At 58.8% G+C, this 67,861-nt stretch overlaps 1 protein-coding gene and 1 long non-coding RNA gene across 3 annotated transcripts; both read right to left on the bottom strand.

Moving 5' to 3' along the window:
* Window positions 1-36,567: 36,567 nt before the first annotated feature.
* On the bottom strand, window positions 36,568-51,924 carry LOC116570993. Of its 2 annotated transcripts, XM_032308650.1 has the most exons (6): window positions 51,669-51,924; window positions 50,649-50,947; window positions 48,139-48,409; window positions 42,868-43,008; window positions 39,104-39,327; window positions 36,568-37,163 (listed from the first exon to the last, which is right to left on the bottom strand). In XM_032308650.1, the coding sequence occupies exons 1-5, from the start codon at window positions 51,720-51,722 to the stop codon at window positions 39,133-39,135; spliced, it is 960 nt and encodes a 319-aa protein (XP_032164541.1). In that variant the 5' UTR covers window positions 51,723-51,924; the 3' UTR covers window positions 36,568-37,163; window positions 39,104-39,132. The 2 variants fall into 2 exon arrangements, 1 of the variants encoding a protein (XP_032164541.1); XR_004277636.1 differs by lacking the exons at window positions 36,568-37,163; window positions 39,104-39,327; window positions 42,868-43,008; window positions 50,649-50,947 and having other exon boundaries at window positions 47,167-48,409.
* Window positions 51,925-55,430: 3,506 nt separating this feature from the next.
* Window positions 55,431-59,253, bottom strand: LOC116571050. Its single transcript, XR_004277673.1, has 3 exons — window positions 57,825-59,253; window positions 57,647-57,737; window positions 55,431-57,213 (listed from the first exon to the last, which is right to left on the bottom strand). It is a non-coding gene; the product is annotated as an uncharacterized LOC116571050 (long non-coding RNA).
* Window positions 59,254-67,861: the final 8,608 nt, after the last annotated feature.

Raw genomic sequence — 67,861 nt, 5'->3', positions numbered from 1 at the left:
GAGCAGAACGTCCCGCGAGACGCGGAGTCCAGAGCAGCCAGGTCACGGCAGCCCCTGCGGGCTGGTGCCCGACCTCCTCTGCCCGCTGGAGCACATTGCCACACACTTGGTGGCATCAGATGACATGGACGCGTTGTCTCCGATTCGGGAGACCAGAAGTCTGTGTCACTGAGCAATAGTCCGAGTGCCCTCAGGCCCACCGTCCTCGCCTCCTGATGCCTCGTCCATCCCCAGGGCACAGGCTCCGGGTCTGTGCCCCCCTCGGCTAATGACCCTGGTGGCTGGGGCGCACCCAGTAACCCCGAATGGTCTGTCCTTCTCAAGATCCCTACACGGATGCCCTCTCCAAAGGAAATCTCGCTGACTGATGGGACGTGTCCAGAGGCTCCAAGCATTAGGATACGTTTGTCCTCGGCATCCACACAGCGCTCGCCCTCGGACCAGCGGCTGGCGGGCCCCAGGGAGACTTCCTCTGCAGCGGCTCCGGAGGATATTTCCAGAAAATAAAATGGCCCAAATAAAGGGGGGGTTGATCTATTAATACTTTATGATGACGACCCTAGGACAGGAATCCCTGTCTGTATCTACACAGAGCCACAGAGCAGGACCAGAAGGATGACGTCAGCACTGAGGTCCCATTTTGTCCTTTCATTTGACCTGCCCACCCCTCGCCACTAGCCCCCATCCCAGGGCTCGCAAGAATGGCCACCCAGAATTGAATGTGTAGTGTTCTGACGCCGTATCAGCAAAGCCGGCCAACTCCACCTCCAAACCGCATCTCATACCGGCTCCCTACTCTCCGCTGCCATTACCGAGCTGTGGGACCCGGGCTGGCTTCCCGCCTTGGCTGGCTCTCTCCCCACCAGCCTGTCCGGGGTAACCCAGCCTGCTCCCCGCCTCTTCTGTCCCTTCCTTCCCCTTGTTATCTAGGCTATAATCGCAGCCCCAGGACCCTCGTGCATGCTGAGCCCCGCACCGGACCCTTTCTCCCTGGCCGCCGGCAATGACAGCTCCCAGCGTGCCAGCCTAAGTGTCTCCTCCACCACGTGAGTGAGCTAGGAGGGCTTCCCAGCAGGGTCCACCCCGTCCACAGAGGGCCTGCCATCTGCCCGTGCCCTTCCAGAGTGTTCAGGACTCTCACGCACAGAGAGGCCTCAGCACGAGGTGGGCGAGTCCTTCTCCTGAGTGTGCAGACCGGCAGCCTTTGCCCAGACGCTGCTTAGTGTGTCACTTACACGCTCCTAGCCGGACGCACGCACTCCTGATCCTTTTGTCTTATTTTTCAAGGACGTGAGAATTCGATCCCATGAGATGTTTTTCAGTCCCCACTCGCCGTGCCAAGCACACAGCCGGCCATGGGCTCTCTGAAAGCCGGCCCTGGCTCCTGGGTCAACCAATATGGCGGTGTGGAAGAAAGACACTTGGGGTGGGCGTGGACGTGAACCAGCGGCACGGCGGGGAAGGAGCAGAAATGCGTAGAAGAGCGCCTCGAATCCAGGAGGCCATGAAGGCCGAGAACGCAGAGGCCGCGGGGAATGAATGAATTTGGGGGCCGCACTGGGCCCACAGCACGGCACGGGGCACCCTCACTACCATCCTTCAGCTAGTCCAGTGACGGGCGGCCGGGGGCAGCTCCATTTCACCGCCGGGCGCTTTACCAAAGGACTCGTGTCCTCTGCATGGAAACCACTTGAGCGTGTGCTCTGGAGATGACATTTCAGAGGATGTCTGATTGTGCTGGATTTCTCCTCGAGACCCACTTGAGCTTGAACTGGAAAATGGCCCATCTGCTCCTTCCTTCGTTTCTCTGGTCTGATTTCACCACGAGGCTCCCGGGAGCCTCCGCAGAGGACGCGCAGATGATGATCTGTCCTTGAAGACCACATCCTCAAAGAAAAATCCAATTTGAAATGGAGAGCCACAAAGAGCGCAGCCTCGGGAATTGGATCCTTCTCAAATTACTCTTTCCTCGGAGACCTTGGGTGCTGCCCTGTCCTCCCACAGGACCTGGGTGCAGCTATGCGTGGCTGTCCCCAAAGCCGGCCGGTGTGGTCCCAGAGCCAGGGGGTGGCACAGAGGGTCCGGGTCTCGGGTCTGGGATCAGCCTGCCGTGCGCATGCTCATGGGCTACGTTGCGACCCCAGTGGGCTTCCCACAAGCTTGCCACGGATATATGCTAAGCCCCACAAACCGATTTTCTTAAGTAAACCCATTTCAGGAAGTCAGAGGAGAAAAAAACATTTCAGCAGAACAGCTCCACCTGCGCGGACCAGGAACTAGCAGATCCTGGACGCTCTCAGAAGAAGAAAACATGCATTTAAGTCTCTAAACTCTGTTTAAATATTTGAGGATAGGAAATAACACTGTGTGACTTTTGAGACTCTTACAAAGAGGTGAGACTTTTTCCTCCGTCTTTACCCAAGGTGTTCTGTGGAGGTTTGCATAACAAACGTGTTCCGAATGCTGCTGAGTGCTGTTCTCTCCAGACACACTGCTGTCAGCTTCCCACAGCAGGGAAGGAGAGAAGCCAGCATTGGGGAATAAGCACTTCTGGGCCTTGGGGGCGGGGGGCGGGGTACGTGTCACTGGTGCTCTTGGTTCACAGACCACGGTAAAGGCAAGGGGCCCAGAGACCCTTCTCTGAGGCAGGCACTAGCGAACGGAGCTCTGGAAAGCGCCCCCGGCAGCGCCCAGGCAGGTTGAAAAACCCAGGAAAGGCCCCGAGAACCCAGGAGGGGCCAGGGAGGCGGGCGGCGGGGCGGACAGGACATCCCGAAGGCCTTGAAGGACGTTCGTTGCAAGGGGAGGGGGACTGGCTCTGCGGTGGAACCTTGCCACTCCCTCGCCGGAGGCAGAGTTCATGGCTCACCCGCACCCCCTTGAACGGGGACGGGCCCTCTGACTGCTCAGGCCAGAGTGCGAGGAGCCCGCGTCCACCAGGGCAGAACCTGCAAGCTGCCCAGCAGCTTCTCCGGCTTGTCTCCCGAACGCTCACCTTTGAGACAGTCTCGTGAAGCCCCGCCCCACAGGATGAGAAGCCCGAGCCACGGGACAGGCCACGTGTCAGCGGTCCACCGGCCACCGGGCCCCGCAGGCCGCAGGCCACACTGGCTGGCCATGGGGCGCGAGTGCGCCACCTTGGATGTGCGTCTTCAGACGACTGCGGCCGCGGGAAAGGCCCATCCAGAGCCACCCCGGTCAACCAGCGAATGTCACCCGGGTGTTTACGTGTGGCGGGCATTGCCATGCAGCTGGAGGTAACTGGGGCCGGGACTGAGGACTGACCGCTGGCTTTAGCTCTGTCAAAGTCAATGGTGACCATGGAGGGGACGAAGGAATGACTGCCGGGCACCCAAGGGCGGATGGGAGGAGGCGCTAACGCGTCCCTCATTTAGGGCGTTTTTCTATAAAGGGGGCAGAGAAGGGAGGCGGCCACTGAAAGGTCTTCCTTTAAGACTTATCCCTGCGTGGTTCTCTGGTGACGGCAGTGACTCAGGAGATGGGAAACTTGACGGCGCAAGAGGCAGGGAAATTGCTCCAGTAAACCTAAGAGCCATGAGAATGAGACGTGCCCCTCAGACACCCCGAGATGTGCGGACGGCTCGCCCAGGAGAGGGGACGAGGCTGAGACGCGTTCCCACCTGGAGGCTGGTACCTCCTCTGTGGAAGACGAAGTCGTGTCTTCCGTGGAGGGGAGGGGGCGGAACGGTGGAGCGTGCGAGGAGAGAGAACGGATGCATCAGAAACCGTGTGCAGGGCCGGGGCGTGGAGGGCACGGCTGGCAACGGCGGGTCCGCGGACTGTACCCCATGCATCCACATTTGACCAGCAAAAGGTTTGAGACAAGCTGCTGGCAGACCCACTGCGCCCTTCCCTCCCCCAGATGTCATGTCCCGTGGCAAAGGGAATCCCCATGACCAAGGAACCTGCCGCGTTTCCCCGAGACACTGTGGGTACCTCGGGAAGGCACTGGGTTTGCGTCCTGTCCACCCGCCCAGAGTCCCCTCCCTCGCTCCTGCTGCTCTGGGATGACATTTCCCAATAAAGCTTCCTCTCTGTTTGGGGGTGGGGCACTGGGCTAAGCTGGGGCTCCCCTAGAGCCCACAGGAGGCTCCAGGCTCCCTCTCCTGGAGGGGGTCATTGGGAAATGCAGCCTTTTGGGGCTCGCTGTAATGAGTCCAGATAAAACTGGGGCCCCTGATCCTGAGGAGGTGAGGACGGGTGTTGGCCTGGTCACCAGCGAGCTTGGCCTTAGGTGCCTACAGCACAGGGTTGACTGAGTGGAAATGCCCCCCCCCCGGAATGTCAGGAATGACAAGGAGTCTAGGACACGCGCCAGTGTACGACCATGAACTCGCCGCCGTAGGCTGGGAACCGGGCCTCGCATCCACACCGCCCCAGCCGGCAGCGCGGGGCGGCCTGTCTGCTGGATGCCCCCGTGGCCCTGGAGATTTCTGAGGAACCAGAGAAGGGAGGGAGCTATAAACACACCAAGCAGTTCTGTGCCCTTATCAGGAATGACACATTTCCAAGGAAGGCAGGAGAGCGTGAGGCACAATTCCTCGTCCTGGCAGGACGTTAAGCCCTGATGTCAACGTGCCCTGCAGGAAAAGCACTCAGGCCCGGGTAAGTGTGTGGGGCTCTCCACACCATGCCGTGCCCGGCGCTGCGCAGGAGCCGGGAGCCAGCCCGCGCTCCAGGCACAGGGAAGTTCCCTGTAGAAGCCCACGCACACGCGTTTGGAAGAAGAGAAGAGAATCGAGCAACTAACTCGGCATTTTCATTGCTTCTCTGCGGAGGTGATCGCACACCATTTACATCCAAACTCTGAGGCCTGTGACACTGGACCTCCCAGGGACAAATGACAGCCATTGCATTTGTTGACCTCGCTGCTTCGGGATTTTCTTGGCAGTTTCCCCTCGAAGTCCTCGATTTGGGAATTCGGAGCTGTCTACTCCAATCTAACCCGGTACGATGTCTCCACTAATGTAAAACTCGGAGCCAATGAAATGGGGACCAAGTTAACGGTGACTTTTAGTCAGAGGGACCAAAACTGCAGAGGACAATATCCAAGGGGGCTGAAACTTTCAGTTCCACAGGAAATGGCACTCGGGAAAGCCGCACAACCAGAGGGAAGCAACCGAGCAGAGTGTCCACCCCAACGAGCAGAGGGCAGGGCAGGAGGGACAGACAGTGCTCGCCACCTGCCGTCATCCCAGTGAGCCCTCGCAAGGACACAGTCCCACTCCCGACGTACAAGTGAGAAAACTGGGGCTCAGAAAACCCTAAGGGCTTGCCTGGGCTTGCACACAGTTAGTCCGACCTGGCCACGGGGTCACCCAACACCCTCTCCTCCCTGATCTAAAAGCCAGCTTGCCACAAGACATATGCGTTTGTGTCTGTCCTTTTCCAAAGGGGACAGCTGGCCCACACTCCTGCAGGACCCCCGGGCTGCTCTCGGGGAGCCCAAGCTGCAGCCCGGGAGAGCTGGGACCACCACTCCGATTCCTGCACCTGGGAACGCGTCCAGCACGAGTGAGCGGTCAACATAGGGTGCCCCCTGCCACCAGACTTGAGTGTGGGAACAGGAACCAGATGCCCTTGGCCCCTGCGGAGGTATCAGTCTATGCTGAATGAAAGGCACAGGTGGAGACTCTGGCGGCCATCAAGAGAAGATTCTAACCACAGCGACGTTTGCTCTGCTCGCCTCCGTGGACGTGGGCCTCCAGCCTTAATGCAGCGTGTTCTCATGTTCAGCAGAAAGGGGCCGCGTCGGCCGGCCACGACGTTTCATTTACTTCCGACCCTCAGTTTACCCACGAACCGGCTTTTCTCGAGACGGCAACAGGCGCTGCTCAGGATGCTGGGCACTGGGCAAACGGCGTGAGCCCGAACGAGTCCGTCGGTACAGGGCACGGAGGAGCGGGGAGCTGGAGGACCATGCTGCCCGGGGGCACAGGGCGTGTCTTCTCCACAGCCGTCCTGGGGGAGCCACGGCTGTCACGCTCGCCGAGGACCTCCAGTGCCGTCTGCTGAATGCAGACACATCCTGTTTCTGGATGGGGCAGTGTCCTCTGGCCCTCGGCACGTTCCCCTGAAGCGGACAACCCTGTCCCCTTGAAGTGGCCTGCTGAGGGGACGAGGTTCTGGGAAATGAACACGAATTTCCCAAGATTGCGCCGGAATCATGGGCTCGGGACTCCCACCCGCGTCTTTGGAATCTGGGTCTACTGTATGTTTCTTTTCACTGCCGCCTCCTCCGGAATCGTAGGTTTCGAGAACAGTCTCTAAGCAACCGTTACTAGGTCATAACATTGCTCACTTTTTTTCTGGCAAATGCACCATTTACACAAAGCTGTGAGGCCCCTTTCGCCAGCTGGCTCCTTAGAAACCGCTTTCGGCGAGAGGCCGCAGGAAACATCGGCAGCCTCCGCAGGTGATGCACCTGGCCTGGCCACTCCGTACCTGCCCGGGAGCAACCCTTTGCCATGGTCAGATGAGAGGGACTCGTGTCGACCCAGTCCCTCTCGAGCAGGCTGTGCTCCGGACAGGAAGCGCGGAACTGGGCTCCGGACTTGGGGTTCACCCTCCACGGGCTCTCTGCTTCTTGAGGTGGAGGGGAGGCAAAATAGAGAAGTGGGACATTTGCATAATGCCTAATTCCTAACTCTGAATTAAGAACAAAGGGCTCATCAGTGTTCAGTCGGTCATAAAGCACCTCAGAAGAAACAACACGTACCGGGACGAAAAGAATATCAGCCTTTGTGTTCCTGTCTTGGGAAGTGTCCCAGAGCGCATCATTGCTTCATCCAGTGAGCTCCCTAGTGGGTCAAGTGTGAGCTCAGATGCCCCCAGGCACCACTGGGCCCTGATATCTCTGAAGACCGCGTCTACAGAAGAGAGCCGGTTGACGGGGAAGTGTGAGTCATTAGCAGCCATGTTCCTAAAAATGTCTTTTTTTGAAAGAGTGACCTGGAAATAAATACATACCTGTGGCCTGGTAGGGAAGGGGAAGAGAGCGGAGAAGGTGTGGCCACAGCACCCGGCAAGTTCCCCGGGCCGGAACGCAGCCCTCCCGCCACAAAGGCTGTGAAAAGCCCGGTGAGCACACGTCCCTCTCAGGTCAAGCGTTGGAGGAACGGAAGCATGGTTGCCCATCAAGCCTTCCTGAGATGGGAGAAGGTCCCTGCCCTGCTGTGTTAAAATAGTACAGAAGCCAAAACCTCGGTGTGTGGGTGTCTTCCCCTACACAGGGCATGAGGTGGGGACGGAGCATCCCAGGAGGGAAGACATGCCCCCATGCCCCTCCCTCAGGGACAAGATGCAACCCCGTCAGAGACAGAGAGAGCCCCCAGAACATATCATTTTAGGGTTCCCTGGTTGATAAGTAGGTAGAAATGGGGACAGATGTAAAAAGGCTGAATATGACTGTCTTAAAGACCTCTAGCCAAGCTCAGAAGAGAAAAGAGGTATCTTAGGTGCCAGACGTAAAGCAAACTCAAATGAGAGCAAAAACCAGGCTCCACAAATCCCCACCGCCTGGAAACAGGCCCAGCAACAGCCTCGACATTTACCCCATTCTGGGGGCGGGGGGAGGAGACACGGACCCACCCAGAGCACCGAACCCCCAGCGTCTGGCTGGGGGAACAGAAGAGCCGTCCGTGGGGGCAGCCCGCCCGAGGAGAAGGAAGTTGGAGGAATTCCAACTGCCCCTCCCAGATGTGCCTCCAGGCCTGCCGTCCGCCTGGGGCTCCAAATGGAAGCAGTTTTCCCATGAGAAATGAAAACCTCTAGCTGTACCACGTGTGTGAGAATTCCAAATCTGCCCCGTGAGTGTGGTGCAGGGATCCCGAGCCAAGAAATGAATGTAAAAACTTGTCCTGAATGGGTGAAACTCAGCGGCCCCCCAGCAAAAGGAAAACAAAACCCTTCTGTGGGAACACATTCGCAAGCCAGGACACACGTGACTCAGGCCTCCCACATGTGACGTGGGCCTCAGAGACCACTCGGGCTTGGTCTCTGCAGGCAACTTCCATTTTCTTGTGGAAACTCTGCTAAGCCGCTGATTGCAATCTCCACGTTTCCCAGCAAGAGGGACCAGGGCTCCCTGAGCATTGGCTGACCGCAGACCTGGGTCCGCAGGTGTAGTAGATGCATGGGCAGAGCTCGCTCATATCTGAAAGCAAGGGCACTGCCAAAACTGTCGGGGCGTGCCAAACAGATCCAGTCATCACCTAGAAGAGGCTCTTGTTAGCCACAGAAGGGGCAGAAGGGAACAACAGTGACAGTAAGACAAGGAGCTTCAGTCCTCGAGTACACGGTGGTACTTTAAAAACTCATTACAGAAATCAGCCCGAGATTTTGGGAACTGGTAAATAAAGCGAAAGAAGCAGACACTTCTCTGGCCTTTCCTATGTAAACTCTTTCACTAGGTATCAAATAGCTCATGAGAGAAAACTCCCTCTTTGTGGAGATCCTCCCGCCGACGACCGATGAAAGAAGGCGGGAGATAAAGCATCCGGGTCTGCTCCTTTTATGAGTGTTTGAATCGGGGCCACAGACATCAGTGGCTTGTGACGCAGCAGAGACAAGCGCGCATCACGTACTGCCTGATGGGAGCATACCTCATCCCCTGTCTTGCCCCCAAACTAATCAATAAGCCAATGGCATTGAAACAGAAAACATGTTCTGAAGCCAAGTACCAAAATACAGAGGAACACCTTGAAAAACTATATAGGGAGGAAATTAGCCGAATCCAAACCGCTGGGAATTGTGCAAGGCAAATGAGTGAATTTGAGAAAACAAGAGAAAACCTTAAAGAGGGAAGCTATCGATTGAAAGAGAGTTATAAAGAAGAAACAGTCTTTCCAGTATGAAGATGGTACCTGAGTGGTCGTCCGAATCGTTTGTTAAAACATGTAAAACTTGTACAAGACCAAATGGGACCGCACGGTGAATAAGGCTGGGTCAGTATTCAAAAATTAACTCATGGGATCTACCGTATTGAAGGCCTAAAGAAGAAGAATCCTAATCCTATCGGATAATGCAGACACAGTATCTATTGGCTCCACTGGTGTAGTAGCAAGCTCCTGGTTTTAGCTCCGGTCGTGATCTGAGGGTCCGGGCTTGGGTCCTGCGGCAGGCTCCACGCTCAGCCAGGAGTCTGCTCGCAAATTTGCTTTCCGTCTGCCCCCCCACCTCCAATAAATAAATAAATATTTAAAAACCACACATACACACACATCACACCCATTCGTGATAAAGAAAAAAAGTTCTCAGCAAAGTAGGAAAAGAATAGAAAGTTGTTACCGGATAACACCTTCAAAAAAACAAACACACAGAAATCTACAGTTAACATTATACTGAATGATGAGAGACTGAATATTTTCCCCCTAAAATCTGAAGGGCAAAGATGTCTCGGTGTCCCTTTTCACTACTCCTATTCAATATTACATTTGAAACCTAGCTAGAGCAGTAGGACAAGAAAAGGAAATAAAAGATACACAGATCAGGAAGGAAAGGATGAAACCTTTTGTACACAGAAAACATGTCATGTTTTGTACATGATCGTCTATGCAGAAAATCCCAAAGACTCGACAATAACAACAAAAAACCCTTGGAATTAATAAGCAAGCAGAGCAAGGTTACAAGACACGATGTTAATACACAAAACTCTGTCATTTTCCTGGATACCAGCAATACGCAATTGGAATTCAAAATTAAAAACACAACATGGGGCGCCTGGGTGGCTCAGAGGGTTAAGCCTCTGCCTTCGGCTCAAGTCATGGTCTCGGGGTCCTGGGATCGAGTCCCACATGGGGCTCTCTGCTCCGCGGGGAGCCTGCTTCCCCTTCTCTCTCTCTGCCTCTCTGCCTACTTGTGATCTCTCCCTCTATGTGTCAAATAAATAAATAAAATCTTTAAAAAAAAACACAATGTCACTTAAAATAGCACCATAAATGAACTACAGTATGAGTCTAACCCACCGCAAATGTACAGGATCTATAGGCAGAGATTTATGCGCCATTAGGGAGGAAATCAGAGATAATGGCTAGAAGACTCGCTCTGGCAGAGAAGTCAACGTTTCCCAAGTTAACGTATTGATTGAACGCAATCACAAAAAATGTCTGCCAACCATATTTCCTGATTCTAAAGTTCAGGAGGCATAAGGCCTCGAACAGCCAACACCGAAGAAAAAGGAGGAGGAGGAGGAACGGAGAGGAGGTGCGGGAAAGAAGAAAACCGGAGGCGGGTACGTCCTGACTGCAAGACTTCTGGTCAAGCTGCAGGACAGTGTGGCACTGACCAAAGAATAGGCTCAAAATCAGTAGATTAGACTACAGAGCCCAGAAATGACCGGACACGAATATCACCAGCTGATCTTTGATAAATTAGCAAAGACTGTTCAATACAGAACTGATAGTCTTGTAACAAATGAGAGTGGAATGCTCAGGTGTTTATAAATGAAATCTAGTGCGAGGAAAAAAAAAAATGAACTTAGCCCATTCCTTCCACCCTTCATGAGAAGTAACACAAAATTGATCGTAAACTTAAACGTGAAGTGGAAAATTTCTAGAAGATAGGTGAAATCCTAGGTGACTTTGGGCTTGGAAATGAGTTTTTAGATATATCAAAAGCACAATATATGAGAGAAAACTTAGATTTTTTTTTTTTAATGAAAAACTTTTGCCCTTCAAAAGACGTCGTTAAGAGAGTGAGAGATAAACTATGAACCAGGAAAAAGATTTGCAAAACAACTGTCTGGGCAAGGACTCATACCCAAAATATACCTCCCTCCATTAAAACAAAACAAAACAGAACAGAACAAAAACAAACCCCTTAGATTTCAACATTAATAAAACAAGCTACCTTTTAAAAGATGAGTAAAATATCTAGACAGACGGCTCGCCGAAGAAGATGCACAGATGGCAAATGAGCATTTGAAACGGTGATCGATATAGTTCGTCACCAAAGATCTGCAAATTAAAATAACAAGGAGATTCCACTACTAGCAGAATAGCTAAAATCAATAAAAAACTGACAACACCAAACGCTGGTGAGGATGTGGAGCGACACTCACCATGGCCGATGGGAAGGCAAAATGATGCACCCAATCTGGAAGATAATTTGGCAGTTTCTTACGACGTTAACCATAATGGTATGAGCCTGGTTGGGCTGCCATGACAAAATACCCGAGCTGTGTGGCTTAAACACAGAATCGAGTTTTCTCATGGTAATGGATGTTAGAAGACCAAGATCAAGGTGCTACCAAGGGTTGGTGATACCTTTCTTCCTGGCTTGTAGATGGCTTTGTCCTCATGTGGCCTTCCTTCTGTGCGTGCATAGAAAAAGAGAGAGATCTCTGGTGTCTCTTCATTTTTTTTAATAAGGACACCAGTCCTATCAGATTAGTGTGTCACCCTTATGGCCGTAATTAACCTTAATTACCTCCTTAAAGACATATGTCCAAATGTAATGACATTGGGAGGTAGAGCTCCAATCTATAATTTTTCAGGGAAACACAATTTAGTATTTAACAATAATCTTACGATACAATCCAGTCATCACATTTCTAAGTATTTGCTTATATATACGCACACAAAAACAGGCGTATGAATGTTGATAGCAGCTTCATTCATAATTACTGAAACCAGAAGTCACCGAGATGTCCTTGAACAGCGGAGCCGCTGAACAGACTGGGTACCTCCATACCATGGACCATTCTGCATTGAAAAAATAAACCATTGAGCCAAGAAAAGACATGGTTGAGTCTTAAACGTCTATGTGCTAAGAGAAAGAAGCCAGTCTGGAAAATTACCTACCGTATCATTCCAATTACATGACATCCTTGAAAAAGCCGAACTGTACCAGGAAAATAAATAAATAAATAAAATAAAGCCCACAGTGCCTTCAGAGGTCCAGGAGGCTTGGAGGAAGGTTGAGTGGATGAACTCGAACGTTTATAGAGCGCTGAAACTCTTTTGTATAATACTATAATAATTGTGGATAAATAACATTAGTATTTGCAAAATCCCATAAACTTTACAATGCAAAGAGTGAACATCAATGCATGCAAATACAGTTGAGGAGACCCAGAGAGATTGCAGAATGGACCGTCTGACATACATCGCAGATGTATAAATGACGTCACTGGGAAGGGGAGAGGTTGACCTAAGTGAACTTTGGGAAAGCAGAGTCTGTGAAACTGGAAGCAAAAGAAACCACACAGAAGCACCGTACTCCAGCTGACAGCACAGCGGTGCCGGTCAGTAATTCTGATACGGACATGCCTAGATTCATCCTGGAATCGGGCCATTCGTCAAGTGGCTAGCAGATGGTAGGGGCCAGCCTCTCGTTGTTGGAGAGGGCTTTCCCACAGAAGCAAGGGAGGATAGCAAAGCTCCAACGGTCCCGGAGTTAACCTCAGAGAAGGAGGGTCAGTAATTTCACTAACAGGCTGGGTCCTGCTTGCAAGTACCAGGAGCCAATTACGGCCGATTTAAAGTACCAACCCTCACCCAACACACACACACACACACACTCCTTCCCCACGCCCCCCCCTTCTCTGCTTCCTGGGAGATGACCTCACTTGGGCCAAAACCGCACCGTCCCTGCGTGAGCGTGGAGGAAGGGGCCGAGATGAATTCCTTTGCTGACTCTTCTCATTGAGGATCAATAAATACTTGTTTCTCTTGTCGCTGCTAACCTTGATGCTTCAAACTTTAGACCTTTGTCATGGCTTAGATATGTAAATATAACCAAAATAAGGAAAAAGTACCATTAACTCCAAAACTGAGGGCGCCTGGGTGGCTCAAATGGTTATGCGTCTGCCTTTGGCTCAGGTCATGACCTCAGGGTCCTGGGATCGAGTCTGTCATTGGGCTCCCTGCTCTGCAAGGAGCCTGCTTCTCCCTCTGCCTCTGCCCATCCACCCCCTGCTCGTGGGCTCGCTCACCCTCTCTCAAATAAATACATAAAATCTTTAAAAATAAAAAATAAAATTATAAATTACAAAAATGAACAAAAAACCAGACTATATAACAAGAGACAGAGTGCAAAGAAAGGTACATTTTTAAACAAACAATGACTAGAAAGTAAAACTAAGAGCGAATTTATCTGGTATATCCATGAGTTGAGAGAAGCTCATTTGTTTAAGATAAACTCGGAATAGATTCATAAATAAAACCCAACGATTTGCTACAAAAAGAAATGTATAAAGCACTGTTGAGAGGAAAAAACCATTGTCATTCACATTTACATTACTAAATGAGCAACAGCATGTTTTACGAGATAGATCGATCATTCTACTCTAGAATAGCATATTAGTTAGGCAAACATATATTTCCAAAATTGACCTTAAAAGAAACTTAAAAACCGAATAAATCAATAACCATGAAAGGAAATGAAGAAGCTGTCTAAAAGTTACCCCGACCCCAAAAACGCCTTATGCGGATAATTTTATGTGGGATATCTTGAAAACTTTCAAGGAATAAATAATTCGCTAATATATAACCTTTTCTAGAAGACAAAGAAAGAGCACAGATTCTTTTATTTCAGGCTGGCAAAACACGGACGCTAAAATTCAATGGGAAGCAGAAATAGACCAGCCTTACATAAGAAAACAACGTCAAAATCTTGGTAAAGGCTGAGCAAATGCAATTCAATGTGTTCCAAAGGAATACACCCTAACCCAGTTGAGTTCCTTCCAGAAATGCAAAAATGTTTCAGTCAGCATTAAGAAATCTGCTTATGTAATTCACTCTTCTCGGTCAGGGTTCAATTACAAAAAGCAGAATCCTCTCCAGTTGGTTTAGAGCAAAAAAAAAAAACAATTAATTGCGAAGTGTTACGTGGCTGGTGAGGCATAGGCGGGACCCTGGAGACTCCCAAAGCGGCGTCACGGGCTCACCAGCACCGCCGCGGCTGTCCCTTCTACAGTCAGCACGACTCCCGCTCCAGCCGCACGCCACCTCCGCCGACACCGAGGACAGGCCGCCGACAGGCCGCGCACAGCAGCAGCGGTCTGCCTGGAGAGACTCTCCGCTGGCCCCGGGGTCGCACCACCCCGCTGTGACCAGTCGAGCGGGCGCCCTGCCTCCTGCCTGCCAGTCTGCACAGTCCCCGACACCAGACCCTACTCCACTCACCCCTTCCCCTGCACGGCAGCGTCTTCAAAACCCTCTGCCTTGCAAATCTCCAGCCAAGGCGTCCAACGTTTAAACCTAAATCGAGGCCCGAGGCCTGACTGCGCAGGCCAGCTCTCTGGTCTCCGCTGTGCAGGATGGCAGTCTGGAAGAAGGGACAGCGGGTGCAGAGCACAGTCATCACGGGCCCGGCCACCCTCACGTGCTATCCCACGGCCACCATGCTCAAAGCACTGTGGCCATCTGCCTCTCCTGCCGGCCGGCTGTCTCGTGGCAGAGCAGCGTGCCCACCCTCTCGGCAAGAACGAAGACCCGGGCCCCACCTGGCACCACGTCGAGGGCTGAGTACTGTGGATGTTCACTCCTCGCCAAGATCTGTAAAGTCCAGGGCTCGGCGTCCGTGATCGTCTCCGAACGACGAGACGGTGTTGGCCGCCAGCAGCTCCCCCTGCGTGAAACGGCACGAGACAGAGGCAGAGGAGACTGGGTTACGGCAGGTAAGCAGAACCCAGTCGAACAATGAGAAAGTTGGTGTGGGACACAGCCTGGACCCCAGCAGTCGGCCGCGGCGCCGGTGTTGACACGACGGCATAGACAGACGCGTGACAGGCAGATGACACATCCGTTGACTCATTATTCACACGCGTGTAACAGCTTGTTGAGATACAACTCACACATGTTCGCTGAGCCCTTCCATGGCTCCTGGTATATTCACAGATGCTGCAAACCTTGTCGCCGTTGCTTCTGGAACATTCCACCCCCCCTCTCCCCGCAGTCACTTCTCCCTGTTTTGACGGCCGGCTCTCATCCCAGCCCCAGGCGGCCCTGGCTCTAATCTCCACCTCGATTTTCAGGATTTGCTTGTCCCAGACGTCTGTGTAAATTGAATTACCCCGTGCGTGGCCCGTCTGGACTGACTCTCCCACGTGGCGTGGTGTCTTCGAGGTCTGACGTGATGTAGCGCGGCGGTGGCCCGTTCGCCGGAGCTCCGCGGGACGGACACGCCACACTTCCGTTATCCGTGCGTCCACACTGGGGAGCCCACGTGGGTCGTTTCTCCTTTGTGGCTGTTGTGGTTCATGCTGCTGTGAACCTGGGTGTGCGCGTTTGGTGGGGACGTCTGTTTTCATGTCTCCCAGGTCTAACCTAGAGGTGAGCTGTCTGGTTGCATATCCTCTCCATGCTTAACCTTTTGAGGAACCACCAGTGGGTTTTCCGAAGCAGCTGTAGCAGCTCACGGTCCCATCCTGCGTGGGCTCCCCCAGGGCCCCGCCCCGAGGCTCCCACCCAGCAGGTGCACAGGACCTGTTCCCAGGGACCCCACGTGGAGAACCAGTTGTCCGTGCGTCATCGAAGCCCCCACGCCATTCTCCTCTCAAGGTCAAGACGTCCTTCGTAAACCTCACAACACAGAGCCCTGGATGTGGACGGGAAAGAAGGTGACCGTCACCCAAGCGACGGTGCCACATCTCTCCACGTGCTGGAGCCGGCACTGCACCGGCGGCGTCAGGGGACCCAGGAGGACCTGCAGGAGGACTGACCGAGGACAGTGGTGGCTTCCGACTTGAAGGGCGGACCTGGCTGTCCAGGGACCATTCTTACCTTTTCACCTCAAAACAGCCACTTCTCATAAACTGCGTCGTGGGGCTCCGCTCCCATCAGGAGCCACGGGCCACAGGAAATGGGGGTGCTGCTGGCGGTCAGAGGAGGCGGCTGGAAGGGACAGCCAAGGCCCAGCTGTGCTTCCCTCGTGGAATATTCCAGGGAACGGGGGCCTTGGAGCTGTCGGTCCAGCTGGGCGCCCCCGTGCTCTGGGAGGCCCCGCCCTGCGCAACAGGAGCTGTTGGAGGTTCTTCAAAGGGCATCCTGTCCCGCAGAAGAACACACTTGCATTCAGGCTTCACTGAGCAACCCCAGAGGAGGAGACCCCGAGCCAGAGGACCCACACACGGGCCCTCATTCAGGGGCTGCCCGTCTCCCCAGCAGAGCGGCAGGCCTGCTACGGGGGTATAAGCAGCATCAAGGGCCCAGGGGGCAGGGAGCCCCTCACCTGCCTGGAGACAGGGGCTGTGGCTGAACAGACAGGCTCCCCTCCCCCAGATCACCGAGACGGCGCCACACGTGGGGTTCCGCTCAGCCGTCCGTCCGCTTGTCCCATTCGCGGCCAGCAATGCGAGCTACCTAGGAAAAACTAAAATAAAATAAAGACGGGTTTCCAACGCACTTCGGGGTGGAAATTCTATCCGTCCTCTCCGCCAGGCATCGCTCCCCGGCAGCTGGGAGGGAAGGGAGCTTCATCTCTTTGAACCGGCATAGTATCCGTGCCCCGTGACTATATAAAGGAACAGTGAGGCGAAATGTCATGAAAACACTCGATTCTGTGTACCGGGGTGTCAGATGCCCTGCGTGCTTTCCCACATGTGCAGGACACACTCCCACGGAACCCCCGGCATGCTGACACCCCGGGTGGCTCAGAGGACAGAGCAGCCGAGCCGCGCCTTGCCGAGCTGAAGAATGTCATCTCCGTCCCGGGGAATTACAGGGCAGGCACGCCAGGAACGCGGTGACGGACACCACGAGCCAGGAAATTCCTGGGCCCGAGAAAAGTCCGTCGCTTGAGCAACGGGGGTTCTCGCTGATGCCTGGATTTCCTGGAACGACGGTTGAGCCTCAGACACCGCGGACGCAGGGGCGCCAACGGCCCCCACAGTCAAAAATCCACATGTAACTTCCGACCTAAACGTTGGGCTAACAACCTCCCGTGGGCCAGAAGCCTTACCGAGTGCGGGAAGAGTCGGCTAACACCTGTTTCGTCTGTCAGGTGTGTCACACGCCGTCTGATCACAGTAAAGCAGGCCAGAGACCAGAGACCTTACTAAGGACGTCGCGGGGAGGAGAAAACCCACTTACCCCGCTGAGATGTAAGAAGTCGCCGGTCCACGGACGCCTGAAAGTCAAGGGTCTCCTGCAGCCGCGTTTCCCCCGGAGCTTTTCCGCCTCGTGCCGTCTGCTTCTTACTTGTCATTTCTGCCTTAAAAAGTTGGGACACATCGCCGTGGAGCTAAAACCAGCAGCGAGAAGACGCGCCCAGGAAGGGAGGCCGGCTGCCCTCTCAGTGGTCCCGCTTCTCCTGAGCCCCGCCACACGCCAGGCTCACGCGGACCGTCCTTGCAAAGCGAGCGAGAAGTGGCCCCGCAGGCCCGCGACGGCTCTCACCGGCTCCTTCCGGCAAGTGGTGAATCAGGAACTGTTACCTAACTCTTACGGCTCGAAACAACCATCCTTTACCATCTCTCCTGCTTCCTGCAGGGCAGGAATTTGGACAAGGGACAACAGAGCGGCTTGTCTCTGCCGGCTGGTGTCTGGGGACTCAGCGTGGGTCAGGGACCTTCCGAATCCGTTCCCTCGTAGGGCTGCAAGTCCGCGCCGGCCGGTGCTGGCGGGCCCAGCTGGGGTTTTGGCTGGAACAGCCGCCCCTGAACTCCGCAAGTGCCCCCAGCCTCCCCTCAGGCTATGACCGCGCCTCAACAGCGAGGGTCCCAGGAGCGGGAGAGCCAAGAAACCGAGGCACAGACCACCACGACCTTCCTGCTCTGGTTTCCAGGTGTCCGGCACCCACGGCCGCCGTGTTCTGTCGGTGGAGACATTCACGAGGCCCGCCAGATCCAAAGAGGGGGGCAGAGAAGGCCTCCTTGAGGGGAGGAGCCGGGTTCTTTTGTAAGAAGAGCTTGGAGGATGGGGTGGAGAGAGGCCTGGGCAGCTCTAGAAAGTGCCATCTGCCACGATGATGGACATGGACGGCCGTGAGAAGGCCATCCTCTGGGGTCAGCCTGACGCATGTGCACAGCCCATCACGCCTTCCTAATTCTCTCCCGAGTCCAGGTAGGGAGCCCAGCCGAGTCCAGGACATTCTTCATACTACTCTGCCCAATAAGAGTGCTTTCTCTAAGATGCATATCCAGAATTTTTAAAAAGGAAGAAAAATGAGCAAATCTTCAAGTGGTTGTGCTAAGTCATTGCCTACAACCCTGGGCCTGGAATCCCCGCCGCGTGTCAGGGAGAGCCCTCGCGCTGCTGTACCCACTTGAGGGCTGCTCAGAAGACATGCTCATCACGGGCTTGTTACCCCGAGAGAGGCCACAGGTGACCCTCCCGGGGACCGGCCTCTGAAGCAGGACAGGAGCTGGCTCCGGACAGGGCTGCTCCGTCAGCTCCCTGCGCATCAGCCAGACATCCGGACTGGTGCAGTGTCCCTGCCGGACGCGGCTCAGGAGGGTTGGCAGGCGGGCCCGGTGGGAGGTCCCAGGCCGGCCTCCCGTGATGCCCCATGCCTGCTGGGCGCAGCACGGCTGAACCTGGAGAAGCCGGACCCCAGGGGACGAGACGTTCCTGCCCAACCCTAGCTGCAGTTTCCAATGGGGAAGTCGGCCCGCAAATCCCAGATGGCACTGTGACAGCTCCGCCATGTGTCCCACCGTCAGTGCAGCCCGGTCAGCCCCGCGGGGCAGCCTGTAGGACTGGGGACACAGGCAGGCAGATCATGAGCTCGTCTGGTCTTCGAGAGAGCCTCAAGGTCTGAGGCCAGGGCCGCTCGCTGGCCAGCTCCCGGCTGCCCCGGCAGGGGGTGCTGGGCCTTCTGTCCATCCGTCACCAACTCCGTCCACCCCTGACCGAGGCGGGACTTAGGGTGCACCAAGGCCCCAGTGCTGTGCCACCCCCATTCTGCGGAAGGAGTCTGGGAGACCCAGGGCCGAGGGCTCCGTGCCAGGCAGGATTTAGCCCTCTTCCTGGCAGACTGGAGCTGGCCTTTAAAAAGAAAAAAAATAATAATAATAATAAGCCACCCGAGCTGCAGCCTGAAGGAATCCCATGCGGCTGGGCGTTAATCAGCTCGGCAGAAAACCCACCGAGGACACCCTCTGGTTTAAGGCGGCAGCTTTGAACTCCAGCGGCCACAGCTGGGGGAACACTTGGCCGGGGGAACAATCCCCAGCAGGAGAAGGGAGGCCGCCGGGCTCTGGCTGAGGGTAGTTAGCAACGTTCCCGGGAGGCACTAGCGGAAAAGACCTTTCTAGTGTCTGAGCGCCTCTCTTCCGGAACTGCCGGCTTCTGCATCCTACCTCCGCAGAACAGAACCAACGAGAACAGGACTGCAGGGCTGACGCACTCCACCCTCCAAGGACTTTGACCAACCACCCAGGCCCCAGACCTCCCGCGACCCCTGCTAGGAAGCGAGTGACGGGAGTTGGTGGAGGAGGAAGGAGTAGAGTCCCGCTCCGGCGCACAGACCGCGGGCCTCCAGGGATCCTAGTCGCCGGCACGTGGTGGGTTCCCTGCGCGGGGGTCTGTCCGCAGGCGGGATTTATTCCTTCTCTCGGGGAAAACTGCACTGTTGGTAAAGCTCTTGCAAAACCACACCTCCTGCGATTCACATAGGGTGATGGGCTTGCGTGGCTCAGTGGGTTGAGCTTCTGCCTTCGTCTCCGGTCATGATCTCAGGGTCCTGGGATCGAGTCCCGCATCGGGCTCTCTGCTCAGCGGGGAGCCTGCTTCCCCCTCTCTCTCTCTGCCTGCCTCTCTGCCTGCTTGTGATCTCTCTCTGTCAAATAAATGAACAAAATAAAAGAAAAAAAAATTCCACAAGACCAGGGGCGCCTGGGTGGCTCTGACGGTTCAGCGTCGGACACTCGGTTTCGGCTCCGGTCATGATCTCAGGGTGGTGAGGTCAAGCCCCGCCTGGGCTCCGCGCTCAGCAGGTGATCTGCCTGAGGACCCCCCACCCTTTGTCTCTCCATCCCACCCTGTCCCTCTCTCTCTCTCAAATAATAAGTAAAATCTAAAAAAAGGAAGAAAAAAATCCAGAAGACCCTCCCTCCCCCATCTACGGGGTGCGGTGGGGGGTGAGCCCTGGAGAAAATACCATCAAACCCAGTGGGGAAGTCCAGGCCACCCAAATGGGTACCAAGTGCCCCCCTGCCCTGATCCTAGAGATTGAGGCTGACAGATTGCTGCCGGCACTGCGCTTCCTCTCACTGTAAGTGTTCACGGTCCCTGGTGATCGACCCGCCGCAGACTGGAAATAAAGGGATAAAGGGCATTTTCACAGGCAGATTTGACCCCGGCCCCCGGACCCTCGGAAGCCGCAGCTCACGCTGAGTCCCCTCGCTTGGGCTCCTCCAGGGATCTGATCGGGTGACAGACTCTGCTTCAGGACCCAGACGTCGCCCCACGGATGCCAAGGGGTCTGCTGGGCAATCGGACCAGACCCGCTACCCGAGCGAGGTCAGACGTCCCAGGCACGGCCCTCCGCACGCTGTCCTCACGGCGGACCCCCGCTGTAAGCCAGGGGGCCTCTGGGATCCCGCCGTTCTGGACAGTCGGCCGGCTGCAAGTCCGGGGACCCCCACGATCCCACTGCGTTTGGTAGTTACTAGACCAGCTCGCAGAACGCAGGAAGGCGTTATACCTCGGTTACAGTCTTGTGACGGAGGCTACGGATCAGGACCGGGGAAGGGAAGGGTCTGGCGGGCGTGTCGGGGAGGCTCCCAACAGGAAGCTTCCGTGTCCTCAGGCTCTGCCCTCCCTGGCACAGTGAGGCCCGAGCTTCGAGCTTTGGGTGTGAGGCTTCGAGAGGAGTCACACCACACAGGACTGATGGGGCACGGCGGTGACCGGCAGGGCATGTGACCTGCCCCAGCCTTGAGTCACCCGACTGGCATCATCTCACCTGGGGTGCAAGGACCGGCCTCCAACAGCAGCCACCCCTGTTTCCCGGGAAACGCCGGTCCCTTGGAGGATGCTTCCCAGGAACCAGGGACCGAGCCAGCCCACTCTCTGCTGGACGGCAGGGCTCCGGCCCCGAGCTCAGGGCCGCACGGCCTCTCTCCTCTCTGCTCCTCCTCCTCCCAGGGCCCAGAGAAGAAAGAGAGGGACCGGGGTTTCCTGGGGTGCCTTTGCGGCTCCCCGGCCGTCCCAGCAGCCGCAGCCTCGCTGTCCCCAACTCTCCCCTCCCACAACCGTCCCCTGAGCACATCGGTCAGGTCTGCTGCTGGGGCTCGGGGCCCCGGCTACCGCCTCAGTCACCATGGGATCCCGTGATCAGCCGTGACCCCAGGCCCTCGCACACTGGTCCCTGGTCTCCTCAGACTTGTCCCAAAACCCACTGTCACTGGTCCTCTGCGTCCACCACCCTCCAAGCCTTTCTCAACGGCTTTCCTCCCCCGGGGGGGTCGCTCTCACCTGCCCGGAAGCAAGGGACGTCCTCGCTCACCTGGATGTCTGCCTCCGAAAGCCGGCGTCACCCCAGCAGCCCTGAGCCCACGCCCTTCCCTGTGGATCGCGCCCACGAGTGAGTCCCAGTGAATTAGTAGATGCTTTTACCTTGTAGACAAGCCCGTTTTTTAATTCTGACAAAACTCCTGGTCTTTCTGGAACCCCATGAGTATTTCTACCTAAAGGAATGCATTGAAGTCCAACGTACAGTCAGCCCCCAAACATTAGAACAGAAGCTCGATTTTGCCCCCGACTTCTGGCGTGGGTTTAGTGTGTGTCTCCCCCGCGTCTCCTCCGTGGAGGTTGGCCCACCCATTCTCGGTGGACTGTCTCTTGTCTGGGTTGCGCACATCCATCCGACAAGACGCAGAGCTCCGTGACGTTCCCAGGACAGGCAGGGACTCTGAGTGGACACCGGAAGGTCCCTCAAGGTGCCGGGCCAGCCACTCTCCGTGAGGCCGCTGCGGCTCCCGGCCTAGCCCCGACGACTGGACGCGCACGGCACGGGGATGCCTGCATCTCTCAGGACTCATCCCCGTGGGTGTTTGGGCTCCTTTTATTTCGGGGGATTTAACTAACTTCTCCCCTAGAAATCTGTCTTCACAGCATTTCATCCCAGTAACTTCTGACCTGAATAGACAAGACGTGCCAACCCCCCATGTCTGCTGCCGCAGCCAGAGACGAGGTGTGGCCTCATGACCCCCGCACCGCACGAGTGTGTGGCCGCCAGCTCCGTGCCGGGGCCCCCATGGCCGGCGGGATCAGCCACGAGGAGCCGGCGGGCCAGGGAGGCCAGGCACAGCACTCCAGCCGAGGCTCGAGGGGCAGGGCACAGCGGCACAGCCTCCAGGACGCTTCCAAAACATGCGTGCTTCCTCCCCGACTTCTCCCCAGAAGACTGTCCGCAAACCATGCCGCTCTGAGTATAAATGCAAAGCATTATCTTTACCATTAAAAATCGTGTCTAGGGGCGCCTGGGTGGCTCAGTGGGTTAAGCCTCTGCCTTCGGCTCAGGTCATGATCCCGGGGTCCTGGGATTGAGCCCCGCATTGGGCTCTCTGCCCAGCGGGAGCCTGCTTCCTCCTCTCTCTCTGCCTGCCTCTCCTCCTTGTGATCTCTGTGTGTCAAATAAATAAATAAAATCTTTAGGAAAAAAAAAAGAAAGAAAAGAAAATTGTGTCGAGCTCTGTTGTGGTTGACCTGAGCTCCAGAGAATTCCAGAAAGGAAAGTCCTGGGCCGGACTGCACTTCCTGTGGCAGTCAAGGGTTCAGGGCAGGGGAGCCCTACCGCCCTTTCCTGGAAATAAGAAGTCCACATCTGGTAATCCTAGAATCCCCTGAAGACATGGGTGGACGACCAAGCGTCCCTGGGAATTCTCTTCGTTGTGTTTAATGAGTCCCAGGACCATCTTCCCTTTTAATCTTCACATCTTCCCAGCAGGAATGGGACCCGTGCCGCCGTCCCAGTGCCCCGGGACCGTGGAGGCGGCTTCCACAGACTCTGTTGCTGCAGATTTGAGAATCAGGCTCTTGCTCTATCACAGAACGGGGTTCCGGCTGGCACAGCTCTGGGGACTCCCTCTGTGCAGGGAGGGGGCCTGGGATTTGCGGGACACGAGGAGAAGACGCTCCGAATCCAAGAGTTTTGTCTCTGAGAGCCTCAGATGCTTCGAGAACTGTGGACGGACGCCTGCTGACGCCCATCTCTCTGTGCCTCTGTGTCCTTGTCAGCTGATGGGTTTAGTAAGAATGCCCCCCATCAGGCAGTTGGGTGGTCAAGGGAGAGAAACACGAAAGGCAGAATTCGTTGTAAAGATATAGAAACAATAACCATGGGACGCCTGGGTGGCTCAGTTGGTTAAGCAGCTGCCTTCGGCTCAGGTCATGATCCCAGCGTCCTGGGATCGAGTCCCACATCGGGCTCCTTGCTCAGCGGGGAGCCTGCTTCTCCCTCTGCCTCTGCCTGCCATTCTGTCTGCCTGTGCTTGCTCTCTCCCCCTCTCTCTCTCTGATAAATAAATAAAATCTTAAAAAAAAAAAAGAAAGAAAAAGAAAAGAAACAATAACCATTGCAAGGATAATATCTATGATCAGTGCTGTTTCCCCCATGAAGACGGCGGGCTCTCTCTGTTCAGATCATCTGGGCAGCTGCCTCCAAACCCATCCATTCGGACACGCAAGTAGGGCCCAAGGAGCAGGTGCCAGCGAGGCGGGAGGAAGCCACGTGTCCTGCCTGGGGTCCTGGGGTCCTTGGGTCTCGTTGGCAAAAGAGCCAGGGTAGGAGCGTTCCTTCATGGACATCCCTCTGGGGGAGCACCAGATGGGGACACTGGGCTGTAAAATTATTGGCCCTTAAGCCCACTTTTACTTTAAGCCCTTTCCCACCGTGGGGCACTGTTCAGCGGGATGTCTTGATAAAACGTCTGTATTTGGTCCTTATCACCCTTTCCAAAACCGTTGGAATATCCAAAATGATGAGGGCATAAAGGTGCCTTTTGCTATGTTAATGAGCCGACTTTTGGACCCCACTGAGACATAGTGGTTGGTCACCTGTGGAGCCAACCGTGTGATTAGAGGGTTGGAACTTCCAGTGCCCCTGACCTCTGGACGTTGACTTGATCGCCAACAGCCAATAACTGAATCCATCAGGGCAGGGTAATGAAGCCTTTCCAGAATCCCAAAAGGAGGGGACGAGAGAGCCCCGGAGCTGAGCCCGCCCCCACACACGTCTCTCCGCCTGGCTCCTCCCGCGTGGCCCTTATAACAAACCAGCAGCCCAGGGAGGAAGTCCATGTCCTCCCGAGTTCTATGAGCTGCTCCGGCAAACGCATCCAACCCAAGAAGGGGGCCGCGGGAACCTCCCGTCCGCTGCCGGTCGGTCCTAAGAGCAGGTGACAGCTCGGACTTGCAGTTGGCTTCTGAACCCGGGGGTGGAGGTCTGGGGACGGTCTTGAGGGACCTGTCCTGGAGGAAGGGCGCGCCACGCACACTCAGGGGCAGAAGCTCGCTGCGAACTGAAAACAGTGCCTGTCCTCTGCTCTGGCCAGGGTCCTGTACCCACGCTGAATGGCCGGGGTCCCCAGAGCTGGCCAGCCAGAACCCCCTGGAGTCACACACACACACACCCTCTCGTAACTACGAGTGCGGTGGGAACGCATGGTGGGCACACTGGGCACGGCGCAGGAAGCGGCCCTGTGCTTTCAAAGAGAACTCGGTCTGTCATGAGCTTCGGAAAGGAAGCCGGGACGGCAGGTGCCCCCAGGGTCGAGGCCCGCGGTGACCACCCAGACTCCGCACGTGGCGCTCTGCACGCAGGCGTGTACGTCGGTCTCCGATTCCAGCTGCTTCCCCTCGTTCTCCGAATCGCGCCGCCTTCCGATGCCGGCGAGCTCGGGCACAGGCGAGGAGAGCAGGTGGAGAGCCGAGGCGGCTCCTGGGCACCAACTTCAGTGCCCACTTTCCCTCCCCTAGATCCTTGTTCCCGACCACGGGACCGCCACCGTCCTGACGCTCCTCCGTCGGAAACACGCCTTGGAGCACAGTGACGGTTCTTGCTGAGCGCCCGGACGGCCTCAAAGACGGCGGACCCTTGCAGATGTGGCTCGGGACGCGCAGCCCCGCCGCAAGGCGGGGTCTCACCAAGGCCTCACAAGGCACCGCCCTCTGCAGATCCAAGCCGGCTCCGGCAGCGTGGATGCCGCTTCCCGTATCTGGCCAGAAGCACGGGTTGACAGAGCAAACGCTACTATTTCGAAATACGGGGGACGGTATTTTTGTGAGATTGTCTGTCTTCGGTCATACATTCCACAGGTGATATCAGATGCTATTACGTTGGAAAGTCAGGACATTCTAAGCCAAATCTGGAGCGGCAGACACTACGGGACACCATGCCGGTCCCCTGCTGTGGGGGACAGCTGGGCCGCCTCAGCCCAGGAGCAGAAGCGGGGACTGTGTGACCGACCGGAGCACGTGTCCACCCCTCCAGGCTCGTGCTCGGGAAGGACCACCGAACGGGCCGAATGTCCACAGTCAGCTCTGGCCGGCCGGGCCCAGGGAGCAGCGTCTGCTTTGCAGATCGCCTACGGGCTGCTTGGGAGACATCGGACCTCGCGCGTGTGCTTACACACGTTGTCAGACCGCATCGGTGTCTGTCCGAGCTGCTCCTCGGAAGTCCACGTTTCCAGGTGAGTTACTGAAGGAAATGCACTTTCACGTCCTCCCAAGGCCACAGGGTAAGGTGGCGGGAAGCAAGTGGACAGAGGGGCCTCGTCCTGGGCGACCCAGGGTTGTGGGGTCAGAGGGGAGGTCTTGGACGTGAACAACCAGAGGTGGCAAGTTGGGGGTCGACACCGGCCTTCCCATCTGCTCTGAACTGTGACCCCCAACGCCTCACAAAAGTGACCAGCGGGGTACCATGTGGATACGGCAAAGCCGACGTCTTGTCAGGGGCCTCCGTGCTGTGAGAGAGAGAGTTTGGGAGCAGCGATGCTAAGGCACCTTCGGAAAGAGACGCAGGAGGGTCTCCCCGTGAGGGTCGGCAACGCGCAATGGAAGGGGTAAGAGCTGCGACTCCGACGCAGCCCAACGCGCATGGCTGTCCGTCCATCCGGGCGAAAGCGTGTGGCCTCCCCGCCGGCCAGAAGCAGGCCACACTTCCTGGGGACACAGGGTGAGGGGCGGGCCGGCGCTGCCGCAGAGCAAGGAGCCCCCGCTGCGGGGCGGGATCCGGGACCTGTGGAGGGGCCGCCCTCTCAGGGGTCCGGGTGGAGGGCGGGCTGCGGTCCTCACGGCCGCAGGTGCGGGGAGGGGGATGGATGCCAGCAGAAATGGGTCAGCGTGTGCTTCCTCGCAGCCCAGAACATCAGGGTTTGGAGCAGAGATTCTCAAGCCTGGCTGACCCCGGGAGTGCCCTGTAAGGGGCGTTTCGTCCTGCTCTCCTCCCTCGCAGGGCGGTTTCCCAGAGGGGAGGACGGCCTGTCGGCGCACAGGCGGGCCAACACCCACGGCTGCATTCAAGCCCAGAGGAAGCAGATGGTCCACACGTCCTGCCCTCCATCCCCTGGGCTCTTTTCTTCTCTGAGTGAGTCACCGCGGCCCGGCAAGTGGTCCTCCAGGGCCTACGCGCCCTCCCGCGAGCACAGAGAGCCTGTCCTCCTGAGACACGTGGGCAGGGGCGGGCGGCTGGAGATCACGTCTCCCGAGCTGCCTCCGCTCTGCAGCAGGCGGACCCTGCCTGGGTGCACCCGCTGTCATCACGCTCGTGCTGAAGACCCGCCTGAGAGCCATCTGCACGGGGAGGGGGACGGAGCAGCGTCCCGGTGAGTCAAGGGCCCGGCTCGCACTCTCAGCAAGTGTTCCATCAAACGTCCCCACCTGGGCTCTGCGCTTTCCAGGAGCCCCGTTGCTGGCGATGGCCAGAAAATAGTGTCCCTACTGACCAGGCAGGGGCGGGCTGGGGGGAGCAGGCCTGAGCCCTGGGAGTGGAGCCCTAAGTCCAGTCCCGACTTCGCCCCAGGCAGCCTTCACCGCCGCACCGCCTCGGCCCAGAGCTGCTGGGGCTGCCACCAGCAAGAGGGAAGACGGCCTGTGGCTGACACTACGGGGGGCTTTCCAGCTGGTTAAGTGCAGGTGACAAATCTGTGGTCTCGAGAAGCTCGGTGTCAAGAGGCTGTGTCCGATCGCAGTTCAGCGCAGGCGCCTCTGACTTGCCCAAGACAAATGACCCAGGGCTCGTGTGTCCCCCGAAGCAGGCGCGGACACCAGTGGCCCACCTGCCCCACCCCAAAGCCCTTGGCCAGGCAGATCCCTGCCCTCAAAACCTCCTCCGTCCCTTCCTTTGAGCTGAGTGTCCGTACTGAGCCCCACCTGCAAAGCCAGGCGGTGAGTCACGTAGGCTGAGGCGGCCGTGACCGCGAGAGCGGGGATCGGGGCTGCGCGGACCGCAGTCGTCACACGGGCAGGGCCTCCGCCGTCGCAGCCGAGGGAACCGGAGCTCTGGTCGCATGCTGGGCGGGAGCCTGTCGTAGCCTGGCCCCCACCGCCAGCCTGGGACTGGTCCAGGGACGTGCTCCCTGTGCACCGACTCTACCCTCCAGCTGGAAGCTTCTTGTGCAGAGACAGACCAGACCCCTCAGAATGCATCTTACAGGAGCGCCAGGTCCGTGCCACCAACAGAAACTCTTTGGGGGCCTTCCAATCTCCGTCCCCCAGGCCGCCCACGGATACCCCGCCTGAACAGCAGCCTCCCTGCGTCCGGCCGCGCACCCACGCACCAGGGGAGCTGCGGGCTCGGCGGCCTCTTCCTGCTGAGGGAAGGACACCCTTGTGCCCAGACTCACAGCCCCAGAGCAGGAGCCGCGACCAGCTCAGAGCCCAGCCCATGGCTTCCTCGCCAACAGAAACACGGCAAAGGCACCCTCTAAGGTGGGAGTAGCCGAGGGCCCTGGCTGGCCACGGAGCCCCGGCGGCGCGGCTGCGGACGTGGGACGCCCCGGGCCCGTCCGCTCCCGCACGTCTGCTCTGCACACGGAGTCCCTGCCTCTGCGAGCATGTGGTCTGCATGTGTTTGCAGGCAGGGCTGTCTGCCCGCGACCCGCTGATCAAACGTGTCTCAAGACTTTTTTTTTTCAAACTGGAAACTGTCATTAATAATCTGATTTCTATCTTTGTTAGGCTTTGGCCCTGAGGTATCGGCTTCTGTATTATCACATTTCAGTCGGGCTTCCACTGCTCACTTGACACGATGTTTAATCTTCTCACATCAAAGGGAAGGGCCCGGCTACATTTGTTGGCATCGCGGCTGGGCCTGCACCCGCGCGCCGGCTGGGGAGCCCGCAGCCCCCAGATGGAGGGGCCGCCCCTCCCCACCTCCAGGCTCCCGGATGCTTCAAAGCTCCTTCCCACATTTCCTGAAAAAAAAAAAGTATGTGAATAAAAAGTAGGGAGGAGAGATCAAGGGTGAAGATTTCTGGTTCGTTTGTTTCCCAAAATATTTCTTTTTTTTATTAAAATGGCGGACGTCAGATCCCGTGTGCCTCGAGGCGTCGACAGGGGAACGTGTCCACCCTATGTCACTCTTATAATGAAAGCGGAGCATTTCGTGTTCGTGTAACCCTTTGCTTCTAGGAGTGCAGGAGCTCCAGGATAGGAATGCGTCGCCGGCTCAGAAAGGGTACGAAGGAGGCAGCCTGTCTCTAGCTACCTGCTCGGTGTGGGGCCGCCATCCCTGAGCCCTGTGTGCCCCCACCAAGGACCCGCGAGGTCTCGGGGGCACCGTGCTAGCTCCGTGACAGTTCTCAGCTCCCGCCCCCCCTGCCAGTCCCTCCCTGCGCCCTCTGCGAGCCCAGGGCATCCGATCTCCAAGGCCGGCTGGGGTCCTGCAGCCCCTGCCCACAGTCCTGCGGAGCCCTGGCCACCGTCCGCCTGGATCACGCTCCCTGCAGTTGTGCCCACACAGCCGCGCGTGCCCTCAAGGAGAGGATGTTAAAACCTAAGCCGTCATCCCATTGATCAAGATGTAGCAGGTGGGCAACAGCCAGGAGACACTACTCCCGTTTTCTCGAGGAAACGGTGATGAGTCTGGCCACAGCCAGCGCACCTTCTCCCCCGCTCTGAGCAGAGGGAGCTGGCTGGACCGCGCCCCCACCCCGCCCCTGGGGGGCGAGTATACTGCCTGACCCCGGGCTGGGGCAAGTACTCAGTATGGTCGGGACCCTGCGGGCTGGGTCTGCTGAGATCCCCCAGAGGAGATTACAGGGAGGGAGGGGCCTGGGGAAGGGGCAGGAACAGAGGCTCTTCAACCCCAGAGGTCAGCGGCCAGGCAGAGAAGACGCCATCCGCCCGTCGTAAGCAGCCAGCGCGGGGCTGCATCGCAAGGACCCCCAGCAGGCAGGACCGAGGAGGGATCTCGGACAGCCCCGCGAGCCCCCCAGGGGCAGACACCTCACAGGAAGACCCCTGTCTGCTGGCCGTCTCTACTCTGCAACCGCGAGACCTCCCGTGAGCTCAGAGCCTGGAGAGGCTGTGGAAGGAGCCCCGCCGTGTTCACTGTGCTCCACCCGCGGCAGAAGCCCCGGAAACCCTTGGGAAGGGACAAGTATAGTCACATAAAACAAAACATCTGCGTTAGGTTCTGCATCAGAGCTGCCACGTGCTCCCTCAGTCCCCTCACAGCGGGACAGGCCTGTCCCTTCTCAGCCAGACCCAGATGCCCCACAAGGCGTGGGGGTCACCTCCACTAAGGTTAGAATAATATCACAGGCGTTAACAACAATCAACCCGCCTCTTCCACGTCTGGGTTCAGCCTGTTCGTGGACCACCACACGCCCTCCGGCCGCAACCCCGCATCAGGGAGCATGAGGGTCGGTGGTGACGGAATGGTTTTACAACCTGTTCTCCACGACAGAAAATACCCGACAGCATGCAGAAACAGAGCAGATGGGCTAAGATGGACCTGAGACGCCACCGTGTCCCCCGCGTCCACAGGACAAGCTGCAGTAATCCCCCTCCGGGTCCCCCCGTTCACGTCCACACGCACGTTCAGGCCCTGGGACCCGTGCGGCCACGCGGGTCGAGCGCCACGTCCAAGGGGAACTGAGATGATTCTCAGCCCTATGAGATTCCTCCTGGAGCAAACGCGTGGGTGGGGGCCTGCGGTGCCGCTGGGGGCCTCCGAATGAACTCCCCAGGAAGACACGATGTCATTAAAGCCTCAGTCGTGTCACATGTCAGCGTGAAGCTGACACAGATATGATGGAAATCCGACACCCGCCGGAGCCGTCCCGTGAGGCAGACGGGATCTTCCAGGGGCTGTGAGTTGCCCCGCGTGGTCTGGAATTTCCGCCGCGGCGACTCGCAACAGCACACCCCACCAGGGCTGTTGGTCGGGCTTCCTGAGGACGGTGAGCACCCATGATGCCCGTTGGGGGGTGGGGAGACATCCTAGCTCGGGCCCTGCCACGCCTCACCCGGAGGCGGGATCAGAATCAGGACCTGCTCGGAGGACGTACTCTCTGAGACCCCCTGGTACGGTCCATGTTCAACTCGCTTCTCTGGGATGACCTTCCCGAAAATCATCAGGACATGCTCTGCTACCGTATGATGCAGCAATTCCCTTCATCCGTTCGAAGGAATTGGGGCACCTGGGTGGCTCCGCCGGTGAAGCCTCTGGCTTCGGCTCAGGTCCCGATCCCAGGGTGCTGGGATCGAGCCCCGCGTCACGCTCCCTGCTCACCCGGGAGCCTGCTTCTCCCTCTGCCTCTCCCTGTCTGTGCTCTTGCTCTCAAATACACAAGTAAAATCTTTTTTTAAAAAGGAATTAATTCAATGTCAAAGGATAGGAATTCAAAGGAATTGAAAGCAGAGTCTCAGGGCGGTATTTGTAGCCCCAAGTTCACAGCAGTTACCCGCATTGGCCGTAATGTGGGAACAACCCAAACCGATGGACAAATGGATAAATAAGATGTGGCTGGACCTCGAGGACACTCAGTTAAGTGGAGCCATCCCAGCACGGCGGGGAGACTCCCTCCTCCTGCTCCCACGTGGCTTTCCTCTGTCGTTCACACCGATGTCTACGCCACCCCTACACCAGAGGGGCAGCCGCCGGCCCAGCGTCCCCCAGGACTGCCGAGCAGAAATCACTACGCGGGTGACTCTGATACTAAAACACGCAGGCCTGGATTCCCGACTGAGCCTGGAAATGTGCCCATGTTTGAAGACAAATGACACTGCACGAAAAAAGAAAGAAAGAAAGAAAAGGTTCCCGTCTGTGCCTGGCCTCATGGGAACTGGCCGCAGACCCCACAGACAGCAGTTTGCGGTGACTCTGATGGGCAGCCTCAGAAGCGCAGGAGGGAGGCCCCGGGAAACGTGCTCTTGCCGTAGGAGGAGCGGACAGAGCAGCCGCAAGCCAGGGCCGCAGAGCAGCCAGCCGGGGGGGCGGGGTGCAGGCAGGGGTGCTGGGCAGGACTCGCGGGGTGGGGGTGGTCCTCCCTGCCTCTCAGTTCCTCAGAGGAGGGATTCTGGTCCAAAGTGACCCCCAGGCAGTGCACACGGGGCAGCCTCTGAGCTCAGAGAGGGTCTGCAGGACTTAGAGCTCCATGCCCGGGGTTTCTACCTTGCAGGTGAGAGTAGGGCCCATAGTCCTGTGGGTCTAACTAGTTCCTGGGGCCAACCTCACCTAGAGAAGCTTGAGTCTAACCTACAGGCATCCCCAGCTGCTTCCTGGCTGCCCAGAGAAGGGCTGGGAGTCCCCGAGGCAGCTGTTTGGGGGGCTCCGAGTGGGAGTTCTGGGGCCTCCTGCCTCCAGCCTGCTCTCTGCCTGTGTCCCCCACACACGGGAAACCGGCTGCTCCCCCAGTGCTGCGGTCAGGAGCCCCGCTTCTCACACCCTCCGTCGTCCCTCAGCCCCAGAGCCGCGTCGCTCACTCACACACACACACGTGCACACACACGTGCACTGCTTACTCCTAACGTCATTCAACCCCCAGCCTGCCTCCCTCAGACTACAGGGCTTTCCCTCTTACATTTCCTGCGTTTGGGGAGAAGGAGGGAAGCATGTGCTTCGGGGAGCTCTCCCCACTGAACGGTCCCAGCCTGGTGGGCAACAGCTCCCAGCACGATATTCCTGCACGTGATCCTAGACAAGGTAAATGTTGGGGGAGAGTCAGGCTTGTCCCCTGGAGAGCCCTGAGTCCCTGAGCAGACACACCGTTGGGATACAGGCGTCCCAGGATGCTTGGAGCAGGTGATCGCAGCTGCTTGAAATTCTGACAGTGTAGGCATCTGGTTGCCTGCGGTGGGTGTCCGCTAGCCGTCATTCCCACTGAGAACTTGCTGAGTCCCTCCTTGAGGAACTGCAGAGCGCGTGCTGGACCGAAGGCTGCGGGGCCGTGGGCAAGCCCTCTGGAGAACACCGAGGTTTTATTTGTGGCGTTGGCAGGCAATAAACCTGATGTTCCAGAACAGGCGTCCTCCTCGCCCCCGCGAGCTCTGGGCCGGTGTCCATTACCTTGTTGGACGTGGTAGTACATTCAGATATGCTCTGGGTGGGATCTCTCGTTCCAAGTCTGAACCCTGAGGTTGGTCCGGATTTAACACTGAAGGACGCTGTTTGGGGTCTGTTTGGTGCATGAGGCCAAGACTTGAATGCAAGCTGGACCGGCACCTTCTCGAGCCCCACCCGACGGGGAACGTCTTCCTCTCTCTCTCTCTGGGCCTCTCTGGGCCTCTCCGCTCCTCCGACCAGAACAACAGCCTTCCCGCGCAGCTCTGCCCGTCCTTGCCTTGTGCATCGTGCCGGGACCCACGTTCCCAGAGGGAAAATGAAAAGGAAAACAAGAAACTCACCACCAGATCCATCACACTCGGGAGCATCTGGTCTTGTAGCAAACACGGCTCCTGCGGCAGCCTCCAGGGAGCTCGGGCCGCGGTCTGCGGTCCGCCCCGCCTTCCACCTCCGACCCGCGGGAGACGGAGAATGGGGTGAGCCTCCTCCATCTTGACCAGAACCAGAGCTGTTCCGGGGCTAATTTTGACAATGAAAATTTTAAAGTACGGATCTGAGCAAAGACCTTGGAGAAAATGCAGCACAGCCCTCCGACAAATGGAGGAGGGGAAAAAAGCTGCCGTTGATTCAGCATCACAAATCACCCCGGGAATGTTAGAGCTGAAAGGGTCTTTGGTTCACCGGGTTGGCTCTGTGTCCACTCTCTCCTCCGTGCCCCGGTGAGGATATGGTCCGACGTGTGTGTGTGTGTGTGTGTGTGTGTGTGTGTGTGTGGCTCATGTCTTACTGGAAAAGTGAGATTAGCACATGGACGAACTCTAGTGGGCGACCTTCACCCAGCGTGTGCCGCAGTTCCGAGTCTCCGTCTGGTGAATTGCTGTAGAGGCATAAAATCTGCTCCGTCCCGAACGGGTTTCCCTCCACAACAGCCCCACGTCCACCGAGTCACAAAGGGGCTGTACTGTGCCGCAGAGACGCCCATTGGCCACAGCCCGTCTCACACCACACGGTCCTGCCGGCCCCTGGGCAGGGCTCCAGCTTCTGACTACCTGTCCTGGGAGTTGGCCACGCCGCCGTCACGAACCCAGGCTCATGCATGAAATCTCTGCTGGTCGTGACTTCTGCCGGGAACCCTCCTTGCATTCCTGTCTTAGAACCGTTCACACCCCTGTGTCAAGCACCGTGATGTTCCTGAATCTTCACGGCCGTCTCAGATCACATCCTGCCCTCGTGGGACTCGTGGGACTCTGGCAGTAGGTACGTGCACCCGCCGAAGACACAGCCACGTGGGACCATGCTCTCCGTCCCTCCCCTCGACTCAAGCAAATCCCACTTGATCCGAGCGCAAACCCGCGTCACATTTAACACCTGACGTGGTGTGCCGGTCCGCTGTAGCTGCAGGGCAGGCGGAGGACCGGAAAACGTGGCCTCGGGTCCGATTCTGAGTGTAACGTTCAGCCTCAGTTTTCAATAATGGAGCCGCCCAGAATCCTTGCCTGACAGTGGGGACCTGTTAAGGAGCAAAGGGCACTTTGGGCTTCTTCATGGGTCCACGATCACCATTTCTCACGGTCAACCAAACGGCAGCCAGCAGTCCTCCAAGTCGCCTCCAGATGAAGCGCCTCTGGATAAATCAGTCCCTTTGTCCCGCCCCTGCAAACACAGGAGCCTCGATCCGCGACTGACTCGCACTGGATTTCTAGCATCTGGGCCAAGACGAACAACGGAAAGTCAAGCAAATTGCGGCCTGTCTCTTTCGGAGCAAATCAGGTAAGTGTGTGGGTCCACACCCCACCGGTCGGCAGTCTGGCACCCGGGCTCCCCCCCACACGCCCACGGTCTCCCCACAGCCCACACAGAGAATTTTCACTTCAGTGTGTAACCCAAGAACACCCACGGCCGGCCGGGCCTGAGCACCAGAAATCCTCTGCACACGGATGACGGAGGGAGACCCCGCTGTCCTCCAGGGGATCCATCCACGGCCGAGGCTGTCTCACGGCGTCCCATGTGAGCTGTGTGGCTCTGGACGCATCCGTGTCTCTGGGCCTCACTGTTTCCCCTGACTGGCCTCATGGGGCTCTCCGGGCAGTTACGAGAGACGGTGCACGGCGTGTATTTAACAAGACGACATGTCAAATACAGGAGGGGAGCCTCGCCTAGCCTGCGAGCCCCGTCCGCCAGAATGAGAGCCTTGCCTCGAGCCGATGGGATGCGACGCTCCTGCTTCACTCCTCCCGCCAAGGCATCAGTCAGGTTTCCCCCCAAGTGGGAGCTAGGAGTTGCTGCCCCCTCCAGCCTCCCTTTGGTCCCGTGCTGACCACCCCAGCTCCACGCTGAGGCCCCGGAAGTCAGCTAATGGGGGCACCCATGGGCATCTACAAAGTGAGCCCAGCTTTACCGGGAATGCTGGCTGCTTTGCGGCTTAACTGGGGCGTGTGGATTCGTTACTTGAGAGCCTCCCGGGAGAAGGAAGGGCCCTTTCCTCCCCGAGAGGCCGCCCCTGCCAGGGCATCGGGCTCATGCTCTTGACGGGCTGTGGCTACCGCACGGCCCAGTAATTTCATCGGATGCTGACCCCGGACCAGAAACCTATGGCTTGGAACGGCCGCCTCCCCCACGGAGGCCCAGCTGTCCTGGCAGATGTCAGAGCCCGTGTGGGCGGGCCCGGAAGCAGCTCTGAGGATCAGAGACGTCCTGGAAGGTTGTGGGACGTAGAGATGACGGCGAGTCACCTGCTCTTCCAAAGGTCCGAGAGAACGTCCGGTTCGGAGAGGCTCAGAGGCCGGGAGCGTAATCGAGCAGGGTCTCTGTTAGGAGAACACGGTGGACTGACACAGGGCGCACGCGGGGAGCTGGAGGGAAGACACGGGGGCCGCTCACCGCGCACTGGGAAGCAGCCGGGGGGAGCGCAGGACAGGCCGGGGGGCGGGTGTGGGGCGCGGACAGGGAGGGCGGAAGGGAGAGGTAAAGGCAGCCTCGTGCTCTGGGCAAAGAGAACAATGTCCCCCTTTTAAAAAAAAAAATCATTAGTCTATTTGAGAAGAAGAGAGTTCAAGCAGGGCGAGGGGAGAGGGACAGGGAGAAGCAGACGCCCCGCCGAGCAGGGGGCCTGATGCGGGGCTCCGTCCCCGGACTCCGGGATCACACCCTGAGCTGGAAGCAGACGCTTCCCCGACTGAGCCCCCGACGCCCGAGAACAGCACTTCCTAAGTGGTGTGTCTTACCAGACGATATTCCTTGTCTCGGAAGGGCAAGCCGGGCTGAGGAGGACCATGGAGGGCGTGGGGACCAAGCGCCTGTCCCTGTGCTGCCAGGACACCCCCTTCACAAGCGGGTGGGGAACTGAGGGTCTCCTCGCTCGCAGGAGGCCACGCCCGTGCAGGCCAGAGGCTGTTCCCGTCCGGGGAACCCTGTGCTCAGAAGGCGGGGGCCCTGCACTGACACAGCGGGCTCTCTGTGAGCCAGGTGATGGAATATTTATTTTATTTTGACCAGCTCTGCTCCCATCCCCAGCCTGGTTACAGGTTGGCTCCGAGGAGCATTCCGGCACCACCAAGCTTGTTTTAGGGCTCCTCGGGGTACAGGTGTGTTTCCCTGCCAGGTTTCTAGCGAGGGGACCCCCCATCCTCTGGAACCCCGAAGTCTGCTTCCCTCCTCCTCTCACCCCATGGAGGCTGCGGCCGCGCCGGCACGCATGCTGACCTCCCATCAGGAAGATGGACCGAGGGGAGAGCAAAGCAGCGCCATCCGCATCGTGGGCCCCAAGGTGGCTGGGACGGGTCCGAGACGAGCCCTAGTGGGCCTGGGCCCCCAAATAGCCCCGGGCTCTGCACCCAGGAAAGAAGGGACGTGGGATGCCAGGCAGACCCCTCCCTCTCCCGCCGGTCACATAGAGAGTCCAGGTAATTTCCAGTCACTGTTGGACGACAGGGCACATTTTAATGATTCCATTAGATGAGAAACCCAAATAAGTCCCTGAGCCTATTGACATGAAAGAAATACAGGGTCCGAAGGGGTTTCCAACCTGCATTTACTGAACAGAGAAGCCACCAGAGGAGCCTGTGGGGCACATCAGGGGACAGCGCCTTCCCCGTGGCCTTCAGAGGGCTTGTCATCCACGCACGGACTCACTCAAGGGCCCCAAAATCCCCAGCCCCCACCTGAGTGCTGCAGACAAAGTGGTCAGTGAAACAGTCCTGGCCTCCAAAATCTTCCAGACTAAATGGAGAGGCAAGGAAACAGCTGGTTTTGATGCAGGATCGTGATTACTAAGAACAAAAGAGAGACAGGCCCCCGATGAAAGGCACCGGGAGCCCCTCAGGCTCCCTGGAGAGCACCCTCTGGCTGCCCTACCCCTACCCTCAAACCGCACCCCCCCAGGTAGATGGACACCTGTGCTCAGGCCATGGGGTGTGGAGATCCAGGCTCTCTGCCCTCCCAGCAAAGCCACTCTGTCACTCGGCCTGTTCAACGGGAGAGCAGCACCGTCCCGCGCCACAGACCCAACATGTCCGGCACCGCTCACCCCAGGAGCCGGGGAGAAGGGCCCCGTGCATCCAGGCCAGCACCCCCCAAGCCTTGCGTGACAGTCCGGCCGCGTCTGACCATCCTGGAACCATGGCAGCATCGCCGGTGCCGAAACCGTCAGGCTGACCACAGCAGCCTGGCGGGCGCAAGGAGGGCCCGGGGGCTCCAGCTAGCTCCACATGACCGAGCCCGGCTGCGGGGACGTGAATGCGGTCCTGTGGGCAAAGAGATAACGGACTTGGGTGAAGTCGCAGCAAAGACATGAGCAGCAGTGGCCGGGGGCCGGGCGCGGTGCCAGGATCTGCGGACACAGAAGCAAAGCATCAGACGGCTCCCTGCACTCAGGGCGGCTGGGGGCAGGGGCGGCAGCCGAGGACCCACAGAATCCTGGGCAGCTGGCAACAGGGTGGTGCAGAAGAGGCCGAGAGTGCAGCGGCCGGAAGCAGCCACGTGACCCTGAAGTGAGGAGCCCATGCCCAGCGCCCGGGGCTCGACCTTGAAGACCCCCAGGAAGGGCTGAACGGTTGTCCACGCACCTGCCGGGCGGACGGTCACACGCACTCTTCCTGCTACGGGGAGGACCTTCTGTACGTACCCACAGCCTGCGCTAATGTATTACTCGTGGAACACAATCTATTTTGTGTGGAACACAATCTGCACACAAAGAAGGCCAAGGCCGTGCTTTGTGACGACGTCATGTGACGATGCCGCTGACCACATTTAGTCACGAGCATTAAGGGGCTTTGATATTTTTGTCCCTTTTAAAGCAAATGGGATGTTTATATTTCCCGGTCTCCATCCTTCTTCCCACAGCCCTCGACCCTCACGGAGGAGCCAGTCCCCGTGAGCTTCCCCGGCCCCTGCCCATTGTCACGGCTGATGATGCTACAGTCTAGGAACACCGGGGCACGTCTTCCGGGCAGTGCCTCAGAAACAGAAAAGCAAATGAGCACAAGGGTGACTCTGTGGGGGGTGGTGGGGTGTGTGTGTTGCGTGTGCGTGTGTCTGTGTGTGTGTCTGTATGTGTGTGTGTCTGTGTGTGTGCGTGTGTGTGTGTCTGTGTGTCTGTGTGTGTGCGTGTGTATGTCTGTGTGTGTGCGTGTGTGTCTGTGTATGTGTGTGTCTGTGTCTGTGTGTGTGTGTCTGTGTGTATGTCTGTATGTGTGTGTGTCTCTGTGTGTGTCTGTGTATGTGTGTGTGTGTGTCTGTGTATGTGTGTGTCTGTGTGCGTGTGCGTGTGTCTGTGTGTCTGTGTATGTGTGTGCGTGTGTGTGCGTGTGTGTGTGTGTCTGTGTGTGTGTCTGTGCGTGTGTGTGTGTCTGTGTGTGTGTGTGCGCGTGTGTGTGTCTGTGTGTCTGTGCGTGCATCTGTGTGTGTCTGTGTGTGTGTGTGTGCGTGTGGAGCCCGGCCAGGCCTGGGGGCTCGCCAGGCTGAAGACTGTCTCCTCCAGTCCCACGGGGAGAATCCCCGTCCAGGGTATCAGCAGCCCAACATCGCGCTGCACACTGGACCACCTCCTATTCTCTGTTGTCCGGGCACCAATTCATCCTCACAGCATGCGAAGAAGAGGGAGAGGCTCTCTGGGCCCCGGGGCTCACATCAGCCCGAGTGCGTTCTGGAGATCGCCAGGACGGAGACCCAGATCCATTTGGATAGCACTCGCCACGTCGGTGACACCCCTTACAACGTAACCAGATTCCCCGGGACAAATCTGCGCCCCAAAGCGGAGGCTGCAGGGTCCTCGGTGTGGAAACCCTTGTGCAAACCAAGAGAAACCCCTGCTTGTGACCCAGGGGCCCCGGCAGGCCCACAGGCGCCCGTGAAGAAGCAAACTCATCGACCCGGAAGAACAGTTAGAGGCGCCCAAGGCCTAGCATGAGCTCCTGCTGGGAGGAGGCCTGTTGCAGAGTAACGGGAAGGCCCCGGTGGGGGACACAGCACTGCACACGCGCGGTTAGGAACCTGAGTCCGGTTCCCTCCTGCGACGCTCCACGGCTCTGTGACCTGGAGCAAGCCTCAGTGTCTCGTCTGTAAAATGGGAATAATCACAGATACTCTCGGTGGGTTGCAGCGGGGGGTAACAGGACCGGCCCGGCCAGCCCCTGACCGTTGTTGCCTCGAACCCGACTCCGCAGAGGAACCGACTTGAACTCACCACAGCGTATTTCTGAGACGCTCCGCTTGTCAGAACTTGCCCACTTCAAAGAGCTGAGAGAGGCAGACGCCGATTCTGTCGGGTGACGTCAGCTCCAGGAGAGCCGGCGAGGCCTCCTCCGCCCGGGCCCGTCTGCGTCTGACCCGCTGTGCCCTCGCGGGATCAGGCCGCTCCAGGCCGGTCAGGAATGCGAACCTGGATTCTCCGTGCAGCCCTACGGGTTCCTGCAGAGCAAACCACACCGGCACGTAGGGTCTGGGCCCGCCGTGCCGGCTCACAGGGACAGGTGGGACGGACAAGGGAATCCAAGAGCGGGGACCTGGCCGTAAAATGCCTGGGAGAAAAGCAGGAGCAGGAAGTGCCCCGAGGAGGGGTCGCGGCAGGGCGGGTGGGGCAGGGAGCTTGTCCCTGGGGGTGGGCTGAGCAGGGGCAGCAGGCCCGGTCCCGGGGCAGGATCCGGGGAGGGCGTGCGCGTGCCCACTACCGTGACGGCCTGTCTGAGCCACCCCGCCTTGCGTGTGGTGACAACGTGTCCCAACAGGAATCGTCCGGAAGGTGTGCCTTCCCTCCCGCCAGCCGCCTGGGCTCCCAGCCGGGGTTACCCGGTCGGAAGGTCAGCAGGATGGCGCGTGGTCAGCACAGACGAGGCGGGCAGACCGCCCCTCCTCCCGGCTGCGGAGCTCAGCGGGGCTTCTCAGCTCCTAAGGAAGATCTCGGGCCTCAGAAGTAAGAAGCGTGCCGTGAAGCGCCGGGGACCGAGTGCGAAGGTGGGTCGATCGGGCTGTTCGAATGCTGGGCTCTCGGGGCCGCCGTTATGCATTATTAGGTGAGTTTGCTGGGTCTGCAGAGAGCGCCTGCTGGCCTGGCTCGCCACGTCAGCTATGGAGCCTGCAGCCTCCAGAAGGTCCAGTCCGGGCTCTTTCCCCTTGGTGCCCCCCGGGGTCCCATGCGCAAGCTCATGAGAGTCACACGGCGCTGTGGCCCAGCCTGGATCCCCTCTTGTCCCACCGGGGCCCTGCCCTCCCTGCGCCCCAGGAGAGGAGGCACCGAGGCGAGGTGGGCACCTGGACGCCAGCCCCCTGCGGTCGCACGCACAGCCCACCCGCCACCCATCACCAGCCACAGAGGGCGGCACCCGCCCAAGCACCCAGCCCACGCCCCTTCTCCAGAGCCCACGATGCACTGCCCAGCACCACGTTGAGGGGTCGGGCAGGTGCTGAAGGGGCATCCACGTCGGGCCATCCCTGCCCGGCCACACCACACTCCGCCGCCTGGACGCGGCCACACAGCAGGAATAATCACATCTGCTGCCCTTTCTGGGAAGGAGGCCGAGCCCCGGGCACCTTGTCAAGCATTACACACCTCACCCCGCTCTACTCTCAGGGCAACCCCGGACAGGGGCCGGCAGCCACGGGCAATGCCAGCCCGCTCCTGAGACAGCACAGCTGGACTTGGTCCCCGCAGAGCCCCGGACACGCAGAGCCCCGGATGCAGGCCACGTGTCACAGCCACACCCTGGCCATGCTTCGGGATGTCTCTTCGGTCCGTGGGCAGTGGCCTCTGCAGATCGCTGGCTGGGAAAGCCCGTTGCCCGCCGCTCCAGCCCCTTGTCCCACTCCCTCGGGTGGGCTCAACAGGGCCGGCAGCAATGGACAATCAGTAAAAATACCTCGTTTTCCTTTCCTAGCCTGAAGAGATTTCTTGACACATTCCTGTTCTGTGATAATGGACGTTAAGTCCCCTGAGTTAATTATCACACTGGTCCTTGTTGCCAAAATTTCTATTCGGCGCAGAGAAGTGTAGTCGACGTTTCCTGCCCCTCTGAATATGGAATTTGTGTGTGCGCTCGTGAACAGACACTACGGGAAGGACACTCACTAAGAAAAACAACACAGTCAGAAAGGAAGCTTCCCGTGAGATCCATCCTGAACCGTCCCGCAGCAAAAGTGGGATTTCCATGCGACCAGCAGCGGCGCGTGTAGTCCCCCCCCAAGGAAGGGAAGGCAGCGTCTCCAAGAGGCATTTGCACAGACACGTTCACGGCAGCGGTATTCACAGCAGCCGGGACGTGGACGCCTCCCTAGTGTCCAGTGACCAGAGGAACAGATAAACAAAGTGTGGTCTATCCACACTACAGAATGTCCTTCAGCCGCAAGAAAGGAACGAAGCTGTGACTTGGGTCACGCAGACGAAGCCGGAGGACGTGATGGGGGCAAGGAGGCAGACGCCAAAAAGACAAATACGGCCTGAGTCCACTAGTAAGAGATCCCTCAGCTGGTCGAGTCGAGGGATGGGGCCCAGGGGCTGACTGGGAACGAGGGGTGCCTGGGTAACGGGGTCGGTTTCAGTCTCGCAGGATGAAGCAGCTCCCGAGAGCGGCCACGCAACCCTGTGACCGTCCTTCAGGCCGACAACCTGCTCACTTCCAAATAGCTAAGATGCAGATTTTGTGTTTCGCGTGTTCTACCCCAACGCCAACGGAAACATGTCTCCGGTGAGGAACACGAGCCCGTCCCCACCAGCAGGCCCGCTGGAATTTCCCGGCTGCTGGCGCCGAGCGCGCCGGCGGTGCCCCCACCCGAAGCATCTTCCGGGAGAGCCACCAGGACGCGCCCCAGGGCCGAAGAAGGCGTTTGGAGCAGACCGGGTTCGGCATTTCCAGGCTCGCGGCCAGCGCCTGGGGTTTTAGCAGCGCACCGTGGGGAAGGCGGTCCCAGACGGACCCGTGAAGGTCTGAGTCGAAATCAGAAACCCCAGCTCAGCTCGGAGTGCGACTCCGAGAGCCCCCGAGGGACACAACAGGAGCACCTCCGCGAGGCGACGATAAACACGCCGCGGCGCCCCAGACCGTCGCACGCGGTCGAGAGAAAGGAGGGAACCGAACCCACTCGTGCCCCCAGACGGACAAACTCCCGAAGCCCCCGGAGGTTTGTCTCCCTCACGGGGAAGAAACCGGACACAGAAGGCCCACCTCCTACGCCCCGACCCTACGGGGCCTTGGGAAACGCAAACCCCCAGGCAGAAAGCAGAGCAGTGGTGGCCTGGGGCGGGGGAGGCGGGGAGGAACTTCCAGGCCCCAGAGAACGTCACATGCGCTTCAAGGAACAGCCCGAGAAGGTCGTCCCTCCGCAGAGAAGGAGGGAGGGCAGGCAGGCGAGGGCCCTGGGAGGCCCACGGGATTCTGGAACTCGCGTCACGGGGACCTGCTCGGAGCCGGTGTCTGCCAGGGCCCGGAGCCGGCGTCTGCCAGGGCCCGCAGACGGAGGGTCCGCGCTATGTTTATTTGGTTCGCGGTATGAAAGCTGTTTTTGGAAAGAAGCACAACCTCTCCCTAACCACAGGGAACACGCGCTCGCACGTCGCCCGACCGCGGCAGCTCCGGGGGTCGGAGGACCCGGCGGCTCCAGCACTGACTTGCTTGTCATCGCACAGGGACAACAGCGGACCACGCGGAGAGGCCGTCGTGACCCCGTCCGGGAAAGACCACGGCGGCTCTCCTCCGTCCTTCCCCGCGGCCCCACCCCCGTCCCGCTGTCCCCGCTCGGACCCCCGCAGGGGCCTGCGGTCAGCTCACCGCGCCTCACGCCCCGACGCACTCCCGGGCCTGCCTCACCCTCTCCGACCTTGAGCCGGCGCCTCCAGAACTACCTGGGTCTTGGGATTCTCGCGCCTGTGACAACAGGTAGCCATTGTGCGTCTAGAGGTGCGTTTGGGGGGCGGGGCTCACCGTGGGAGAGTGTTCATGGTTCTGAATGGGTGACCACCTGGGGTCTCTCTGCGGCAGCGTCAGTGCGGTGCGTCCGCGTGTCGCCTGGGCAGAAACGTAGCGGGAGACGCGCCGTTCGAAGACAAGGAGAGGAAGGCATCATCGCGGCGCCACAATGGCCACACGGCGGTATCCGGCCCTGCTTGGAGGGGAGATTTCGGTGACTCCGGCACAGCGGGGGGCAGGCGTGGGGCGTTGGGGGCGGGGAGGACGGGACTGACAGAGACGCAACCGCGACCGTCACCCAGACAAAGCCCCACACGCGCGCACACACGCGCACACACGCGCACACGCGCGGGCCGGCGGCTCTGCCCGCAGGACAGTCAAGCAGTGGCCGATCAAAAGTCCGATTTCGGACTCCGCTCCGGCATCCGCCGCGGCTGGAAACCGACCGGGGTCTTGCAAGGATCGTGCAGGCTCTTGTGCCAGATTTCAGGGCAAATGAGTTCCAGAAGGGTCTCGAGGCCAGAGAGCATCCTAAGGGGTCCTCTGCACCTCGGAGAAAGGCTGCAGATGTTTGTGGAAAGAATCGACTTCCCAGGAGTGAGAGCAGCTCTTAACTCCTTCCGAGGTTTCCTTCTGCCTCCTTGTCTCGCAAAGCCACGGCGCTCGGCCTGCAAGGCGGACCTTCTGTTCACGCTCACTCTCACCCCAAGAACACGTGTCTGGTTTTTTTTCCTTATTTGCCATCCTGGATAAATTAACAAGGCTCAAGTAATCAGACCTCCCCCAGAGCGTCAGTGAAACGGGGAAGACTGTCCAGGTCACAGGGGCTTCGGCTGTATGACAGGCTCCCTCTTCCCCTGCACGGAAGGAGCCCCGTCTGGCTCCCTGGCGCTGACCCCAGGACTCGGTCCGAGCTAGCCCTGGTCCCGCCGGCCCCGTGACCATCCCACCTCAGCCTGCAGGCCCCCCCTGTCACCACCACGACCCCCACCCCGCCACGCCCTCCCCACAGCCTCCCCCGAGAAGGGCCTCATGGCCCCTACCCCAGGCCCTGCCTCTGTCCCAGCTGTAAGGCCCAGAAACCTCAAATCTGAGATTTCCCGTGACAAGCTTACCTTGATGCAATTTCATTTGTTCATTAAAAATGAATTTTAACTGCATTTTCTTGCATGCATCATGTCCCATTGTCCCCAGATCTCGGGAACATGGCCCCCTGCAACCAGCAAATGAGACATTGCACCCAGATCTCTGGGGACGGTGTGGTCACAAGGGCGTGGCCTATCGACCTTACTCCTTCGGCCCACGGCTGCCATGCTTATCGAAGCCCTCTCTTCCTGCGTGCCACGCGATGGCCATTAAACCCCATCTCTCTGGGCCGCTGCTGTGCCGCGATGCCCAGCCTCCGAGCGGTCGACGATGGTGCCGGCACGAAGCTTGCATCACAGTGGAGCCTGACACCGGCCCCGGGGCCCTTCACACCCCTCCGCTCTGCCTCCTGGATTCGGAGACCCCTCCCGAGAACTCCCAGACTCTCAAAGATGGCAGAGCCACCCAGGACAGAAGGGCCAGGGGTCCACAAATGCCCGCGTGGGCACAACGCCTCTGCCCACCCTCCGCCAGCCCTGGGCAGACAGGGACATGAGCAGAAAGTTCCCTTCCACCGTGCAACCCCGCTGAGCTTCGGAGCCGTGGGGCAGCCAGCCAGGGGGATGGGTAAGCCCGGCATCCGCCTTGCCCCAGACACGGCCTCAAGAGACCCGCGCTGAGGGACCAGCGTCACCAAGAGAGCTGAAAACTGTCTGCTCTGGGCCGCACACGTGGGTCCCTACGGGCTCCTCATGTCAATCGTGAGTTTCAAATATCAGGCCCAGTTCCCGGGGCTGGTTTAGGGATCGAGAGAGGCAGGGGCAGCCCCAGGAGGACCAGCTCCCTCCCACGGATCCCGGTGACAGAGGCGTGGAGAAGGTGGAGGAGACGGGACTTACGGGGTCTGGAGGGTGCGCTGGTACCGCGCTCGCCCCGCCCCCAGGCCACGGAGGGAAGACACGGGTGTGCACAGGTGCACCCGTCCTCCGGGGAGGCCCAGCTGAGGTGCAGACCCAAGCTTGCGCTCACCAGCAAACCCCACCCGCTGCCAGCATGCACTGCTCTCATGTCCGTGCAGCCTGACCCTGAGACAGCGGACTGGGGGGAGGGGACAGCCCAGCCCTGCTTGGCAGGGAGGAGAGGCGGGGAGCCAAGGACGTGTGCCAGGGGTCCCAGCCCATCCCGGGGCCGGCGCTGCAGGAAGCGATTCTAGGTGCGGGCCGGGTAGTAAGCGCTAGACGGCACGGAGCTGCTGGAGGCACTGCCGAGCGTCCGTGTGTGCAGGCCACGCTGGTTCTGGGGTCCGTCCACACTGGTTCTGGGGGTCCGCCCGCAGCGAGACGGGAGTGTCCCCGTGCAATCAGAGCAGAGGGAAAGGACGCAGCTGGGTCTGCCTGCAGGGGTCGGGGCAGCTTCCTGAGAAGGCGTGGCAGACGCTTTGGTGTGGTGCCCGCCTCTCCTGCGGACGGCGTGTCCCGGCGCACACCATAGGCTCCAGCCACCGTGCCCAAGTTCTCTGCCGCAGGCTCTCCAGGCTCCCTCAGCCTGTGCCCGGGGCGGCCCACAGAGTCTGGGAGCAGAGCTCAGCCAGTGATGGGGGCAAAGGGGACACCAAAGGGTGAACATGCCACCCCCTGCTCCCCTGCCTCCCAGAGGGAACACTTGCCCCGAGGTCCAGGGGATGAGCTCCAGGCGGCCGTAGTGGTGACGGTTCCCTCCCCACACTGGCTGGTACTTCTAGAAACAGCCTCCAAAGGAAGCGGGAACTCCAGCCCTGGTCTCAGAGCCCGAAGTGCCCAGCAGGTAAGGGCAGAAGGGAGAGCATGTGTCCGACGCGGCCGGGCCCACCACACCCCCATGTGTGGACCGGGGACCCGGACCCGAGAACGGGCCTGGGCCTTCTCCCCAGCCTGCCTGGGAGGCAGACGTAGGAGCAGAGACCACGGTACCCACAGCCATCCCTTCCGTGTTCACCCAGAGACTGTGCAAGAAGACACACAACACGTTCGTTAGGGTTTCCACCAGTTGCCAAACTGGAAGGACTCTGGACACCGGGTGTCCACACTTGGGGACATGACTAGCAGTACTAAGGGACCACCTACCAATCTCCGCCACCATGCCAAGAAATCTCAGAAAGAGCATGCGGGGACAAACACATCCCGCACGTGATTCCGTGAACATTCTACAAAGTTCTCGGAGACTCTCTGCTCAAACCGGGGGTTGGGGCTGCCTTCGGAGCTGGGGGCTGGGATGGGCTGGGAAGGGGCGTGAGGGATCTTTCTAGGGAGATGGGCGTACTCTGTATCTGCATGGGGTTCGCACTGGAGGTGGGGAGGGGGTCGTCCAATCCTGCTGGTGAAATCTGTACATATTGTTGAATGCAGCTTGGCCCCCGAAAAACCTGCAAACACAGCTTGAAGCCCAGTCATGATGTGTGTGCTGAGGTCTGTACTGGTATCAGCCGCTCCCCACTCAGCACTTGGAAATGTAAGATGGACGGACAGAGCCCGAGGGACCGAGATGGGAAGGGGTGAGCGACACAGCAGGTGTAGCAGTGGGAAGCCCGAGGGTGCGGGACGAGGGTGCGGGACGAGGGTGCCCCCGCGCAGTTGCGTGGGTTTGTCTGCCTGTTTGAGAGTTGTCGTGGAAAACCCTGGGGACGGAAGAGACTGGCACCACGCCAGGATCGGGACCAAGCACATGTCAGCGGGGACATTGTAGGGTCTGAGGGTGGAGACTGCCAGTCGGGCTCATGTCGAGAAGCTTTAATGAGGAACCACTTTGGGGCCATGCTAAGGGGTAGGAAGCCAAACGGCACACGAGTTAAGCTGTCGCCATAGAGGAGCTGAGCTGTGATCCGGAAAGGAGGGCCCCAGGAAGGGAGTGCTTCGGGAGACCCAGAATTCCGGGGCTCCAGGGCCTGGGGGCAGGTCCCCCGGGAGCTCACGGGGCAGGTGCGCCCACCATGGAGGCCACGGTGGCAGCCGGTTCCTGGCCTGAGTTACTGCTGGACGTGGACCAAGCTTCTAGGCTATAGATGTGATGGCTTTGGGTGTTCCCAGGACAGGAGGCCTGTCCCTGTGCCCTCCCCTCTTGGGCACTGGCAGAAAGAGGGATGCACACTCCAGATCGTAGACCCCAAGCCTGAGAGCCAAGCGGAGGCCTCTTCCCTGTAAGATCCAGGAGCAGCCCCTGGAGACCCAGCCGGGGGGTAGGGGAGCAGTCAGCCTTCTCCACCCCCTGCCCCCCTCGCTGTGCTCGCGGACCCGCCGCTGCGGACCCCCAGCAGGACTGTCTCCACCCTCTGGCTCCCTTTCCCGGTGGCAGAGATCCCGCGTGGGCGGGATGTGGTCCACCCTCTCCCAGCAGCCCTGGGTTACCTCGGGACGGGTCACTCCCGCAGCACGAGAACCCAAGCCGAGCTCAGTGAGGGGAGGAGGGAACGGACGTCAGCCCATCATCTGCCGACAAATGCCCCCGGGGTGCTGAGCGTGGCTTCAGGTGGTCCGGACTCCTGTGTGAGCTCCCCCGCTCACCGACAGCGGGAGAACGTGTGCCTCAACTCTAAGATGTGAAACAGAACCCCCAAAGACGTGCCCTGGATAGAAGAAACCCACAGAGACGACAGTGGTTTCAAAGTGTGCACGCTGCTGTGATTTTCCTCCTCTGGAGAGAAGTGGAGGGCCCCACAGCGACGTCCTGGTGCATTCTGGATAATGTCTGCTGGGCCCGGGTTGTCCCCATCCGACCCCTCTGGAGCCCGGGATTCCCGAAGAGGACGGGCTGGCAGGAGCCGTCAGACCCGCCCGCAGAGCAACTCTAGCCCAGAGACAGAAGGAAAAACCAAGAGTGTGGCCCCCGTGGGGACTGTCCCAGGCCATGGGCCCCGTCAGAAGACGGCCCAGGACGGTCCCGTGCTCTGAGGAAGCAGTGCGGCCTGCGACTCGGACACCGGGCCTCTGGTGTGGGACAGCAGGCAGGCCAATGCACGCGGCGGAGCCGGAAGGTAGGACAGCGCTGTCCGTGGAGGCTGGTGGCTGCAGCCGACGACACGCGCATCACCTGGTGAAGGACGGCCGCGCTGCCCGATTGTGACTCATACACTGCCTTTTCCACACAGACACTCTGTTTCATTCAGGAGCTCCCCAAAGGGCCAGAGCCATAGTCGTAACCCGAGAAAATACCCAGGAGGGTTGGGAGTGGCCCCGGGATAGTGGAATCATCGCGAGCCACGTACCCTGAGCCCGTGTCCTGCAGCCTGGAGCGGGACAGCCATGGGACCGGTTCCAGCACTCACGCACCGCTGGCCCGGTTCCTGCTGGACACACGCCGCTTCTCTTCTCATCAACCCCCAGCGACAGGGGACACCCGGCGCGCAGCCCCTCGGCCTGGCCGTCATCCGTCCCCACGCGGCGGCCACCCCACCCGCTGGGCAAGACGTGTGGAGAAACGCAGACCTCAGGGTTGCTTCAAGAAGAACAAGCTCTTCACTGGGGCTGCCGCTAGGTCTGACGGAGGGAGGTCGGGGGTGAATGCCGGCGCCTCCGGGAAGGCAGGGAGGACCTGGGGACGAAGGAAGGAATTAGGACGGGGCGGGGCGGGGGGGGAATTTTTACTTTTGGGGGAATCAGGTTTTACTTTGTTTTTTCAAGTTAGAGAAGAAACCAATCACGACTTTAAACTCTCCACGCAGCGTGGACATCTTTTCCGACTCAGTGGTCACAGATCCGTCTAAGTGACCCTTGAGAAGTAACCGGAGTCGCCCCGGCTGCCTGGAGAAGCAGCCGGATGAGGGTCCCCTGACGCCAGAGAGGCCCTTCGGGGGAGCAGTCTGGGCAGAGCGCGCTCTCGTAGTGGAGGAGCCGCCTTCGGGTCTCGAAGCACGACGCAAGAGCTGCGTCACAGTCACGCCTGCTGACCCGCTCTTCCTCTGACGCGTCTGCAGGACCCTGAGGCCGGAGCCAGGGAGGCTCCGGGGTCCCCGAGGCAGCACGGCCCTCCCACCCCGAGCCGCCGTCCCCCACCAGCAGCAGCTGTTTCTGGGCCCGAGGCAGTCTTGAGCTCCAGAAAGCGCACCTGCTGCCCGCCGGCCCGCGGGGGCCTCCCTCGACACAGCTGCCTGCCAGTGGGGCCCGGCCGCCTCTGCGGGGCAGACAGCTGGGGGACAGGCGTCCATCGCCAGAGCCGGTCCCTGGCAGCCCCGGCCGCCAGCACAGCGTCCACAGCAATGCCTGGGGGGCCTTGGGGGGCCGGGGGCTTCCCGGCTCACCCCGCAGCCGTGTGCAGCCCACACCCACCAGAGCCGCAGCACGTGGGGGCCGGGAGGCCATCAAGGACTTTCTCTGGAAGGGGGGCTGGGGCACCCGTGGCTTGCGTCTGCACCTCCCCGCTCCCCGTGCAGTCTAGAGGAACATCAGCTGGCCAAGTCTCCCTTTTCTCTCTCACGCAGTCCATCTGTCCATCCGGACCACGGAGTGTGCGGGATGCCGGCCACTGCCAGGGCGCAGGGGATGTCGTGCCTGACACAGAGGGGCCCCCGTTTCCCAGGAAACCGGGAGACGCTGTGATGAGCAATGAGCAATCCATGGGGCCAGGGGGGCGGACACTGAGTCAGGCCCCCAGAGACAGGTGTCCCGCCGGCCGCGAACACGTGCTCCACACAGCCGGGCCCCCCCAACCTGCTGCTCCTCCCCTCCCCCTGCCCCGGAGCTCCCCAGCCCATCACACAGGACTTAGGATGACTCCCGACCTAAAGGAGCTTTCCCAAGTCTGTCCTGACCTCCTGACCCCCTCAGGCTGCATGAAGGGCTGCATGGAACCAGAGTGGCCCAGGGGTCCAGAGACCTGCTCCTGAGCCTAGAACATTCTGGAAGCCTTTTCCTCCCCACTCAGCCACTCTGTGACTGTAATTGGCTGTCCTGGCCTGGAGGAGACCTTCACGTGTCTCCCTGCACCCCCGGGCTCATGGGCACTCCCATCCCTGAAGGGTCGGCCACAGGGGACTCAGCCAAGTCTGCAGAGGGACGCGGTCACCCCCACCCCCGCCTGCAAGGACAAGGCCGTGTGGTGCAGGCCAGTCCCTCTGGGGCGCGGGGTCCCTCCAGAAGGGCAGGGCCAGCCCAGGACGGCATGTGGATTTATGGGGGGCTGGCTTCACGGGGGGAGGAGGGAGCCAGGGGTCCTGAGGTTTGGGCTGCAGGCTTCAGTCACCCGCTGCTAAAGCCGGCAGAGGACTGGGGGTCCCTTTCCGGGTCCATGCTTCCCACACCCGGGTGAGGCGCGTCTGGCCACAGTCAAGTCTGCACAAGGAGCTTACAGGGTGGACAGCCGCTGTGTTCGTTCGAGGGGTCTCCCCGGAGCTTACAGGGTGGACAGCCGCTGTGTTCGTTCGAGGGGTCTCCCCGGAGCTTACAGGGTGGACAGCCGCTGTGTTCGTTCGAGGGGTCTCCCCGGAGCTTACAGGGTGGACAGCCGCTGTGTTCGTTCGAGGGGTCTCCCCGGAGCTTACAGGGTGGACAGCCGCTGTGTTCGTTCGAGGGGTCTCCCCGGAGCTTACAGGGTGGACAGCCGCTGTGTTCGTTCGGGGGTCTCCCCGGAGCTTACAGGGTGGACAGCCGCTGTGTTCGTTCGGGGGGTCTCCCCGGAGCTTACAGGGTGGACAGCCGCTGTGTTCGTTCGGGGGGTCTCCCCGGAGCTTACAGGGTGGACAGCCGCTGTGTTCGTTCGAGGGGTCTCCCCGGAGCTTACAGGGTGGACAGCCGCTGTGTTCGTTCGAGGGGTCTCCCCGAGACTTGACTTCCTCTCTGCAGTCCTGCCCCAGCCGAGGAGGGAAGGATCCGGGGTCCTGGCCGGCGCGGACAGGCTCCTGGGATGGCTGACTCCTGTGAGGAGCCCAAAGCCAGCCCTTCCGGCCTCAGCACAGGGACGCAGCCGCTGAAGGGGCAGACCAGCAGGTCGGCTGGCGGGTGGGCAGGCAGGGCCCGCCACATCTGCTCCACAAGCAGCCCTTCCCCAGGACCCTTCTGAAGGGTTCGGGGAGGGGGATTCTGGGGTGTTGGGAGGAAAACAGTAAGAAGTGGGTAGAGGGGCAAGGGAACCCCAGGAGGGCCCCAGTCCCTGGGCCTCATGTAAATGCAGGACAAGACTCTGGCACACAGCCCCTGTGGGCTCTGAGGGAGGGGTGTGGCCGCCTCCATGTCCCCCGGAGAGGGCCCGTGCTGTCAGCCCCTTCCTGCCTCTCTCCTCTCTTGGAGGGCCAACCCCAGACGTCCACTCCAGCCACTCCCCTCTCATAGCTGAGGACTCTCGAGTCACTCCCAGGTGTCCGGCAGATCCTGGCTGAGGCCTTGGGCCAATGCCTTCTCCTCTCTGAGCCACCTCGCCCGGTACCCTGGACCCCACGATCCATCACCAACCACAACCGTAGGCAAAAGAAACCGTGTCCACGTTGGAAGTGGGCCAGACATCCGACCACCCATCCAGAACCCTCTTCTGCTGGCCCGTGCAGAGGCTACAGCCCTCCGGCATGCCCTGGGAGCTGCCCACGAGGTGGGTGGTGTTGGGGGCCGAGCACAGAAACCCCCCCAATCCCTGCAGCTCTAAGGCTCTGAACAGAAAGAAGCACCCCAGCTCCCGGCGCCACCCAAGACTCAAGGTTTTCCCCAAAAGGACTCCACGCTTCAGGGCCGCCTCCCCTCCACATGCCTCTCCTCCCTGGGATCCGGCCAGACCCTCCTCGGAGATGTGCAGGATCTCAGCCCGGCTCACCTGCCCCACAAAGTGCAGCACCCACCAGGCAAATCCCAGAGCCCCCCAGCCCATCGGCTTGGCAGAGGCCGGGCTGGGACAGCAAGACTGCTAAAAATGGCGATTTCGCCTGTCCAGGCCCAAAGAGGCACAGGCTGACATTCCTGTCATAGTTGGAAGAGCTCCAGGGCCAGCTTTCTCCGCAGCTGCTCTCCACGGCAGGCTCCCAGCTCCACCCAGGCCTCCAGCATTCCTGACCCAAATCCGAAGCCCTAAGCGGTTCCTGCTGTGGATGGGGAGTGGGCTGGGGGGAGGGGCCGGCTGCCCTGGGGACTGGTGTGGGACCAGCTGCCCATCTGTCACTGAGGCCCAGCCTGTCTCTCCTCACCACTGCCCTGTGCATCTGACCCCAGATGCAAGGCTTTCCACGGGCACCCAGTCTCCCTGTGGGAGTTAGAGTGGTGTCGACCCTGACCATGGAGGGTGGGTCCTCCTGCTTCCCCAGGAGCCCCCGCTGCTCCCACCAAGAGGGGCGGAAAGGCTTCCAAGGCTGCGTCCACAAGGCCACACAATGTCTAGTTTGCTGAGGGACCCGGGTCCCCAGAGCTCCAGCCCAGACCACCAGAGGCACCCCCGGGCCCCTGCCCAGGCCATGGCTCTGCTGGCTGAGTGCATCCAGGCAGCCTAGTGTCCTCCTCAGGCCGGTCACCCTCTGGCTATCTCGTCTTGTGTCCCTTGGTGTGGGGCGGACAGGGATTGAGCTCCTGGCCACTGGAACTTTGAGGGTCTCCTCTCCCGCAGGAGTCCCCCACGCTCCAAGCTCTCCCAGGGGAGCTTGCTAAAGACCAGGGAGGGCAGGAGAGGACCCATGTCCTCCCCCCCCCCCCCGTGGGGCTGGACTCAAGAAGAGGGAAACAAAGCTACCAGTCCCCTGCCACCCAGCAGATGCCCAGCCCCGAGCTTAACCAGCCTGGGCCCAGCCCCAAAGGGGATGCCCTGACTCTGGATGGAGCCACGGGGTGCCGTGAGGAGGGAGCCGGGGGCACAGCAGCGGCGGGAGAGGGGCTCTGTGCGGACGGCTGGTCCAGAAAGCTCAGCTCCCAGTCTCATGGTGTCTAAGCCCAGTGTGCCGGCAGGAGGCCCCTGGAGGATCCTACCCCTCCCAGGGGGGAACGGCTCGAAGTCCAAACACCGTCTCCCTGCAGGGGAGGACTCCAAGGGAGCCATGCCCAGGACGTTCCGACCATGGCCATTAGCAGAGTCTGCCCTGAGTTTTGCACACAGTCAGGGTTCAAGACCTGTTGGGAGGCTGAAGCCACGTGCCTGGGGCAGGGAACAGAGGCAGAGGGTGGCTGAGCCCCGGGGAGGTAGGTGGTGTAGACGGCCGCCCCTCCCCACCCCATCCCCTACCCCAGTGGCAGGCCAGGGGCACACCTGAGCTCTATGCTTTGATGTCCTGTCTGCCCGACAAGCCCTCTTAGCTCCCAGGGAGACTGTTAGAAGTGATTCTTAATTTGCCTTTTATCAGAGACCAGAGGCAGGAGTTGAAAGCAGGAGTCTGGGGTTTTCAAAAGAACCTGTAAGGTGGGGGAGGGGCCGCGAAGCAGCCTCGGGCCTTGAAAGAAAGCAAAGGAACATCTAAAGCCTCCCCAGGCCCACAGGGTAAGCGTCCCTGGCCTGTGATGTCGGGTCCTCCGCTGCTGCCTTCCCAGCTTGCTTGGCACAGCACTGGGGCCGTTCCTCTGGGGTGAGGCTGTGCTTTCATTTGGATCCTACTAGAAGACTGATTATCAAAACCAAAGGGCAGGTGCACGTGCATGGAGTCAAATCACAGGTGGGCGAGGGAGAGGGCCGTCCCCCCAGCCTCTCCTCCAGTGTGAGGCTCCCTCCTGAGCCTTTCCTGCCAGGGGAAAAGGAAAGGCAGACTCCAGATGCAAGAAATGCAAAATGAGGCCGAAAGCTTGGTACAGACCCCCCCACAGCCCAGCCTGGCCTTCCCCCAGCAAGTGGGGCCCGGTCTCTCGTCTGGGGCCCCAGAACCTGCTGCCTCTCCCATGTTACCTGCCAGGAAGGCAGACCCCCGGGGAGGGGCGAGCTGCGGCTGGGGTCGCACACGGGGGTCACCCCGCGGCCGGGCACCGCCAGCTGGCGGGAGGGGAAGGAGGTGGCAACACCGTGTCCCACGTGTCCCACCTTGAGGTGCCGAGATCCGGGGGTTCCATGTAGCAGCTTAGATGTTTGCTATGGGGCGGGAAATGCGCAGAACGTACCATTCACCTTGTAACGGTCGCCGGCGCGCTGGGGCGGCTGTAACTCCGTCCACACGGCCGCGCGGCCATCCGCACCGTCCACCTCCAGGACCCTCTCATTCTCCCAACAGCAGCTCTGCCCCCCCAAACACGGACTCCCCGCCCCTCCTCCAACCCCGACACCCCATCCACCCGCTGACTTCGGAGCTGGGCGGCTCCAGGGACCTCGGGCAGCAGGAATCGCGCCACGTGAGTCCTTTGGCGACTGATCATTCCGCGGAGCGCCATGTCCCCACGTTCGTCACCTCTCCTTCCCAAGGCGCGGGGACAGGCTGTGGTGCGCTGCCTTACGGTGTGCCTGGAAGTTGCTTTAATCGGGAACGGCTCAGCCTCGCAGATCCCTGGGAGTGGGGGGGGGGGGGTGCCGCAGGCCCACGTGGGAAGGAACAGGTCCGGCGGGAGGCAGAGGAGGGGAAAACGTGGGCGAGGGCCTCGTGTGCTTTCCACAAGACAAAAGGGGTGAGGGAGGGAGGGCGGGTGTCGGGTCAGCCAGTTTGAATGATTTCAGTGGGCACCGGGGCAAGGGGGCTACCCCCGGCGACCTGGTCTCTGGCCCTGGGGTGATCGGGGCAGGTGAACCTGGCTGGAGGGTGAGGTCTAGTGGAGGCGGAGGTGGCCCCTCCCCGGCTGGGCTGGTCTCCCCGTGAAAGGTGCACTCATCGGGAAGTCTCTTCCGGTCCTTTGCGTAGGCCGGGGCTCGCTCTGGGAGGGGCAGTCCCCGCAGGCCCCGGGAGGCCCCCAGTTGTTGATGTCCATGCCATGGCTCTGATCAGGAGTCGGTGGTGACCTGTGGGCACAGGGGAGCCCCAAAGCTGTTTGCTAGCACACACGTTCTTCAAAAGCCCGAAACAACGGTGTCCCTGTGACCTCACGGTCCTGGACAGCCCTTCCCACGGGAGCCACGGATGCATACCCGGTCGGAGAGCCTTAGCTCGGGTCCGGCGTGGGTCTGTGTGTTGCTGTGGTCCCCGGTGGCAGGAGGAGCAGCCGTAGCCCCTCAGACCACGAAGCTCTCATCCACTTCCCCAGTTACACGGGGAGGTCCCGGATGACATCGCCCCGGGTGCGGCTGCTTTGCTGATTTTCACACTTGCTTCCATATCTACCAGCCATTCGTTTGCCCCCGGTGAGGACAGACACTGTCACATGCAAGACGGAAGGGGAGAGGTCGGAGAAGGCAGAGCACGAGACTCTACCCTGGGCTCAGCCCTCCCATCCCCCCCTCCCCCTGCTCTGCACCCTCAGACATCTGGGAAGACGAGAAAGGGCTTTCCCCGCCTGAAGAAGGGACAGGAGGTGGCTGGTTCCTGTGTCTCTAGAGCCCAGAAGCAGCCCCTCCAGGGTGCACCGGCCCCCACTGCCACCCAGAGTGAACCAGCCTTGCTCGAGGCGAGTCCTTCCCTCAGAGACATTCTAAGACAGAGTAAGGACAGACTTTGATAGCATGGCCACGGATTCTGCAAAAACGCTCCGATTTTAAAATTTAGGGTACAAAAGAATTAGCCGGCCGGTGACAACTTAGGCAGCCCGTCCCGTGTTGCCAAGGAAACACCTGCAGGGTCTTCGAGGGTCCCGGTCATCGGGACCTGGTGGGCAGTGTTGGGACAGAAGATTTAAGGCACACTGGAGTGTGCCGGCTCCTGGGACTTGGGAAGCAGCCAGTGGCACCATCACCCAAAACCCAGGTGTGTTTGAGGCAAAGTCACAGAGATGGACAAGGCCCGGGAGTGTCCACGATGCACCTGTGAGCCACCTGGGGCCGGGAGCAGCCGCCGGCGGGACACCTCTGGCCAGCCCGCTGGAGAGCCGGGACCGTGGAACCCTGCTGGCCTGCAGGGCGATGCGCAGAGTGATAAGACACCCTCGAAGACACAAGGAGTTTAATTTGGAGCCTGAGGTAAAGCAGAGAAATGCAAGCCTGGTCGGGCCTGGAGAAGTGTGGCGGGGAGAACCCGCATGGCCAAGAAGACAACCTCCGCCAGGCCCTGGGGGGCCCAGGTACGTGAACCTCGGGCCGCTCCGATGCACGCAGGAGGTGGTCACCGCTGGGGAGGTGATGGAGGAAACCAGACCAAGTGAAAGTTCTGGCTGCTTCCTCCAGCTGAGAAAGGCTGTCCCGGCCGTGGCCACACGGCATGACCGCCCGCGGGGGCCCACGGAGCCCTCCGCCTGCCTCCTTCCTTCTGGCGCTTCCACAGCCACTCAGTGGTCCCGGGAATGGGGCCTTCTCCCTCTCCCGGGGCTCGCCAGCAAGACTGGAGAGACGGGGACCCTGTCCCCTTCGGACACGTGGGGCCGAGCGACCAACAAAGTGATTCCCACGACACATCCTTGGGGTCGATCACTAGGACGTGACACTGTGCACAAGAGACATCTAGCCCACTGTGTCCCCAGCAAGGACCGAGCGTCTGCCTTGGGTTAAACCTCACCCAGGTTGTGTGGATTCCTCTGGGAGCAGCGGGGGAAGGCGGCCGCCCTCTGGTCCCTGCCAGGCCACAGGCGCGTGACGCATGATGGGTTCCAGGAGGGATCCCGCTCCTGCTTCTGAGAAGAGCGTGGCAGAGGGATGTGCGTGACGGGGGACAGGATGGCCTCATGGCTGTGGGGTTGCACGCGGTGTTCGCCAGGGGTGCAGCTCCTGAAGGGCAAGGCAGGCAAGGGGCGTGGGGGCCCTGGACAGGGTTCCAGAGAGGGCCAGATGTGCCAAGAGCTCTCAGGGCAGAGGGACCAGTGGGCCAGACCCGGGTGGCCGGGGCCAGGCCTCAGCTCGGCTCGCTCGAGCCGTGCAGACCTCACGGACCCCCCAGGGGGACAGCCCAGTGTCAATCCTCAGAGCCCCGGAGGCAGGAGACCCAAGGGCAGGCAGCTGCAGGGCTGGCTCTGTGCTCCCTCTCCAGGACCGTCCTCTCCTTAGGAGGACGCTCGCCCCGTCCCAGCACCACGACCCCCCACACAAGGCCAGTCACCTCCCAACACCAGCACAGCACAGGTTCTCACATGTGCGTTTGGGGGGCTCAAAGTGTCCGTCGGTGGCATCTGGGAGGAGGGAGCAGAGCAATGGGGGGGGACCAGCTCCGTGACAGGAGGAGGACCTTGCGCCTGCACTGCCACAGGTGACCAGAGGAGCTTTTCAGTAAAGATCGACAGGCCGCAGAAAGACCACAGGACTGGGGCTGGGGGCCACTGCCTCCCCGCTCTGGAGAGGGCAGACAGGGAGTCACTGCCGAGCCTGAGCCCTCCTGCCGGGGAGACAGCGCCTGCAGGAGAGGTGGTGAAGACAGTCGCAAACGGCTGCGGAGCCTCTGTCCAGCCCACACCATCGGCCTGCAGGGCCGGGAGCAGGGAGACACGAGGCCTGGAGGGGTCAGGACACGGTCCCCAATACAGCCCACTCTCAGGATGAGCCCCCCAAAGGCCAGAAGTCAAGGCTGCCAGGGGGGCAGTCCCCGTGGGGCTGGCGTGTCTGTCGGGGTCTTCCTCCTCCGTCCGCAGCGCCGACGCCAGCACCCCCGGGAGGCGCAGCTGGGAAGGGCAGGGCGCTCACAGGCAGGAGGGGGCGGGGCAGCCTGAAGCACGGACGCGGCCCCTCCTTCCTCCCCCTGCACCGCTCTGTCGGGCTCTGGGGCGAGGGGAAGCCGGCTGGAGCTGGGGAGCAGAGAGGAAGGAGTGTGTGTGTAACGGGTTCTGTACCTTTAAGTCCCAAGCAGGCTTCTGGTGCAAAGTTCAAGTTGAGAAAGGCCTTTCGGAATGGAACAGTTGCATAAGTGCGGGATTAGCTGTACTGGATTATAAATACATGGCGGACAATGAGGGGAGGGCGTCCACCCCGCCCCCACGTCAAGGCTGAAGGCCGGCTTCCTCGACTCACACTCACTCCCGTCCCCACGGGGGTCCTCAGCTCCGGCCGCGCGCTCTTCTCTCCGGGGTCCCCAGGTCCTGCTCCCTGCTCTGGCTTCCCCTCAAGCCTCCGCCCTCATGGGCCTTCACCCAGGGACCCTGAGGACCTGGTCTGAGCCAGGACTCGTGAGTCCCGTGGGCGGTGATGCTCCCAGCACCCCCCCAAAGTCTGGGCGTGACTCTCAGTTCCACACGTGCAGGTGAGCAAACTGGTCCAGGCAGGGCGGACCGGCTCCCTTGTGCCCAACAGCTGAGGGATTCGTGACGGAACAGGGCTTAGCCCCGGCTCTGCGAAACCCACAGTCCACGCTTCTGGATCAAAGCGTAGACACCTCTTGTGTCTTTGACAAAAACCGAGACATGACCTTGAGAAGAACCATAGGGTCCAGAAAGAGAATGGGGAGGTGTTGTCTCTTCCTTCAGTGCCGCGAAGGCTCTGTCCTCACGGATGACCAAGGGCAACAGGGGCCAAAGTACTTACTCAGCTGGTGACGGGTGAGACCCAGGAGGGGCTTTGTCTCTGTCCCTTACAGCTTTGTCTCTGCTTCTTCCTTTGGTCATTGAACGAATGGCAGCAAGCGCCTGCCACGAGGCTCTGGGAGGGGAGGACACAGGTGGAAGCTCACTGGTCAGCCAGGAGACAGGCTGCAAACGGTAACCGTAACAAAGTGTGCGGAGGGCCCTGGTGGGCGTTGTGCCAAACCCAAGAAAGCACCAAGAATCGCAGAGAAGCAGGGGCCCCGGTCTGTGGGCAGCTGAGCCGGCTTTGCAGAGGGAGCCCTTGGTCCAGGGCTGACAGTTGAGGAATGAGGAATGGCAGTACCCTGGTGACCTCACTTGGAGGCTCGGAGCCAGCGGACATCGGACAGTGACGAAGCCGGCCTGCGAGGTCCACACCCCACCCAGCCCCCACGTGACCCTGGGGAAGGAGCTCGACGTCTCCACGCTTCAGCGCGTCCATGTATGGAACCAAGACTTGCAGGCGGGCCCCACACCGGCAACGGTGAAGTCGAGAAGCCGCTGCTGACCCAGGTGGGGACCCACAGCCTGTGGGAGACGGGGGTGGTCTGATGCGGAGACATGCTGGGTGGCTGTTATTTCTCCAAGCACAAGCAAAGGGAGATCTTGATACTTTCAACTTCCCACCTTGAAAGGGTTGTTGACCGCAAAGGCCGGGCTCACGCCTAGAAGGTTGGCCAAGAGTGTGGGCTTCACTGTTGTCCAGAGCAGTCTGAGCCGAGAGCCCCAGGCAGGACCGCGTCCAAATGCAGAAGGAAGAAAGACGGGCGCCTCTGCCCCGGGTGGGGGTCTCCCAGCTCAGGAGGGAATGAAGCTCGCTGGTTCCCTCGCAGCCTGTGGGGTCCTTACCCGGGTGACCGGCCTCCCAAGAAACTGTCTGACTCAGGAAATCACAAGAAGGAAGTAAAGACAGGACAGGAAACGAACAAAAAGTGAAAACGTCAATATCTTTTCACAGCGGTTTGGCCTGAGCCCACCCGTAGGACTGTTTCAGCTCCTGGGCTATTTCCACCAAAGGGACTGGTATTTCCAGGCCCTCGTTTTCTGAGTGTGACCTTTGTAAGGCATGATCGCCTGCACTGAAACCAGGATGAGAAGTGGCGCTCTTCACGGAAGCTGCGACTGTGGCTGCAGAACGGGGTCGGCCAGGCGTCCCCGGAATCCCCAGAAACCGTCCCCTCCCTGCCGCAGGCAGGCGCTGCTGGGCTTGCGGCCGTGACGCTGGGGGCCTCACACTCGTGCACCCGGCGGGTGGCGGGAGCGTCGGTGTTCCCCGGCACTGTCGTCACTCAGACGCCAGGGACTGCTCCCACGGTGGCCTTATCGGGAATTACTACCCATGTCCCTGTTATGGCCAAAACCAGGCCAAAAAAAGAAAAAAAGGAAAAAAATAGAACTTCTGAGTCCTATGTTGTACTCGAGTTGGTCTGTCCCTTGATGTCCATAGTCCCCATCCTAACCGACCGTAAGAAACTCCCCTTTTCCAGCTTAAAGCTGCAGGAAACCTGCGCAGGACCCAAGCGACGACGCAGAGGCGTGAGTCCCCCAAGCGACGTGCACCACGTCCGCTCCTAGCGAAGGACGGCCGTCTCCACCTCCCCGCCGCAGGACACACAAGTCTGGGAGGCCCCTCGCCCGCCCAGGGCTGCGTGTCCCTCTCTGCCCGTCCACTTCTGGGCGTGGACCCTTGGTGCCGTCTGGCAAGGCCCGGGGATCCGTTCATGGAAGAGCGCACCCCTTCGTGGAATAAAATTCACGGGATTACAAAAGAACCTAATGAGAGGGAGCGCGAGTTATAGGAACGTTTCTTCAAATCCGGAATGTTCTTCGTGAAGACGCGCCGTGGCGCTCTGCAGTCGGCAGGTTAGCTCGCACACGGAGGCGCTAGGAAGAGCAAATGAAACGTGAGGGGTCTGCCGCGACCACCCTGGCGTCTCGCCTCGCGGGGCTCGTGGGCACTCCCCGAGCAACTGGTGGGGGGGCCAACGGCAGGTGCAGCTCCTTGAAAACAAAGCTTCCCTCCCGCGCCCACAAAGCCCCGAGCGTTGCCTATGCCCTCCCTAAGGCCCCGTGGACCCAGCATTAGGAAATCGCGATGCAATGTCTTCAGCCGGCGCACGGTGTGACAAGTCTGTCTGCACAGATGCCACAACCCGTGCACACAGGTCCTGCCACCCCGTGGGCTGAGAAACAAGGACTGAGGTCCCAGGCCAGGTCGGCCTCCGATAGTCTCTCCCCAAGGCCACAGCCTGTGACAGTTAAAGCCCCGGGCCCAGCTGCAAATCCACATCCTGGCACCCCATCCATTCCGCAGGGAGCCGGACAGAGAGAACCTGCGCAGAACGTGGCCGGGAGCCAGGGCCCGAGAGAGCCTTTGGAAGGCGCGACACACTCCTCGCTCCAAAAACCCCAAGGACAGCAGCGCTATCTGGAAAAGAGATTCCCATGAAAGAGTGTGGGGGAGGCCACCAGGGAAGGATTTTCTGATGATTCTGCCTACAACCTGAAGTTTCCGGAGAGGTACACGGAACGGCCACGTCATAAACATTGGACCCATAAATAATAGCTGTTTTCCAAAGACAGGGTCGTCTGCCGAGAAAGGAGGCTGAGCGGTGCGTTTGCTCGTGCAGAGTCCAGGCACTGCTTCCTTGACCTCGGAGCCCCGAGAGCCGGACCTTGCTCACAGGCGACCCTGGAGCCGCACAGATGTTCTGATGGGAGATGGGGCGCCGTCCCCTCCCCATCTGTCCCTGCACTCAGAACGCGCGCTCGGAACGAGCACAGTCTGCTCTCTCTCTTTCTCCCCCCACCCCCCCAGAATGCTTTAGCCATGTTTCCATGAGCAAAATAGATTTGTTAGTCTCTGAGCTGTCAGAGCGCCCACCCCTGCCCCCCTGGTCCTGCCCGGAGAGGATTATTTATAGATCGGGACACTGTGTTGACACACTGACTGTTTCCTGGGCTGAGTCCACCCTCCACCTGCTCTCAGGAAGAGTCGCACATGGGAACAACGGGATTCTTTCTTCCCTGTCAACTTTCCCTGAAAACACAAAGACAAGGAAAGGCCCAATACAAAAGATATTTTAACTAAAGGATTCTTTCTTCTCCAACTAAAACCTTATCCAAATGTGGCTTCCTTACGCCCCAGGAGGGAAGAAAAAAAAAAAGATCTGGAGCCTTGTATATGATGATTCGAGACAAGCCCTCAGACTACACGCTCTGTCGTCCCAAGGCCCCAGGTTTCTCCAGGCTGCCCCGGGCAGGTAGAGCTTGAAGAGCCCACAGCCCACACCGCAGACGGGCGGGATCCGGCACCTGGCCCTCCTGGGTCGCCTTCATCTCCTGTGCACACAAGGTCTCTAAGGAGCTGCTTCTGCTGATACGCGAGTTTGGGAGCCTCAGGGTGGGGAAACCAAGGCGTCCTTTGGGCTCTCAGATGAAGGCACCCTTCTCCCCAGCCAGCCCACGGGGTTGCCCGCAGCCTTCAGCCCACGCCCACCTGCGGAGGACAAGAGGCTGCAGTAACAGCATCACGGGGGCGACCCAGAGGCAGAAGGAGGGAAGGAAAAAATTTTGGTCTCCGGATCTCATTCTAGAAAGAAACAGCCCAGAAAACACAAATGCTCCGAGGAAAATGAAGCCGTGGTTGTTGTCCTGGGCTACTGGCGACCCAACCCCGGGGGTGGTGGCTCCCAGCGGTGGGAAGCTAGCCACTGGCGACCCAGCCCGGGGATGGTGGCTCCCAGCGGCGGGAAGCTAACCTTGGAGGGCAGGGCCAGGCAGCTGCCCGGGAGGACCCCCGGCCGGCACCCAGAGTGCACTGGCTGTGCACAGGGGACAAGGCTGAGTAGGTGCCAAAAGGCAAGAGGAAAATGCCGGCCAGACCATTGCGGACGGTGGAACGGGAGCTGGGAGCCGGGAGCCTCCCTCCCTGGGTTCGAGAGGTCGCAGAGACCCTCTTCCCACTGGACGTGAAGACAGCATCCTTGTGGGAGAGTGAGCGGAGTGAGCTGCCCGAGAGAGATGGCGTTCCGTTGACGTCCAGCTGGGTGACACGGTGCATGTGACACACATGCGGCTAGATACAGATGTGCCTACATCCCTCCTGCCAAGACCTCAAACCAGGACCCAAATGCAGCAAATGCAAACACTGCTCCGTGAAGATGAAATAAATTTCCAAAGACCAAAGTGTTTAAAGCATTGATACGGGAACTTTCTTAGACAAAATAATCCAGCTGTTAGTGTAGTTTATAAATAATTAAGAACATTCTCTGAACCAAATTGGACTTGGAGTCACTTGGGCGAGCCGGAGAGCTGCGCCACCCCGGGGCGCCTGGCCGAGAAGCCGCCCACAGCAGCGACCCCGGGAATGTTCCCGGCAACAGCTCCCACGGAGCCGACAGGAGACAAATGTTCCTGTGTTGACAGAAAGGCAGGTTTGGGGTAAACAGCGTCCTGCCCGCAGACACTCACTGGGGCCCTGACCGCAGAGGCCGGTGTGACCCCCAACTCCCGCTGCTTGACCAAACTGGGCAAACTCCCTGCTCGTTGGATAAACACACGGGGGCTGGAGACCAGGCTGCCCGCAGCCTTCTCACGAGACTGCAGGAAGTCGACGGACCCAAGTTTACCAAAAGCTAGCATCCCTGAGCGTGGGATTCAGTTTTTTGAAAGACTGTCCAGACTGCTTCTGTTTTCCCTATTTGTCACCATATTTTCGGTGCACAATCTGTGAAAGAGAAGTCACGCTGACTAGCTCTGATCCTGAGTTCCGAGGCAGTGAGATTTACAGGACGTCAGCAGCGGGGCCACTGCATAAAAATGAAGATCCTGCCTCTTCCCTCCTCTGCACCAGTGCACACACGTGCACACACAGGTGTGCACACGCATGCACATACACACCACAGATGCACACACCACACACGTGTGCACACAACACAGGCACACACACAAGTGTGTGCACACAACACATGCACACATTCCCACCACGCATATGCACGCTACACACACATGCACTCGCATACACACAGGTGCACACACCACACACTCTATTAAAATTATTAGGACGTGGGGTCTAGGAACTTGCATGGAACAGCCGTCTCTGAGGGGTGAGCGTCGCTGCTTCCAGACAGCCAGTCTTCAGACTTGAGGCCGTGACACAAACACACGCGTCACCAGCTCCCAGAAGGGCAGGCAATCACCGAATTCTCACGGTGGCCCACGGGCTGGTCACCCGGGGATTCTCACTGTGAGTCCCACATGCGCGGGTCTGCAGACTCCCAGGGTCCTCCCAGCCCAGGCAACGCGTGCGGCTGGCTCCTGGTGAGGACAAAATATAGCTGATCTTGGCAGTTCAGGAAGCAGAGGAAATGCCCCGCAGGAATGAGGTCAGGGCCCTCCTCCGGGTGAGCTCATCGGCGCTGAGTGCCAGCAAAGGCTCCCCGGGGCATTATCGGGACCGGGACGGCCCCCGGCAGCCCCACCTGGCCCGGCGCTCTCCACCTCCCACAGGACAGAAAACCCAAGTCAGGGGAGAACCTGATAAAGCACATGAGGTCATGAAAACTCCCCGAGACAAGACTTTCCGTCCAGCCCGGCCCCTCCGTCCGTCTATTCATCCCACCGGGGGCTCGGAAGGGTGGAGAGAGCACTCCCCTCCCAGGAGCGGCCCGACAGCTTCCTGCCAGATGGAAGGGGCTGGGAGGGTCTCCCCTCCTCTGCAGGTGTCCTAGAAGGGGGGCAGGCGCCCACGGAGGCCAGGAGCAGCCAGCTTTTTCCTGGTCCAGGAACTGGGGAGGAGGCCAGCAGGTCCTGTTTCCCCAAATCATCGCGGGTCCCTGCAGCAAGCAGCACCTTCCTGCCACCCTCCAGGGGCCCGCAGCCTTCCTCCAGAACAGCTTCCGGGCCACAAGGCAGTTTCCCTCCATTCAGCCTCACTGTCTTCTGGGCCTATGTCCTGAGAAACGCATGGAGAAAACTGTTTTTAGACGGGGGCTCTTCTACTCTTCTGCTCTCACAAAGATCGATGTTTCTGGAGCTGTCTTGGAGAACGCCGTCTGGCCATCACGAAAATGAGCTCATCGGCACTCCGCTCTGGAATGAGTCACTAATGAAGCCACAGACCAACTTTCAAAAGTTTATCCCAGGGTCTGAGCTGAGAATTCAAGGGGTCCGCGGACTCGAGTAGGAAAAGCATTTCCGTCTTTGCTCTTCCAAACCTCTGGAACGTGGGAAACGGATTTTATCATCGCCGAGGGGCGGGCACCTGAGTAGTTCGTCACTCCTGGGACAGGTGTCGTGAGATGCTAAGTAGCCGAGCAGCCCTCATGTACTTGCGTCCTTAGCTGAACGCAGCAATAGTTAGAGCTAGCTGAAAAAACAATAGTTCTGGGTTTCCTTCTTGAAAGGATCAGCTGAGATGCTTTTTGTATCCACAGAACCAGGGGGGGTGGTGGCTGCGAGCCCCCCTTGGCAGGCCGTGACCTCCACACCCAGACTGGACCTTTGCTTGGCGGGTGTTTAACCAACCCCGTGCTTTTGAATTAAAGCTGGGTACATGTGTCTTCATCTCCAGGTGCTATTGAGTTATTAAACTGCAAAAGTAATGCATGCTTGCTGGGAGATACCAAATATTAAATTTCGAGAGCCAGAAGGACCTCCCCCAATCCCTCCCCTCCAGCCTCCCGGAGGGATCGTCCCAGCCCAGGTCCACTCCAGGAGCTGTCTGCTGTGAATGTTTTCAGATCCCTGTCCACGTACTCAACATGTGTATGTGTGCATCATGTGGGCCAGAGAAAGGGGATTTTTTTTTTCTTTTAATTTAGCAAAGAGTCAGCACAAATGTCTAACATATCTTGTCCTTTGCCCCCTGCTTTGACCAAGAGAAGCACCAGGGCTTTTGAGCAAAGGAGACGATTGGTGGAGGATTGAAACTTGAAACAGAAAACACAAACCTACATGCACTGTCCACCGTTTGTGCTTAAGGTCCCCAAAGGAAGAGACTGCCAGCTCACGGATCTGCTCCAAAAAGAGCGGCTTCTGTGTTCTGAGGAGCCGGATCCGTGGTGGGACTCAGTCAAGGACGATCAAGAGAAGGGGCCCCAGAGCAAAGCCCAGAAAGCGGGGGGAGGCCCAGGGTGTGTGCTCTGGTTTTAGGCTGGTGGGGAGTGAAAAAGAAAAAATAATAGCGTATTCGTGTTCCAAGTAAACCTGCTTTGATCCCTTAAAAATGTGTCCTAGGCATCTTCCTGTATCAGTTACACATACAAACATCACATTACTCTAACCAATGCATTGCATTCTAGACTTTCTCTGTTCTGTAATTTATTTGTCCACCGTTACTGGCAATTATTTAAGGGTTTTATCCCACTTAGTACCCATTACAGACTATGCTGCAGTGAGATTTCTTGAACCCGCCTCTTTACAACCAGAGGAAGAATAGAATTTCTGAAGAATAGAACCCTAACAGCACAATCACTGGGTAAATACAGTTCGCGGTATACAAAGTTTCCATTTTGTTACATAGTGACAAATTACCCTGACAAACGGTTCTTGAAAATGCTCACTTCCCGGGCCCTGCTGTTATTACAGTGATTTCTATATATTAACTTGGGGAGGAGAGGAATGCTCTATTTACAATTTTTAGACCTTCCACGCATGAATATGGTGGATTTCTCTCTTTGTTCAAGCCCTCCGTTAGATCTTTCAGCAGAGATTTTTAGAGGGTCTCTCGTGAAGAGCTGTGTGGGTTAGCTAGGGATGCCATCACGAAGTACCACAGCCTGGGTGACTTGAACAGCAGAAACGTACCATCTCTCAATTCTGGGGGTCAGAAGTCCAAGGTCAAGGTGTCCAGGGGACCAGTCCCTTCTGGTGAGTCGAGGGAGAATCGGTTCCACACCTATGTGCCCCGACTTCTGAGGTTGGATGCATCTTTGTCTTGTGAAAGTGTCACCAAGTCTCTGCCCCCAACATGGCGCCCTCCCAGGGTGTGTGTCTCTCTCTCCAAATTTCTCCTTTTTATACGTTACCAGTCACGTTGGATTAGAGGCTCACACTGCTCCAGTATGATCTCAGTCCAGTGTAACGATCACAGCTGTAATGACTTTGTTTCCGAACAAGGTCACATTCTGAAGCCACACCAACAAGTATCACATGTATCTTTTTATTTTTATTATGCAAATTTGTCTGATTTTAATCATCCTATGAATATGACCTTCTCATTAAAAAAATACATTAGCTGGGGCGCCTGGGTGGCTCAGTGGGTTGAGCCTCTGCCTTCGGCTCAGGTCATGATCTCAGGGTCCTGGGATCGAGCCCCGCATCAGGCTCTCTGCTCAGTGGGGAGCCAGCTTCCCCCCTCTCTCTGCCTGCCTCTCTGCCAACTTGTGACCTCTCTCTCTGTGTCAAATAAATAAATAAAATCTTTTTAAAAAATACATTCATTTGTAGCTGGAATTTAGAATAATCATTTTATCAATCCATTTTTCTTGGATCAAGCAATGCAATTAAGCTTTTTTAATTCAAATTAGTACAATTGATTATCTTGAATTTCTTACATGCAAATGATAAAATCACATCTCTCCGTTTTAAATATTTAGATGTTTTATTTTTCACTGTTTTTGCTGATATCTCATAAACAGTATTGACAATCTATTTGTGTGAGGCAGAGAAGTATTTTTTTTCTGACAATAATGGAAATATTTTTTAAATGTCATTACTACATATGCTACTTACAATATGTCTATCATGTATACTTTCTTGTTCTATCCAACTTTACTCTCAAGTGTGTTCTGCCTTTGGATGGAGAATTACATGCAAAGTTTTTTCTTTTTGCAGTCCCTTGAAAAACACGTTAAACAATGGGGGAATGGACAGTTTCTTTAAGGTTACACCAGTCTCCAACCGTGCAGAGCGCAGTGACTCCAGGCGAAGTCCAGCTTTGACTACGTTTCCCATTTCTTCTGTAATTTTTGGTGCATCCAGAATTCTTCTTAAGCCTGAGGCAGTCTGAAGTTACTGACTTCAGTTTCTAAGGGAATTGTCAATTCTATCTGGATTTCCAAATTTATTGATATAAAATTGGCGGATCCGCCTCTTAGAGTTGAACTGTTTGCATCTCTAATGGTCTGTCTGCTCTCTTACTGGAGCAGATTTGCAAAGCGTGTCTGGGTGCTTGTGTAAGTGCTGGGGGAGGGAAGGGCTGTTTCCCAAGAACCAGACGGGGATTTTATGGGTCTTATCTACTGGTGCTTTCCACTTATTTATGCTTCAAAATCTACTGCATTTGTTTTTATTCCTTCTTTCCTCTAGGTTTACATGGCTGGTCCTTTCCTAGCTTCATGACTTAGTACTTGTTTCAAAGTCTTTCAATCATAGGTATTTCTCATTTAATAATTATATGTTCTAAATTTCCTTCCAAAGGCCACTCTGGCTCTTACATAATCAGCTCAACGATATGGTTCTTCCTCTTCTGCTCATTTCTAAATA

Source organism: Mustela erminea, chromosome 12, assembly GCF_009829155.1.
Source record: "Mustela erminea isolate mMusErm1 chromosome 12, mMusErm1.Pri, whole genome shotgun sequence".
NCBI lineage: Eukaryota > Metazoa > Chordata > Mammalia > Carnivora > Mustelidae > Mustela > Mustela erminea.
Note: the sequence above shows the minus strand (reverse complement) of the source record. Positions and strands in the feature narration are given on the sequence as shown.

Coding starts and splice junctions, on each gene's coding strand:
- LOC116570993 (XM_032308650.1), bottom strand. CDS start 51,722: ATGGGCTGGGGGGCTCTGGGATTTGCCTGGTGGGTGCTGCACTTTGTG. Junction 50,948..51,668: donor TGCTGCACTTTGTGGGGCAG/GTGAGCCGGGCT, acceptor CCAACACCCCAG/AATCCCCCTCCCCGAACCCT. Junction 43,009..48,138: donor CTGCAGGACACGGGCTCAGG/GTACGTGGCTCG, acceptor CCCTCCAAGCAG/GGCCGGATACCGCCGTGTGG.